Source organism: Triticum aestivum, chromosome 5D (genome assembly GCF_018294505.1).
Source record: "Triticum aestivum cultivar Chinese Spring chromosome 5D, IWGSC CS RefSeq v2.1, whole genome shotgun sequence".
Lineage (NCBI taxonomy): Eukaryota > Viridiplantae > Streptophyta > Magnoliopsida > Poales > Poaceae > Triticum > Triticum aestivum.
The window spans coordinates 153,377,726-153,449,814 of NC_057808.1; the positions used below are offsets into that span (position 1 = coordinate 153,377,726).

The 72,089-nt window shown below is 43.6% G+C and overlaps 1 protein-coding gene and 3 long non-coding RNA genes across 13 annotated transcripts; 2 read left to right on the forward strand and 2 right to left on the reverse strand.

The window, feature by feature from the left end:
• Nucleotides 1–639: 639 nt before the first annotated feature.
• LOC123119935 (phosphatidylinositol 3,4,5-trisphosphate 3-phosphatase and protein-tyrosine-phosphatase PTEN2A) lies at nucleotides 640–14,295 on the reverse strand. The gene is made up of 13 exons (XM_044539915.1): nucleotides 14,034–14,295; nucleotides 12,917–13,501; nucleotides 12,126–12,227; nucleotides 11,994–12,050; nucleotides 7,525–7,590; nucleotides 7,193–7,369; nucleotides 6,997–7,083; nucleotides 6,857–6,921; nucleotides 6,695–6,771; nucleotides 6,519–6,565; nucleotides 3,887–4,017; nucleotides 3,630–3,699; nucleotides 640–1,412 (listed from the first exon to the last, which is right to left on the reverse strand). The coding sequence occupies exons 2-13, from the start codon at nucleotides 13,448–13,450 to the stop codon at nucleotides 864–866; spliced, it is 1,962 nt and encodes a 653-aa protein (XP_044395850.1). The 5' UTR covers nucleotides 13,451–13,501; nucleotides 14,034–14,295; the 3' UTR covers nucleotides 640–863.
• A 1,164-nt stretch (nucleotides 14,296–15,459) lies between these two features.
• LOC123119936 (uncharacterized) lies at nucleotides 15,460–23,307 on the reverse strand. 10 transcript variants are annotated; one of them, XR_006459102.1, is made up of 8 exons: nucleotides 23,049–23,306; nucleotides 21,353–21,442; nucleotides 21,050–21,151; nucleotides 20,714–20,831; nucleotides 20,148–20,615; nucleotides 19,809–19,909; nucleotides 19,015–19,141; nucleotides 18,384–18,790 (listed from the first exon to the last, which is right to left on the reverse strand). It is a non-coding gene; the product is annotated as an uncharacterized lncRNA (long non-coding RNA). The 10 variants fall into 10 exon arrangements; XR_006459101.1 differs by having other exon boundaries at nucleotides 19,809–19,922; XR_006459103.1 differs by adding an exon at nucleotides 15,460–15,652 and having other exon boundaries at nucleotides 18,536–18,790; nucleotides 19,015–20,615; nucleotides 23,049–23,304.
• A 679-nt stretch (nucleotides 23,308–23,986) lies between these two features.
• LOC123119937 (uncharacterized) lies at nucleotides 23,987–29,175 on the forward strand. Its single transcript, XR_006459104.1, has 3 exons — nucleotides 23,987–24,104; nucleotides 27,483–28,044; nucleotides 28,326–29,175. It is a non-coding gene; the product is annotated as an uncharacterized lncRNA (long non-coding RNA).
• A 7,052-nt stretch (nucleotides 29,176–36,227) lies between these two features.
• Nucleotides 36,228–39,081, forward strand: LOC123124505 (uncharacterized). Its single transcript, XR_006461108.1, has 3 exons — nucleotides 36,228–36,432; nucleotides 36,508–36,748; nucleotides 37,268–39,081. It is a non-coding gene; the product is annotated as an uncharacterized lncRNA (long non-coding RNA).
• Nucleotides 39,082–72,089: the final 33,008 nt, after the last annotated feature.

Here is a 72,089-nt window from a genome sequence, read left to right on the forward strand (position 1 = left end):
CGCCGACGCCAGGAGCCACGCCGCCAAGAGGGAGGAGAAGTCTGAGGCGAGGTGGTCGGCGCTAATGACGAAGCAGGACGTCAAGCTCGACTTTCTCAGGACCAACGTCGTCGCGAAGAAGAGGAACACTGACCTGGCGTTCCTGATGGGAGCAGAGATGGCGACGATGGACCAGCAGGTGAAGGTGTGGTACCTGGCAGAGCGTAACCTCATCTTGAACCAGATGTCGAGACCGGCAACGACCACTGCCACTACGCCCACGCCTACGCCAACGCAAGCACTGCAACTGTGCCCACAACGCCGACGCCGACCTCTCCCACCCCTGTAGAGGAGCCTGCCATTTGAGTTCCATGTCTATTGTTCCTACCCTTTTGATTGCCGGACTTCGGCTATGTTCGATTGCCGACCTGTGGCATGATGATCACCGAACTTATGTCTTTTTTGGTAGCGAAAAAGAACTTTGATTTTGTGTGTGTTTGGGGGCCGAAACCTGGGGGCGCGGCTGGAAACTTGATTCCCCTCAGGCCGAAAAAACTACCGGCGCAAACGCGCAAAGGCCTTCCCCAGGTGCGCTGGGGGGCCAAACGGTTGGAAATGCTCTAACAACCCATTTTGTGCATGAAAAGAAACAACCTGGTCTAGCTTGGAGAATCAAATGGTTATAACATTCTCAGTGGCTACTGTCCAAGTTCAGATCTGGTCAAGGTACAACATTGCACCTTGATTAAAGGGCTATAATAAACGCAAAACACAAAAATAAATCAATTCTTTCCAGCTTTGCTTTATAGTGACATTCCATCATGGGTCTTAGAAGAGTGAAAATGTACACATGACAAACCAAACACCTGCAAAAGCAGAGGGCCCTATTCGCTTTCGTAGTCATCTTCATCTCCAAATGAGAAGACCGAAGCGTCTGCGGCGATGGCCTTGAACTCGCTCAAGCTGGATGATTCCACAGCAGGGGGGTGTGCTTTGGTGGAGCCGCTCTTGCTGCTAGCTTCAGTTTTGAGAGAGATAGCGTCAGCTGCCCTTGCAATTCCTTGATCGCCCGAAATGGTTATTTTCTCGATTCCGCTGGCAACAGCTGATGGCTCCTGTTGTGCAACACTTGTTTCAGAAGCTTTGGCTCCATTTGCTCCACCTTGACCACTGCTGGAGACCTCCTTCCTGCCCTTGGATGACCCATCTTCTGCTTCATTGTCAGAAAAAACATCATCCTTATCATCACTTCCAGTTTCTTTCTTGGACTCTACAGGTGCAGCATTGCTGTCTTTGGCACTGCTGCTCGTAGAGGAATCAGCATCAGACTTCTTATCAGCAGATCCATCAGCTGGTTTTTGTTTTGGTGGTTGTGAACCACTATAATCTACCAGAACGATCTCAACCTGGAATCCTGGTGACGGCAATTTTCTCTGGATACCATAATAGTTAGTTAAGAGTCTGAACAAAGGTCAACAAGGTGAACTCAAGATAAATGACTCATCACTGGGCAAAATGTTTTCTTCACTTACTACTAGTAATATAAATCATTTTCATCAATGACAAATATAAAATGTACCAAGTCTGCTACAGCTCAACTAGAGCCAAACCTTGCATTACACATGGCAACTCATGGAATAAGGGTGCATTGGGTCCATAGGAAATCTGCAGGAATTTCAAAGGAACATTTGTTCCTGTGGGAAAATTTTCCAACCTAAAGTTTGGGAGAAAGGAAAGGCGCGCATCTCGATGCCAGTGGGAGAAAGGAAAGGCAAATAAAGTATTCATGGAACCATGATTAATAACAGGTGCACCAGTACCATTCCTTCGTTCTCCTGCAACCACCCAAATCGCACACTCCTTATGTTTTCCTGTGGTTTTTCGGCTCCTTTATTTTGCAGGTGTGATCCTTCCCCATTCCTACACTTACTCATATTCCTATGTATTACACATAGTTCAAAAAAGCGCTAGGCGTTAATTTTGTGTTTTACCACCTCCTTGCGATTTCTGACCAAAGCGCATACTTATGCGCAATTATGTGCAGATTAAGCGCAGTTACGCGCTAGGCGTTTTGCTACCGCCTAGAGCTAGGCACGCCTTTTTTAACTATGGTTTTACACAACCGTGTCCCGAACAGGGCCTAAAACAGTCATGTGGACTCAACAATATAAAGTGGATATTTAGCGTGCATCTTATTGAATAGTTCAATATTTTTATTTTTGAAATAAACTTCCGTTAATGTATTAACAACTTTGAATATTGGACATTGGATGAAGATAATCCGACGATACAGAGGTGGTAAATCCGAGCACTATTGGCCGTTGGATATCATCTTCACTCCATCGGATTCTACCACGTGCACTGATGAGGACATCCCCTACTGCAGTTACACCCACACATCTCACAGGTACACCTGCTCAAGTAACAAAAAGACAAGGACCAATCACCAGAGTTCGCAAACGTCATTTCAGGACTTTGAGGGAGCCATAATGACACATGAAGGCATGGACAAAGCACACACGATAACACTTCATAATTTCATCCATAATCATCCTTAGGTATTGTGCCACGTCACTTTTGGGCCAGGCCCATGTAAAATCGAAATAAAGGGCAATAGGTTTCGAGTTCGTATTAGTGGAGAAACCGACTTAGGGTTGATCCCCCCCCCCCCCCAATCCCTCCAGGGCATCGTTTAGACTTGGGTTTTGTTTAGGTACAAATTCGCCATAGTTGCAAATTCATATATTTCATTTGTGTAACAACCAACCCAAGACCGCTTACGGAAACCCAACATTCAGCAGTTTATATTGCAAATCATAGGTCTTGCTTGTTCTTCAACTGCTTACAGGGACTGGAACTTTGTGATCAGGTTGACCGTGCCCTGGTGTGGTCAATAACAACTTCGGAATTGATTTAGCAATTACATAAGCGCAACCTCATCCCATGTTGTAGTTTAATTATCCAAACTTTCTTTCTTGTAGATGAATTGTCACTCTTTTTTACTTTATGATTTAGAGTGCACAATATACACAAATTCGAAAACACCAAACACTTTTTTGTTCTAGAATCTTCCATACTTTAACTATCCAAACTTTTTTTCGAATGAATTGCCATTCCTTTTTTTACTATATATGATTCACAATGCGCAATATGCACAAACCTCACTTCGCAGGCACTTCTCATTTGTTCTAGATCCTTCCATACTTTAATTCCCCCAAGTTTGTTTCTTCAAAAATAATTCCATTCACTCTTAGTTCACAAAAAAACTCAAAGTTATGACAACATGTTCATAATTCCATTTGTCTTTGAAGATGCAATACTAGCTACTCAAAACTGCAATACGAGATACCTAAGGACAAATGTGCTGGATATATTTGACATTTTCATGTACTATATTATACCTTGCAGTCTTCAAATATTCTGTAGTTATAATTTGATTTTCGATGGGATGAACCACGAAAACTAAATCTACATCTACGCCATGCATATATGACTCCAAACTAACATGTTTACCTGTTTATCATGTGGTATATCGATATTCGTTCATACTTTGGTTATATCTATAAGCTCCTACGTGCAATTTGCACGTGTACCTACCTAGTCAAAATAATCAGTTACCTTGTCAAAATCAGCAATGAAGCATCGATTACCTTGTCAAAATCATCAAAATCAGTTGGATTCAGTGTCACTCTGTTCTCCATCATTGTTGTATTTAGCCAGCTGAAAAAGACAAGTGTAAAATATAATTAAGAATATAATTTATTTCCAGTTTCCCATGTAAGATTTTGATGCCATCAGATATATATCATATATATATATATATATATATATATATATATAGATTTCTGCAACTAAAGCAAGATACTTATGTAAAGGAATGATACATTATTAGAAAAAAGGAGCTTACCAGTAGAAATCTCCTTGCCGATCATGAAACTGAATCTTGAAATCACCAGCTACCTCTGCTAATCCAGGCTCCCCGGGCAACGCGAAAACCATAATTCCCTTCTTTGGTGCACTAAACCAGAAATCTTCTGGCTGAAAATGGGTTGAAAATTAAGTTACCAAATGAGAGCAGAGAGAGACTTCATGCATTTAGAGAATAGATCAAATATATAATAAAAGAAACAGCTTCTCTAGGTCATAGTGAAATAAGAGAGTTTGGAATATCTTTTGAGGTTTTTGGTACTTTGTTTTACGGAATGTCATGTGGTGGGCCTTGGAGAAACACAAAGTCCCAACAAAGTAAATTAACCTCATCAAGGACATGTACGATAATGTTGTGACAAGTATTTGAACAAGCGATGGCGAGACTGATGACTTCCCGATCAAAATAGGACTGCACCAAGGGTCAGCTTTGAGCCCTTATCGTTTTGCTTTAGTGATGGATGAGGTCACAAGGAGATATCCCATGGTGTATGCTCTTTGCGGATGATATGGTGCTAGTCGATGATAGTCGGACGGGGGTTAACAGAAAGTTAGAGCTATGGAGACAAACCTTGGAATCGGAAGGTTTTAGGCTTAGTAGAACTAAAACTGAGTACATGAGGTGCAGTTTCAGTACTACTAGGCACGAGGAGGTTAGCCTTGATGGGTAGGTGGTACCTCAGAAGGACACCTTCCGATATTTGGGGTCAATGCTGCAGAAGGATGGTGATATCGATGAAGATGTGAGACATCGGATCAAAGCCGGATGGATGAAGTGGTGCCAAGCTTTTGGCGTTCTCTGTGACAAGAGTGCCACAAAAGCTAAAAGGCAGGTTCTATAGGACGGCAATTCGCCCCACAATGTTGTATGGCGTTGAGTGTTGGCCGACTAAAAGGCGACATGTTCAACAGTTAGGTGTAGCGGAGATGCACATGTTGAGATGGATGTGTGGCCACACAAGAAAGAATCGGGTCTGGAATGATGATATAGGGGATTGAGTTGGGCTAGCACTGACTGAAGAGAAGCTTGTTCAACATCTTCTGAGATGGTTTGGACATATTCAATGCAGGCCTCCAGAAGCTCCAATGCATAGCAGACGGCTAAAATGTGCTGACGATGTCAAGAGAGGTTGGGGTAGATCAAACTTGACACGGGAGGAGTCCGTAAAGAGAGATCTGAAGGACTGGAATATCACCAAAGAACTAGCCATGGACAGGGGTGCGTGGAAGCTAGCTATCCATGTGCCAGAACCATGAGTTGGTTTCGAGATATTATGGGTTTCAGCTCTAGCCTACCCCAACTTGTTTGGGACTAAAGGCTTTATTGTTGTTGGTGGTGGTACTTTGTTTTATGGAAACAACAAAACTGGAAACCTACTAGATTATGCTAAATAAAGCCTGAAACAAAGAAAAAGGAAAAGAAAAGAGATAACAAAGTAGGCTGCTCAAGTAGCAACCACACAAATTCCAAATGTACTTCCATTATAGCATTGTTTTTGTGTTTAGCTTCACTAATGCAAAATCCATAGAAACACGCAAGACACGTAAGGTAGAAGCCAACATATCTAGATTCCAAAAGTATTGTGCTCCTGTAACAAGTCAGTGGGCCGGCGGATCAAGGTGGAGGGTCGGTGAATCGGGGTGGAGCAGAGGTGGAGGGCCAGTGGATAGGCGCGGAGCAAAGGCCGGCTAGGCGAAGCAGAAGCCGGCAGGTCGATTGTTTGGCAGTGTGCAGTGGCATGTGGTAGAGGCATTGACTAAGGGGAGCAGCACGTGGCGTGCGCGGAAGCAGCAGCGACCAGAGGCAGGCACGCGTGTGGACATGAGAAGAAATCAGCAGCAAGCCAAGAGGATTATGGCGGCGCAAGATTGGATGGAGCGATTTTTTTTTATACCTAGGCTCTAATACCATGTTATGGATGCACCTTATCTCGATTGCATAGCCCAAGAGGCATATATATATATATATTACACAAGACTTGGGGTACAAGGAAAGAGACGTAGCCTAATAAGAACTCCTAGACCAATACTAATACTACTTAACAGGTCTGTCCTTTATATAGGAAAATCGGGAGCAATACAAGACCAGTTAGTTAAGCAAGAAATATTACAAAATATTATAAGCCATCAGTATATTAGAGGAGGCATGTATCTATTGTTGAGGAAGCAAAGAATCAACACAAAAAATTAGTGTTCAATATTTGTTAGTTTCATTTCTCTCTTGGACCTAATATCATTTACATTATGATATAACAACCATTACATTTCTTTACCAATGTAACACCCCATTGGTACTGAAAATGTTGGGCATACAACTGCTTCAAGCTATAGAAGACGGTACTAGGCTATGTTCATACAACTGCTTCAAGCTATAGAAGACAGTACTAGGCCACTGATTTTTTTTAAGAACCTTTTTAACACTATGCGGTTTCCGCTATGAGCTTACAAAAACAAAGTGGGCGCAATCAATAATATGAACAACCTGCACAGATATTCGTGATACTCAACCGATAATTTTCAGAGTAAGCAGAAAGCCACAAACTACTGAACATAAACAAGAATGTTTTATTAATGAACAAAAACCAGAGTGGTTTATTGATGGAAAGGCATACCATTAGTTCTTTCGTTCTTGGATGCTTCTTCGTAGAAAAAAGAACACCTGCATAATAGGTTATTACTCAATGCAGAGGAGAAAAACTGCTAATCATAGAAAAAGAACAACAAGCTACTCTTTTACTATATGATATGTGAGATGAACATTTCAAGTTCAATTCATGATGTAAGATACCATTGTGATTGGACACAGTAATTGATGGCCTGATCCAATAGGGGCACCTATGAAGGCGAAATCCCCTAAGCATGCACCTGGAAAGTGTGGCACATGCTTAATCATTTACAAATGAGATACATGCAGATCATACTGAAATCATGGAGGAAGTAGTGTGAACACCTGCGAGGCGGCTGATTTTCACCATTGAAGTAAGTTAAGATACGCTCAAAGTACTTCACATATCTCTGTAATTTTTTCCAGCAAATTAAGAATAATGCATTGTTATATAAATAAATTAAAATAATCCAAGGGTTACTCACAATCTGGCTTGGAAGAATAAGCCCTTTTCCATCTACACATCTTTTCTGGTTGTAGTATTCAATGGACTCCTCCGCAGTAGGAAAGAACTGTCCATACATATGATGCACAAGCTTCCAATCTTATTAACCCTCAAAATTGGTAGGAGAATTGGCATGGCTAATTTTAATTAGCATGTAACGCAAATACTGATTTTACCTTTAGGTATACTAGAAGGCTGGAGATCATCAACCCTGTTCTTGCTTTCCCAGCTTTGCAATGGACAACCACCACATTTTCTATGTCTTCCTTCAGCCATGAGTATGCACTTTGGCAAAATGATATGACAAGTTGTATCGGAGGACAATTATGATCGTCAAAAGGAAAGCATGCAACCTAAAATATACACATCAAATATGAATATTGAACAAAAATGATTATTTCATTATCAAACTGTGTGAAGGAAACTGAAGCAAGTGATTGGAAATTTTCAAATTATTTCTTGGTGGTGACAGGACAGGGACATAAACAGATATATAAGCTGCCCATACCTTTCCCTCAAAAAGAGATGCATCATACAGCCTTTCTGAGCAAAGGTTATACACCTTATATTTCCCCTGTAACATAATAATAAATATAGAGGTTAAAAGGCACAAATAGTTCAAGTAACATTTGTAACTGAACTTTGTAATTGATGTAAACGAAGATCAACTAGAAAACGTAATTGTCCTCCAATGACATTTAACTAAAATTTAACTACCCCAACGACATGTCACGAGATCTACCGAACTTCAAGAAACATGTGTTATAGGTTTGATCCACAGGAGTCCTTAACTGCAAAACTTCCAGTAGTATTGCACATTGGTAAAAATAGAGAAGATAGGTCTAACAATGCATAGAAGCAAAATATCATAGATGAATTACCACCCTCAAGCAAATGAAAAAGGCATTCATCACCTTAACAAAGATATGCATTGTACAACAGATGAAAAGGTTAACTTGCACATTCATCATAATAGAAATGCTAAAACCCATTGCTTTTATGCGACGCTTTGGCGTCAGGGTGCCCCCCAAGTCCAGGGCGTCGAACCGCCTTTGACATCTACGAAAGGCATCCGCCTTGTCCATGTAATAGATATGTGTACTTCCTCCTTTATATAGGGGTATATTTGCTGGCCCGTAGCAATACGGGGTCCAGTGGAGGATGCCGTCACGGCTGCTTCATTAGATGACTGACACCCAGGCAGCTGCCTCACCGGACTGCATCGCCTCTACTCTCTACTGTCGCCTCCACTGTCTCGCCTTGGTCTCCTATGGCCTGATAGTGGAGTATGCTGCTGTTGCTCCCAAGGTAGTAGCACCTCATGCACCGCAGCCTGCTCGGCTCTCCAACTCGGCATGGCCTCCAATAGTGAACAAGAGAGCATTTGTTACCAACATGTCAGCAAAAGGCAAGTCCGCTGCTGCTGCTGCCAATAGTTCCAAGCAAATTGTTGCCATGTTTCGAAGAACACCTGAGGATCTTGTAGATGAAAGGCGCTTTTGGTGTTCTCAAAGCACTATGGAGTCCAGCACAAAGACTAAGGAAGAGAGGCACTATGTGAATGTGCAGTGAGCATTTGTTCTTCTGTGAGTGTGGCATACCATTTAATGCTACAAGCAGTAGACAATTTGAGATTGCAATTGAAGCCCCTTGCCAATATGGTTCAGGGTACAAGCCTCCTAGTGCCTATGAACCAAGACCTGAGAGAGAGCCATTGCTTAATGATTGTGTCAAGGAAACAAGTAGGGGGCAACATGAGGCAGCATGGAAATAATAGAGAAGGAAACTCATGTCGGATGGCTGGTTGGATAGAAGGGAGCGCCATTTGATTAACTTCCTTGTTAATAAATAATCCGGAGGACACTTCTTGGAGTTGGCTGATGTGTCGCTTAATCCGGGCGTTGCATGTTGCATTGTAGCTCAAATAAATAGAGGAAAACGGGGTAGAGAAGTCGCAAGTACGCACATGGCGCAAAACATTGTCTGTGTGTGTGCGAGATAGAGTTGGGGTAACACCAATTGAAGAGAAGCTTGTCCAACATCGTATGAGATGGTTCGGGCATATTCAGCGCAGGCCTCCAGAAGCTCCAGTGTTTAGCGGACGGCTAAAGTGTGCGGAGATTGTCAAGAGAGGTCGGGGTAGACCGAATTTGACATGGGAGGAGTCCGTTAAGAGAGACATGAAGGATTGGAGTATCACCAAAGAACTAGCTATGGACAGGGGTGCGTGGAAGCTTGCTATTCATGTGCCAGAGCCATGAGTTGGTCGCGAGATCTTATGGGTTTCACCTCTAGCCTACCCCAACTTGTTTGGGACTAAAGGCTTTGTTGTTGTTGTTGTTGTTGTTGTTGTTGTTGTTGTTGTTGTTGTTGTTGTTGTTGTGTGTTGAGTTCATCATGCTCAGCTCCCGTAAGCTCTTCTGGCCGACAATTGGCATCAGAGCCTTGTTAACCGGTGACCGGTGGACATGTCGAGCAGCGGAGGGCAGACAAACTCTCCCTCCCATGCCTCCAAGTCGCAGCCACTGAGGCCACGGGACGTGAGCCGCGACCACAGCCGAGTGCGGCAAGGGGGGAGCTGGTCATGCAGCAGGTCGTCCGGGAGATCGGCGGCGGCAGCAGTGGACTCTCCTTTCCCATGCTGAACATGGCAAACTACACCGACTGGCCCTGGTCACAGGTGAATATGCAAGCGCCTCTGGAACGCCATCGAGGATGACGACATCCCGCGCCGTGAGGATCAGCAGGCGATGGTGGCGCTCCTAGCACTTTTAGGCTGCCACGGCGCCATTTCGGTTTTTTCTTTATTTCCCGTTTCTGTTAGAGCTTAGCTCGGGTTTCTAACAAACTTTGAGCGAGTCTTGTACTCAAGCACGATTCATTCGTGGGATAGAACGAACGCCACGGATCGTGGGCATTGCAGCTCAAATAGATAGAGGAGAAAGAAACAGAGAAATTGCAGGTTTGCACGCGGCGCAGAACATTCACTTCATCGTGCTCAGCTCCGGTGAGCCCTACCAGCCAACAGTAAAGAGAAAATGATGATGCCTTAGTTGTGAAGCTAAGGAGCTGCTTTAATGATGCACTTGCAAAAATGGTACTTGATGTCAATCTTCAAAACAAAGTTGATCAACATGGGGAAAGGAAACCCTCGTGAGTCATGTTGAATGCAGCATGTTAATTTTTGCAAGGTAATTCCAGCAATGTAATTTATAGACAGACTCTTCATATATGTTTATTTTTACATGTTAATTGTTTGGTGGTGTGCATATTGTGGTCAGACCATTGAGCTACAAAGGTTTGAAAAGCGTATTGTTAGTCTTTGTGTTTCATCATTTGGCTGTGACAGAAATCGGAGCACATTTGAATTTGCGAGTCAACTAGTAAACTCTCTGTATTTATTCAATAGTAATTTCAGCAAGCTAGTTATTCATTTTATTTGCTATTTGTAGATCCATATAAAGAAAGGAAACACGTTACAATGGAAAAGAATGAATGATGTGTCTTTGTTTCATACAACCAGAAGATGCATAGGTTTCAAAAGAGGTGTGTGAAGGCGGGCGACAAAAGCTGAGGTTTTTGATTGGGGCAATGAATGGGTTGACGCAACAATGTCACCACCAAAGGTGCTCGAGGGTGTCCTGATGACATTACATGGGAGGATGTTGGTGTGGCTATTGGTGCATCTTCGAACCTTTCGAGGTCGCAATCTTCCTAGGACAGCTATTACACTTCATAGGGGGGCGTCAAGTGTCTGTGTGGCATACATAAGGCAGCACAAGAGACCTACACCAACACGGCCAACAATTCTTGCAAAAGATGAGGAAGAGGAGTTAGAGCAATACTCAAGTACCCCCAACACAGAGGAGGATGATTGAGACTGTGATTGATGATGATAGTGTGAGCAATGATGACGATCCAACCAATGTTGACCAAGATGGTGGAGAAAACACCAATGTCACCATGGATGAGTTATATGATGGTTATTGAGACTTGGAGATGAAAGTTGAGAGTTGAGAGACATGAGAGAGTTGACAAGCCTTAAGCCTTTTGCTATGCTGGTATTATGTGGACGTTTTTTATGCCATTGTAGTAATGTTTTAAGAATCACCGAGGAACTAGCCATGGACAGGGGTGCGTGGAAGTTTGCTATCCTTGTGCCAGAACCATGAGTTAGTTGCGAGATCTTATGGGTTTCACCTCTAGCCTACCCCAACTTGCTTGGGACTAAAGGCTTTGTTGTTGTTGTTGCTGTTGTTGTAGTGATGTTTAAGAATCAGGATTCATGACTAATGTCATGTGGTTAACTGGTTGTGCAATATATCATGCACTGCAGTCATGCTACTTATCTTGTTTTTCACTTTTGCAGTTTTGCTCACGCTTAGTTCTCTGTTTTTTCATTATTTGTGGACAAGTTATTAAGTTATAACATATTTGTTCATGTTCATGCCACTTTCTGTTTTGGAGAAGAGCAAGTGCAAAGAGGATGGGAGGGATGGATGCTATGTGGGCTCTACAACCAGCAATTTCAAGGTGTGTATCTACCAAATTCTTCTCTACTCTGCTGCTCATAGTAGTTCAGAATTGTCTAATTGTGTCGCCTCACCTTACGCTTTAAGCGACTAAAAGGTGAGGCGGTACTAGGGCGCCTCGCCTCGCCTTACCGCCTTAAAAACATTGATCAAACCCCTTGATGTAGATACTTGAGGTGAACAAGTTATCAACTGTTCTGGCGCTAGTGTCTTCGAGAAGTTATTCCTGTGTCATATTCAGAGGGCATGCCTACACTGAAGCAAGCTGCTTCTTTTTGCGAGAAAGAGAAGCGAACTCATGTTATTAAGTTAGTGCAGCATGGTCAAGGTAGCAAGAAACATATGGAAGCATAAACAAGTAAATATCAGACATATCTGTAAGGCACTCTTAAACACCTGAAATTTATCATGTATGTTAAGAAACTTAATAGATAGCAAAAGCTACCTTGTGATGCATTTCAAAGAACCTGATGACTTCCTCCATGTGGTTGCGATAAAAGCCCTGCAATAGAGGTATTGACGTGTTTAATTCTAGAGACAATACAAAGGAGCTCCAACTTCAAAGTGTGACACTGACCTCAAAATATCCGAAAATCCCTGAGCTCAAATCACCGGCAGGAAAACCCATAGCAATTATGTTCTCTGTAATATATGTCATGTCTAAATCAAATCCTCCTTCCTATTATAAGAACGAGAAATTTGTCAACATCTATTGTCTTGCTGCTATGGCCACAAAAGCTAAATTATTAAGTGAAACCATCCTGCCTACTGTTTTTCGTATAGTTTCTAAGGTGTTCGAGAAAATAACTGACTAGCAAGGATCTTCTGAAGATAATCACACAGATCATTACTCTAATTCTCCAAAATAGTAAAGTTTGACCCTCCTCTCCATATAGCATTCTTGATTGTCCTTGCTATTATCAACATAGCAAAAGACTGATGAATTATCATAATCATGAGGCATGACACTGCTTACCGAACCCAGCTAAGAACATGCAAATATGAACCTTGAACCAAACGACATGTGACTTGTGAGAAGATGCATGCTAAATATGAACACATATTAATGTCTAAAACCTCCTAACATGGATGACTTGGTGCTGGAAGAAGGCATTTTCAACGACACACACCATCATTTTTCATAAGTCAGAAGCGAGCAATGGAGCAAACATAGCATTCAAGGAATTGTGTGCGGACTATTAGAGTTTCCATGATGAAAGAGGAACAAAATTGTTGCTCAATTAGAGGCATGTATGCTTGTCCTGATCATGTTAGTGCAATACTATGAGAACTGAAAAATAAAAGAAATGCGTTTGAAAGATATAAAGGTTCACCCAAGATTTCATATTCGAACACCTATAAATGTACCTGATATCGTCTCTTATTCTGTGAGACCATGTGGCGAGCCTTAACTTGCACTGCCTTAACAGCATTCTTAGAGGAATCCACAATGCCTCTTGTCAAGGAACCAAAAACACCAGCTTGTGCAGTAGTTGGGGTTGTGCTGCCTTCAGCACTCTCATCTTGCTGTGGATCTTTTGGAGACAGCCGCAATCCAAGGCCACTAGCGAGACGGGAAACGGTATTTTTACCTGTTGGTGATTCTTGACCTGAAGAAGGCTGAGGGATTTTCAGATTTTTCGCCCAGGAAGATAAGCCTGATGTAGAAAACATGGATGATGGTGCCTCGCGTCCTGCAGCATCTTGTGTGGTGGCAGAGGTTGGAGCAGAAGGAGATGAAGGGGCAACAGGATTTGGACTGGCAGCCTGTGTCGCGGAATCATTTGAAAGAGCACGTGGAACAGGATCAGCAGTAGTAACGGCAGGAAGTGGAGATGAATCCTGGTTATCCATAGGAGTATCAGACGGGGGGAGAGATGGCTTGACTTGTTGTTGTTCCATGATTGACTAACGGAGTTTATTAATCTCAGGTGAACGAATGACAAGCCTCATCTGCAAGACCATCATCATAAGAAAGCAGCTCAATCTGCAAGTGCAAATCATGTCCTCGACTAACTGCATATATTTATTTACACGGAATTTGAGTGCATAACTACAATTTCACTCTTAACAAGCGCAAAAGATCTCATTCTAAACAATATGTTATGTTGCATCAACACATCAGCCAAGCAATGTATCACTTTACACATTCACATATCTAACAAAAGACAACTTAGAATAATTATCATCTTATCGATATCACTGATTACTTGCAACTGGGCAGGTTATTCCACATGTACAAGAACTGAAAATACAAATGAGAGCTCGTCCACACTAAAACTAACACAGGAACAAGAACCGCAACCTGAGCTACCACGGCAGCCAGACACGTAGTTAACAAGAATCTTTAAGCCTAACAAGAAACTCACGACGAGCTCGGACAAAGCAACGTGTGAAAGAACCGCTCTGAAGGGGATCTCTCGGGTCGGCTACGGACTCAAGAACTTATAATAGATGAGAAGCGGAGGTTGTGGCCTGGCCTTACCCGCAAGGTCCGGATCTGTGTGTCGTTCCTTCCCTCGAGGCTTGGCGAGTTGGCGACGACGGCGAGCTGCCTGATGGAGGGGGGAGAAGGGCGGTTGCTTCTTCGGCGGAGGTCTGTGTGGGAAACAGAGAGATGGGGATCGCGGGCGGGTTTGGTGGGGTGCAGCGGGAGGAGACGACCCTGGAGTGGGTACAGGGGGTTAATTGGAATTTTTGTGCAAAAGAAAGGGTAAGGGCATCTCCCGTCAAACCGTTTTGAGGGACGGTCTGGACGTGTTTATACCCATCTAAAACAGACATGTGGAACCGGCTTGGATTGGCAGATTTTATCGACACAGCAGCAAATGTTGACAGATCTCGGTCGGTCATTATCTCTATTATTAAAAGAGGATTAAACGCCGTGATGGTTCAACCTTCTTCGATGGTTCGACCTCATTCCCCGCTCCCCTTCGCACGATCGCACGCAGTCGAAAAAGGCAGCCACAAAGAGAAAAAAAGGCACCCACGAAGGCACGATAAAAAGAAGGAGAAAAACTGTAGGAACGAAAAAGCCCACGTACGCAAGCCCCACTCTCCCACGCCCCATCTTTCCCTAACCACTCACCCCAATCCCGCGACTCCTCCCGAGAAAGATCGCCGCCGCCGGCCTCCTCCAATCTCGCGACTCCTGCCGAGAAAAAACGTCGCCCCCGGCCTACTCCTTCCTTGCTCAACTTGGCATCAACAGCCTTCTCACACGCAATCTCTCTTTTTCTCGTCATAGACCCCTACTCCGCCTCCGTCCTCCATCCTTTCGCTCCGGCTTCCACGGCTGAGAACGAACTCACCCGCGACGACGCCCTCACTGAGGCTTATGGCCCGGCTCCACCTACCCTCTCACCAGAGCAATCGGCGGGAACCAAGACCGCTGACCCGCGAGACGTGCATACAACAGCTCGGCTAGAGGACCAAAGGCAAGGTTGGATATCCCCATCTCGACCATTTCATCCCACGGACTATCGTCATCGTCCTCCCCGTGAATTTCCACGTGAACGACCACCTCGAGGGGCAGCACATCGCAGCCTGCGAAATTAGATTGGAGTGGCAGATCCGTGCCCTATCCGGTAAGTTCTACGATAACCATTATCTTCCTTCAAACGCTAATTTCAGACTGGTCACAATCTTCGGCCAGAGTATATTTCTAGACTATTAAATGCCATCAATTGTACAGTTGGTGAAAGGTCACCAATTTTTATGTTTCTGCTTCCAGTTCCAGCCATAAAAAATGTGATATGTTGCCCTTGCATGCATGGCAATTGTTTGCAGGGCAGTGTTTATATGACATTGCGTAGAACAAGAATTAAAACTCCTTTCTAATGGTTGTACGCAACAAAAAATTCCTTCAACAATGTCCGATTGTTTAATCCATTATCGGAGTACAAATCCATCGAAACTGTAATGGTAGCAGTGGAGGTGCCCGCGGGCGGAGCAGCTCGTACATGGTTCACGGCGTACATGGGCATAGCGATGGAGATGGAGACGAGCTTCAGATGGGTGGCGTGACCATAAATTCTCCGACGAGGCTTGAAGTCACTTGGATAGGAACGCCATTAGAGGCCATGCATCAATTGTAGGACCGATCTAAGGCAACAAAAATCATAGGGAAAGCATCAGCTGACCGACAATAGCTAGATCATAGCTAGATCGGCAAGCTTGATTGGATTAATTTTAATATGCTATATGGCTAAGTGCACACAAGACCAAATAATCAAAATTCTGCAGTTTTGCCTTTACTGCCGGCCCAAGCATCATCACCTTCTGGACTGAAACCAAAGGCATGCGTCTGCATGTCCCATTGTCCAAGTCCACAACAACGTAGGTGTTGCAAAACTGCAGGGGACTTCAGTGAAGAATATACTCTGGGCTCATCTTACATCAGTGCTTATTGTATCTCCTTTTGCTTGGTCTTTATTTGGTTCTAATGGAACAACTTCCAGTACAATAAAAGAAGAAAGAATCATTTCTTGACTTGCAGGTTCCCCATGCACAAGGTCCAACAAATGGTTTGATACAGAACAACAATTGTAAGTGCTACTGTTCGTATGCCCAATTTGGTTATCTCTTATTTTCTGCATGACTATATTATCGTTCTGTTAATATTTAGGTACAAAGTGGAATTAAACGAGGTCTAAGTGATCTTTGAATTGTTCTTTCTCATATGGTTTCTCCTCTTCTCTCTACTTGATTATTATGTAGACAACTTCTTTTGTTTCCTTAAGGAGCCATATATGAACCAGTACGTACACAATTCTTTTCGCGCGTTATGCATCTACAAATAATTTATTAGCTTTGTTTTTACACGTATTTGTTTCGTGAATAACTAATCCAATTATGTTTTCTACTTTCGACCACAGGCTACTGGACATGGCATTATGACCATGCTCCTGATCATTCAACCAACAATACCCGCCTAATCATTTTAGGAGATAATTGCACGGTTGTAACCATGTAGTCATGTTGGAATCTTCCAAGTGTGAAGAAATGTTAATGCACCTGCATACACAGTTAAAGCATAGTTGCTTACATTTCATCTCCTATAATTAGGTCACGACCGCAGAACACTGTGCATGTGAGGGTTACATTTTTCTTTCAAAGAAGAAGATCCATGGGGAAGTGTTTCAGCTTATGGCCAGCGGGAAAATCTTCGCCTCGTTGTCATTAGCCGATTACCAGATAGTATCCAACATGTTTTTCAACATGTAACATTTGTCCACATAGTTTCCAACATGTAACATTTTCTCATATAGTTTTCAATATGTAACAATTTCCTAGATAGCTTTCAACATGTTTTCAGTAGCACATGTTGGAAACTATCTGGGCACCACAATGTTACTCCTGGAGGCTTAACTTTTGTAAGGCAGGTATTTATTCTTTCTTGTTTTGTCTGTAGATGATAGTCCACTTATCTATCCTTTTGCCTTTTACCTATTATAGATCTGTCTGTGACACAAATATACAGACACAAATATATCAATCTGGTTTATGTTGTGGTTGCTTCCTAACTAAAAGGTCTTGAATTTGATTCTAAAAATGTTGGAAGTTGCAGGCATGGTCATATGAATTTTTGCTCAAACCATGCTTGATACTTTCACATTAGTAGCTAATATCTTTGGAATTACACTTCTAAAAATCTTCCATTATTTTAGGCTAGCCCAAATGTCCATTTACTTTGGTTCCTTACTTATAATTAAAAATCTTAATTGCATTGTCAGCTATTTGGACAAGAGAAACTGCCATTGGTGTTGTTATTGAGCTAGCCAGTGCTTGGCATTGAGAATTTCAACATGAGGACAAAAAGGGAGGCAGTGACAGGAGGTAAGGGGGACAACAACGGGAGTTACCGGACCGTAGCTAGAAGATATGGACGTGACGGTGCGGTCATCATGTCCTCCAACTTGTAGAAAAGGAGAAAAGTGGATCGGTGTGTGCTCCGAAAAGAGAAGTGCATTGTTATTATTATTTTTAAGTATGCTTGTATTTGCAATTTGTTTGCTGGAATCAACTTTGTAATAGTTTAATAAGTGATAATTAGTTATTTGCTCTGCTTTTGCTTCCATATGATGTCAAAGCACATTTCAAGTTGAAGAGGAATCCTAATGTTTTTGAACTACTATATGACATTTTTTGCACACATGCATTTTTATGTCAATTTGTATATGCATTATGTTTATGCAATCGCCAAGGAAAGAAACTTGACTGGCATGAGGTGATTGCCTGTACAATGGTACCAAGTTTAAGCTGATATTTGTCCCAACGCATTGGTAAGCACATGCTCGTGAATTACAATGAAATTTTTATCAATATCCATATACGTAAATTTTGTCCTGTAGCAACGCATGACATTTTTATCAACATCGTACAATGGTAGCAAGTTTAAGACGACATTTGTCCAGATGCATTCGTAAGCACATGCTCATGAATTACAATGACATTTTTATCAATGTTCCAATACATAATTTTTTTGTCCCGTAGCAACGCATGACATTTTTATCAACGTCCCTATACATAAGTTTCTTGTCCCATAGCAACGCACGGGCATTCAACTAGTGGAGTATATATCTTGTCTATTGATCAAACGCCACTACCTCTAATGCCGACATTGAAGATTAAACAGGTCATAGTGGTGGGATGTTGGTATCTCTGATGGACACGCCGCCTTATAACACACTAGTGGCAGGGGCGCGCCCGTGGCGTGCCTCCTCTGTGGTCTTGTGCGCACCAATCTAGCTAATGCATTTGTGAACGTGTGTATGCAGTCCAGAAAAAAAGCCAGTTGTTTAAAAAGAGTATACTTAGCAGAAGTGTAGAAGCAAAGTGTTCAGTCGTCAAAGCATATAGCATGCTAATATATCTATATTAACTGAGAGGTGACATCTTACAAGGTTGATGCCAGAGCACAGCATCGATTGAAATCAAAGTCTAATATGCTCCAAAAGGCGGGCGACCTCCAAAACAGACACATACCTTGTTGAGCATCGCACATCTTGGGCTCACATAGCTAGAAAAAATCCTCTTCTACTGAACATCGCCTAAATCTCTCTCAACTTCTCTCCTCTAATCTCCCTGATTCATCTCCATAGCATCAGTTAGTTCAACACTTCCTCGCCCACCTCTCTGTTCTTCACACAGCCACCCTGACCATAGTTGCTAGACCTGCCACCCACCTCCCTTCACCTGTAGTTCTGTACCCAGGGCTCCTCTGCATCTCGCCGCCCTAGCCTAAGAGCATTTAAAAACGTTGTTTGGGTTAAAAAATTGTAATGATATGGCGAAAATGATCCAATGATTGTAAGTAGTGCCTTATATCATCATTGTTATAAGATAAGCATTCCAGTACTATATACCATTCTTATTAAATATTGCAAGAGGATCATTATAACTCAAACTCAGGTTCCGGTTTGATGCAATAATCAGATTTCAGAAAAGTGAGTAGGAAGACGTACATCAATTGTAACTCGGCCAAGCCGATGTGGTACTTTGGGATATTGCTGCAATGACAGATGGTGAGTAGATAAGCATTGTGTAATGAACCAACATGAGCTCAGCATAAAAGAAGGACATGTTCTCCACCTGCATTGCATTAAACAGAACCAAATAAGATTTCATCGAGTGATGGTAGTCCAGATATCCGACAATAGGACATCTTAGTAGCTAGCCAGCTCATATTTATTACAAATATCTTAAAAAATTAATACTCCCTTATGTGAATTTAATTCAAACATATTTGTACAGCGTGTATTCAAATCGAGAAAGATAAATATGAATATGAGGCATGCCCACTTGATGAATATCTCGATCATCAGAAGTATTCCCACCTAAATGTCAATGCACTGGTCCACTATCTGAATGCCAATGCACTGGTCCACTCCTGACACGAGCATATGTAGGAACATGAATATAATTGTTTTCTCGTATGATATTGATGTGTATTAAATGACAAACATCATATTAGCTTAACTTTTCTAGTCAACATATAGTTCCGCAATTAGCAAATGGTAAAAATTATTAGGAGTCCAGACCAGCAAAATCCAATTGATCTCTTCAGCAACTACTCTATTCTGCCAAACCAATATTTTGACAGATCATGTGATTACTCCACAATCTAAAATAAAGAGACACCTGAAGGTGATAACTACAAAGTAGATGAACCAAGAGTCACCACTTGCTCATGAAGAAAATTATTCAAGGGTATAAACTTGAACTACTAATGCAGGCTGCAAAATAGACGGGAAATCACATTTTCCTTGGTAGCGGCAAGTCGGCATCAGTTCAGATACAAAAAGACCCGATCCATCCTTTGAAACATCTACTTCTTCATTACGTGGGGTACTTATAAATCTGTAGACCATAGCTGCTTCAACTTCAGAACATCAACTACCAAGAGGGTAAAAAATTCAGTAGAAAAAGTTCATCTATAGGATGTGAAAATTTCAGAGAAAACATCAAGAGGATGTAAATCATTAGGATGCAACTACTCTCAGAAATTGAGGTGACACTTCCAATTATAATCATTTCAAAATTTCAAATAAATCAACATGAAGACTCCGGACTATAACTTAACATAAGTTGTACTCACTTTTTGGTATATTTCATAATCAGCCAGACTACATATCTTAAAGTTGCCTTGGATCGACCAAAAGCCTTTTGGCATTCTGGATGTATGATGTTAGTCCACCAGTACTACTTGAATTAAGTAGGCAAACCTGCACAATGAAAACTTTCGCAGGAAAAGAACAATCTTATATTTACTTTCTTACTCACTTCTGCATATGAAATCCCGTAGACTTCGAACAGAATGCTACTAACAGACATGCTCGTGTGTGCCTTTGATATAAAAACTTGTGACAATAAAGAGCTATATATTTTTGGTAGTTCGTTAGTAAATATCCCTTGCAAATATGAGATTAATCCTCCATCCAACATAAGTAGTGAAATATTTCAAGGATACAGCCGAAGACGCACCTGGTCACCCGAGAGTGCTACTATGTCCTCATCGGTCAAAAGCCCATTTGGTAGAAGACATCCCTAATAAGGTGTGAAGTACCTGGTCACATGATAACAAATTATTATTTACTTGTCACAACTGAACTATCATTAGCTGGAAAGAGTAAAAAAAAGCATGTATACTGAAAAAGCATATACCTCAGTTCCAGTTTAAGCTAAACGTTCTTCTCTAGGCTCCTTTTCTCCATCAGGTGATAGGGTGTACTGCTGCAATCTATCTCATCCCCAGAATTTTCAAATCTGCTAGGAACAAGTTCTAAACAAAACATTCAGAGAAAAATATAGTTAGACAGGGACATGGCATCGTCCTTTCTAGTTTCTATAGACTCCAGTTGCAACAAACAAGCTGAGTAGCTTATAAAATTGCTATCTTTACATAGAATAATCACTGTCATACCAATAAAATAGGACAAACTATTAATTGAAAGCAATAAGCGTCAGTACATCCTATCAGGAGGTGTACAGCCTACTTACTCATCTGCTACTTCAGTACATACTCCTTCTGCAACAGTAGCTACATATTCTGACTCTTGTTTCTCAGATGGAGCAGCTTTGGTTGTTCTTGCCATGCATTGCCTACACGCCGTTAAAATCAATTAGCTCAATGCAAACGAGCAGTAATATATGGATAAATGTGGGAGAAACCCTGTGTTCTTCCACATGAAAATTAAAGGAGAAACTTAATCGATCTATTCAACCAGAGAGAAATGCATGGAAAACTACATCTATTCATGAAACAAAAAGGCACCGTTACAGTAATGTTGTTGCTGTACATACTACTACACAACAGTGAACAAAATCGACAGAGCAATTCATCCGATCCCAATCTCAGCCCTAACACCCCTCCATCTATTAGTTCCAGGAAACCTGGAAAGTAAAAGAAAAAAATATCAGAGACATTTGACTCAACATGGAAAAGAAGGACTTGTATGAAAAAACAACAAAATTGAGTAAATACAAGTGCTATTACGGTCCATCTATCTCACTCCAAAAATGAGAAATAAAAGAGAACTAGTTAATTAGTCCATCAAATTACAACTTTTTTCTTTTGAGTACTTTGGAGAACCGGATCTACCAGCAGCTAGTTAATTAGTATGTTGCTGATTGTTCCTTCCTAAGAAAGAACTGAAACTGTATGTACATTATGTTTTTCTAGCATGGGGTCTTCTACCTTTTAGTATGATCTTATGATCTGTTTAGGGAGAGTGGTGTTGATCGTCTTCTTGTCAAACATGCATGGTCATCGAATTTGCTGTTCTGTTGGATCAAGTTAACTGTGTGCTAATCTCTCAGCAAACCAAACCATGCATTTAATAAACTCACTGTGTTCTTATTCTGAAATTATATTCAAGCTCATTATTCAGACAGATTGATGCTGGATTGCTGATAACAACATGCATGTACACGCATGTCAGCTGCTAGCTTATAATAGTTATTCCAGAGGACATGCATGCATACATGCACAGATTTGTATGAGCGAGCATAAGTTCAAAACTTACAGTTTTGTAGTGATTCTATGAAAAATTATGTGACTATGAACACCTAATTTTTAGTAGAAGCTAGCGCCGCGTTGCTGATTAATTATGGGGAAAATAGAAGAACAAGAAACACACATCGTAGTGGTGGAAGTTCCTTGTCCGGAAGCTGGGTGATGAAAATGGTTGGCCTTCACCAGGCACCTAGTGCCGAAGCTGCCATTGCCCAGCAAGAGGGGAAATCGGATCGCCTTGCTCGACGCCGGATCGTAGCCAGGCCCGTGGGAGACTTGGCTTGCGCGGGCACTGGCTCAGCCGGCAGCGGCTCCGAAGGGCTTGTCTGCGTTGGCTGCGGCGGCGAGGGATGCATAAGCTCTTCCATCGCTTGGCGCAGCTCGGAAGCCATACGGCCCAACTTTGTACGTAGATCACTGTATTTTTTTTTTTGAAGCAAGATCACTGTATTTTAAATGGCACTAACAACTTCAGTTAAGTTCGTCTCGTTTTAAAGTGCACAGCACAGCAGAATTTATTTCAAATCCATCTTCATACTGCCACATATAACAATCTTGCTCAAAATCTCTAAGAAGAAAAAGAAGAACCAACCGAACAATCTTTCTTGGAACCTCATACAAGAAAAAGCACAATAAACTGAAGCGGCAAAAAAAACCCGCTGCAAATCATACCTATAAAGACAGAGACAACCCACTGAGCAGATGAAACAGCGAACCAAATCTAACGATGAACCGGTCATCGCGATTTCTAAAATAAGAAAAGAAAATTGAACGTACCACAGCGAGGAGACATAAGATCAAACACCTCATGAGCGTGAACAAACTGACACAGGCAGGAATTGAAAATCAACACAGAAACATCCATGGATATGCATGAGCGGACCACGAAGCGCACCTTGACAACGATGACAAGCGGAGAATAGAAAGCAGAGGAGGGGCCGGTCCCACGCATCAAGAAATACAGAGAGATGATTGGGAACTCACCTCGGCCTGATGTCCTCTCCACGTCTCCCTCTGCTGCGGTTTGCGACGGTTCACGCTCGCCGGGTTGAGTGCCAACAAGGAGGGAAGGACGGAGCGCAGGCCGCGGGTGGAGGAGATGGAGCTCGGGGCGGGAGATGGAGGGCACGAGCATGGGGGAGGGCGGCGGCGGTAACCCTAACTGGAGGAGGCGCTGGGTGCGAACCGAACGGAGAATGAGTGCTCGAGGAGATTGCGTTTTGTTTCTTTTCTTCCTTCGATATACAGTGCGCCCATCACGCCATTGGCTGCATCGCACAGTACGCCTCCGCCCACGTGGCACGCTCGAGCAGCCCCCCTTGATGCACACCTTATTGTTTTAGATAACTAGATCATCGATGGCGCGCGTTGCCGCGCCATCCATTATGATGATGGAATGCTAGAAATTTAGTAAATATATCAAAGCATGAAGATAAAAAATAGATGTTAGTATCAAAGTAACCATATAAATCTAAATTAGAAGTATCTACCAAATAGTATTTTAACCAATCATGATTTGTATATAGGGTCTTCATTTCCGGAATAATAATAACATATCATTCCCACTGAAGTGTTATTTACAAAGATGCAATGCATTATGCAGGGAGTGGAGTTTTGGCTTCCGGGTCCAGATGAACCTGATATCTGGGTCGTCCAGGATCGCACGGGGATGTGTGCCGTGTATTTTTCAGCTGGACTACGGGAACAGAAAAGATGGGAAAAGCAGATGTACGTATAGTGTCAGAGAGCGGCTAGAGAGCCGGTGGGCGGCGGCCGCGGCGGCGGGTGCCTCGGCTGTGTTCTCGCACGCTGCCGCACTAATCTCGTGGGCGGGCGTGTCTCTGATTAGCGGTGGCGCAGCCATGGCGATGGATTTCCCCGTCTCTCCGATGGACAGGTACGAAATCCCTACTTGTAGTACAAAATGTTTGTCGCTGCCATTCGCAAATCCACCATGGGAAAAAGCTTAGGCCTTCGATTGAATGTACGCAGGTTGCCCATCTTCTCGGATGAAGCCTGTAGCGTGGTGGCCCTTGTAAGGTACAGGATATATCTCCTCTAGATTATAGTTCACACACACTCACGATCTGATACAGGAATTGAGTTACAGATGAACTGGGGGAGCAGAGGTAGGAGAAGAGAGGAAGGTAGCCGCCGCTGGGTTGGTCCGTGATCCACTGGATGGTTTGCTCCTTGCCTTCGATCTGGTACTTGTAGTTGCAGCGATGGGGTAGCAGGCGGGCCAGGTCCATGAGCGGCCCAGTGGGCAAGCCCATGTGCGTACATGCTAGGAGGGCTCCTAACATCCCCCCTTCCTTAAAATTCGGCTTGCCCCCAAGCCGAAACCACCAAGAGCCGCCTGGATCCCACTGCACTCGATGTTCCTTGACTACCTTGAAGTAGTGGTGGTAGCCGAAATCAGGCTTGACTTGAACGATCGGGTTGTGGTGGCCGTGGCCGGTGGCGACCCAACCAAATGAGGTGCCAAAGTTGTCGTTGTCGAAGCCGGGGCAGTTGTGGTCGATGGAGCCTTGCAGGAAGCCGACAGTGAAAGCGATGACACCCCACCCTCCTTGAATAATAGTTTGTCAAGTCCATTTCAATAACAGCCACAATGCAATTCGTCCAGGATCCCAAGGTGTTACCAGCTGGTAGATGCCCCAGTGAGGCCCCAACAACTCGATAGCATAAAAGAGATGATAATCTGAATGGAGCTCATAGGACCGATGTCCAGCTTGATACACATCAAGTGCACTGGGCTCAACGCTTGTTCCCTTGCACCAATGAATATCCAGATTCAAATGTGCTAGGACAGAGCAAGCTTCCAAGTAATCAACCCAGGTAAGTAATAGGACGTTCTGAACAGAACAAATGTCGCTGCTCTGTCTGAAGGAAGAAGTGACAGTAACAACTGAATTGTTTGAACCATGTTTCTTCATCTTCCACAGCAGTGCAAACTTCTCCAAATAAATTTCCCAGTGGGCAAGACCATAGGTAAGGTATTCAACACTTACTAGTTGCTGCACCATATAGGATATATAAGACTGTACGCTTTTTTGTAGGTCACCTGCATCCCATGTATTGATTCTGAACACCCTCAAAGTAATGTTGATAAGATTCAGATAGGCCATACAACTTGCATGTGTATGCAATGTGCCAAGAGAAGATGTTTCCCGAGTCACTGTCCGGCTGCTACTATGACAAGCTTGAAAATGTAACTGGGACATATATCGACTTCTGGTGGCAAAGTCTGTGAAATATAGTACCTTTGTGCTGGTGATCCAAGGTTGAAAATGTTCAGAATTGCACTGGCCCCGGGGTGCCGTTAGAGAAATGAATGTAATTTGAAGATACCATTTAAGCAAGAAAAAACTACCCAGCTGTGAATGCATAGGACAACGTGAAGAATCAGACAGTGCACCGTAGTTTCCTTGCAACGGCAGATGTAGCATCTCAAACAGTGGCTTCAACGTGGTCAGCACACAGCTTGGAGATGATGTTGTAGTGATAGTCCGCATTCTTATGAAAAGAAGGATGCACTTGTCATAATCTTCAGGAGGTTTGGCAGGTGGTCTAGGGACACAGAGCCTTCTAGTTGCCTGCATTCCCACTCCCTTATAAGGTGCTTGCACGGTGGGAATCTTTCTCTCCATAATTCCCTCTTCCCTCAAGTAAATAATTGCAGTATGGTGGCAGTCAGACCAAATTGAACATAGCTCCTCAAGATAGTTCGCTTCAGATCGAAACTTAATTTCCCTTCGACTCAAAAATGACCAATTCACTGACATTCTCCTGGTATTCATGGCCCTGTGCAATTTCTCATGCCATGGAATAATAGATACAACGGCATGTTCGTCATAGTTAAATATCCATTGTTCAGATATGCTAGCTAGAGAAATCGGTGATAGTCTGCAAGAAGGCCATGGTTGCAGGTTGACTGAAGGGGCTAAAAAAATATGCAATATTCTGAACTTCAGAAGCACACCACAATTTTCAGTTTGATTTGGTCGACGCCACAGCTCATAATCAATGTCAGCAGGAGATAGTAAAACCAAGCAGCGCGTCATCATTGCTCGACAATCGCAGGCAAAATATTGTAGCTTCAGCTGAACATTTTTTTGACTGAACCCAAGTTTCAGTTGTATATCTTGAGCACACAGTTCATAAGAGGATTGCACACAGAAGATAACGCAGCAGACTGTGAGTTTCCTTATGCATTTTCGCAGTAGACTGAACCATGCATCAACACTTAAACTTGCAGAGATATCCACATTGAGAAATGCCAATTCATTTGATGCGTTAGCATCAGGTGGTGCCTGATTCGGTGGACGCCTGGATTGCAACTGTGCAACTGACAAACAACTGGAATGCTCTTCCACGGAAATCACCTCATAACAAGAAACCGGAGGGAAAACCACATCTCTGTATAGCTTCCTGCCGAGTCCAAAATTGAATTCATGCGGACAATGTATACCTGTACATGGCTCCTCCTGATAGCTTGTATCTGAATGAAACTTGAAAGACGGCCATGGCTTGGGCCTGAACAGGTTTCTGATGTATCTGGTCCTCACTCGCACAGGTGGTGGCCATGGTTGCTGCCCGATTCCTTGCTGTATCGGCGGCAGGCACGAGGTTTTGCTCATGTCCACAAGACGAACAGGCTTCAGCCATTCGCCATCCTGGAGTAGACCGTCTGTCGAACACATGGTCAGCACCGGCAGAGCAGGGTCGCTGCGGATGATGAGGGCGACGTCGTGGTCCGCCTTGCTCATCAGTTGGGTGGCGGTGTCGCCAGAGAGGGCATCAAGCTCCTGCATGCCGGCATTGGGGTCGACGTCGGTGGTGGTCGTCACGGGAGAAACGACCTCGGCACAAGAGGGAGTGTTGGTGCCGATGGAGGCCGTTGCCTGCACCGGAGCGAGCTGCTCAACTGCTTGGTGGACCGGGTCGACCGTGGGCTCGAGGTGGACGGTGGTAGCAGCGTCATGGACCTCGTCGACGCTGTCGATGGTGTCAACCTGGGTCGAGCACTCCGTCGAACAGGTGACGGGCACCATCGTGATGCACACCGGGGCTGCATCATGGGCGACCGTGGGAATCTCCTGGGCCTTGGTGGTGGAGCCGGAGACGTCCGGGACGGGCGCCGACGCGTTGGTTGTGCTCTCCGGCGAAGTGGTAGCTGATGGTGGGTTGTGGACGACGGCGGGTGAACTGGTGGCCCAACTGACGTCAAGGGCGTTCAGTTTATCGGCGAGGGACCTGGCGGCGTTGGTGTAGGCGTCGAGCCTGGCGCCGAGCCGCTCGAGATACTCCTGAAGGAACGGATCCATGGTTGATTCCGTCGGATGGTGGTGGTGAAAAAAAATGGGGAAAGAATTTGGGGAAGGGTGGTGCCTGGCTCTGTATACCAGATGTAAGGTACAGGATATATCTCCTCTAGATTATAGTTCACACACACTCACGATCTGATACAGGAATTGAGTTACAGATGAACTGGGGGAGCAGAGGTAGGAGAAGAGAGGAAGGTAGCCGCCGCTGGGTTGGTCCGTGATCCACTGGATGGTTTGCTCCTTGCCTTCGATCTGGTACTTGTAGTTGCAGCGATGGGGTAGCAGGCGGGCCAGGTCCATGAGCGGCCCAGTGGGCAAGCCCATGTGCGTACATGCTAGGAGGGCTCCTAACAGCCCTGATGGAGTTTGATTGGTGGGGCTGGTCTTGGGGAAGAAGACTCCGCCAATGGGTGTCGCGGGGCGGTCATCTGTGGATTAGGGTGGAGCTCTCTTGGCCAGTGTGCTGCTGTGTGCGCGCGAGGAAAGTGTTGCTGCCGGCGGCGCCACCATGTCTTTTACAGTGAGAGTGAGGGTGACAACGCTGATGCCATTGAACACGACTGTGTTGAAGCACATCTTGATATGGACCAGGAGGCTTTGATTCAAGATCGAACAGAGAGTGCTGATGGAGGCTCTGGGTGGACTAAGAGGTAAATTGCATTTTTTTAAGCATAGGTAGGATGAGTTTCTTATGCTGTGCACTGCACTGTCAGGTTTGGAAAACAAATCCCCTGATTCAGTGGATAATGATAAAATAAATAAAAAGGAATGCCATGCAGTAGATATAACTAGCTTGGTTTGTAAACAGATGTGAAATGTAAGGCTTGTGTTTGCCTGTGCTGGAGCTGAAGTATTTAGTTGTTCAGAAAAAATAGAAAGATGGGCATTCATCTGTTTGGTTCAATGAATAAAAATGCTTATCATGCTGCAGGAGTGCAGGGTGAGAATCGGTAATCAGCCTCCGGATAGGGCTCCATGTCATGAAAGAGTCGGCGCAGTGGAACAGACAATTAAGGAGTATGCTGATAAACTGGGGGACCATGTAGTTGAGCTTGCTATTGGTTTAACATTTGACTCGTTGGGCGAAGCATATGATTTCTATAGCCCGTACTCATGGGAGCATGGTTTCAGCATAAGGTACGGCAAAAGTAGGCTGAATGCCGTGAAGACGAAGTGTATGCAGGAAGTGGTTTATGGATGCTCTGTAAGTTCTTTGTTGTCAGGGCCCGTATATATATGGAAAAATCATAGTATCTTAGGGAACGTTTGGTTGCATTGCTGGGTGGGCTATGCTTAAGCTAGCCCAGCTAGCCTAGCTCAGCTTTGCCAGCCTTGCCGTAAGCTACGCATTTGGATGCATCAGTTTTGCTGGCAGTTACGTGCGTGTACGTGCGGGCCAACGTGGACCTTTTTTTGTGCATGCTTGCTTGCCGTTGAGAGCGAGCCGATTCGGCTCTCCACGATGGGCGAGGTTTTCCTGGCCTAGCGAGGCTAGCTGGCCCCTAAAAGCCAGGTTTTCTTAGCGGTACCAAACGCTAGTCCTTGCCTAGCGAGGCTATAACTGATTTTGCCGAGGAACCAAACGCACCCTTAATTGACGGAAATGGTTATCATCGTGCTAATCCGTTCTAAGTTTATGCGTTGCTGAATCGGCTCGCTGAGGCAATCAACAGTTTCTACGAGGCTGATGTGTAGGCCTTTCCTAGCCTTTGGAGGCGTTCTTTTTTCTGTGTTGGGCGACTGGGCGTTTCTCTGCTATCCCTCTCTGTATGGGGTGTGGGCTGATCGATGGCTGCACAGTTGCTCGGTGCAGGTTTGCGGTGCTCGTGGGATGAGCGATGCATTTGTGTCAGGGTGGTAGGTGCTTTTGTGCTGAGTGCTCCTGTGCGGCTCCTTGCTGCTGTTGTCGGGGGTCGGCCCGCCGGCGGTGGTCGTCGTTTCATGGGTAGTCTGCTGCTTTCTCCTGTTGCTCTGCTTTCTTCGGTGTCTGCTGCTTGCGTCTATTCGGCGCGTTCTTGGTGAGATTTTGCGTCCGATCCTTTCTTTTCTTTCTCTTCTGTTTGAGATTTCAGGACGCGGCGGGGGTGCTGGGGTTGGGGGTTTCTTTGATCGATATTTTCCCTGTCATAATGTGCTTGCTATGGGGTTGGGTGGCCCTTTCTTTCGATCTGTGATATGGTTTGTATTTCGGGAGGTGTTTGTTTATAAATTTACAAGGATTCACGCATGAAGGATTTGGTCTTTTGGGTTACATTCATTTTCAGGCTCATTGTTTTGTAGATTTATAGGGATTTGTACATGTGTAGATTAACATGAAAGTTGTAAGTTTTGAAGCAGGAATGGTACTTTCTATCTCTGTTACATCTTCGGCTTGTGCCAACTTGACAATCCCTGATGATTGGGTTTTCCTCTTTCCTGGTGTGTAATTTTTCAGTTTCAGAATTTTTTATCAATATCAAGACTCTAAATAGTAGATGGTTCAGACTTCTCCTATGATTCGATCAAACTTCGAACAACTTTCTAGAAATGTTTGTTGGCACTTTTTAAATCATCCACAGGAAGACGATTGGAAGTTTCCTAATCATGTTCAAATCTACAATGGTCACTTTTTTTCTATCATTGCTAGAAAGACCGACCCATTGATTGTTACTTATCGCATCCATAATGTCTTCTGGCTGCTGAATGATTATGTTTCTTTTGGTAGTGATGAAAATTTATCAGATGATCAACTAGAAAACAAGGGTTTCATAAATGTGAGTGTGCTTCAGTAGATTTTGCTTCTACCATTTGAAGATGCATGGATAGCTGGAATTTTTTGCAAGCATATGCTTACACTAACAAGTTCTTACCAATTAGGACGACACGAGTCATTTGAAGTCAAGAAAACAAGGATTATCCCCTATATGTTTCTGAACTATCTACTTGAGTCCCTGTGAGGTCGCCTGCACGTTAGGATTATGCCCACTGTACCATCTCAAGACTTCATCTTTTATTTCTTTTTCAACTTATTTTCCTTCATCCTAGTGTCGGCATGCTCCAGGTTGTACCATATAAGGATGGAACTGTGGATGGAGCTCTGTGCAGATGAGGATATTTTTGGAGGCGTATGGAGGAAGATGACTGTGGCCCCGGTTAGGTGAGGCTGGGTGAGGGTGGGAGTTGGGCTGACGGCGTCGTTCGTTTTCTGCCAGTGGCCCAGGTGCATCCAGGCGTGTGTACCACCGGCCAGGTCCGTCTGTACCACGTGGGCCGTAGCTAGCGTCGTCATGCAATAAATGCACTGTGTGGGCCAGCACGGAGATTCTGCCGAACGAATACCATATGAAAGAGGTAAAAGCACTCGGAGTCATAGAACTTTGATGTGATGGTTTAGTCCTAAAACTTGCAAAATATACCTACCCAGTCCTATAACTTGCACCCAATGTGCAACTTTGGTCCTAGACCAATCATAGAGCGACAACTGGACTGCTCGGGCCGAACTGGTCAGCGCACGCATATTTGCAAAATCTCCCTGCCTTTCCTTGTAATGAACCGCAGTACAGGAAACTGCATAGATAGATAGTAAACCTACCGAGCTAGTGTGAGTATGTGACCAGGAAACTTAACCACTGGTGCTTCAGGATAAGCTCCACGTTTGGTGCGGGAATACTTTTTTGTCATGAAATGAGAGATTTAGCTCACATCAATCCGTCTGCCCCCTGAATTTGCATTTGCTCATATCCCTATTGTCAAGAATGGTAATCATGTTGCTGCTCTTTTGCGCCCTCTGATTCTTCTTCCTAACAAGACTGAGATGAGACAATCCCTTCTAACCATATACTGCCATGCCAGCTTTGCAGTTACTTAGTGTTGGGGATAAGCTTTCCGTGATGCACACAATGTCCATACAGTATTTTGGATCGGCTTACTTAATCTGCACTGCACATTTTTGTGCACCTGCATGCCAGACTAGACAAATCCATTTCGGAGTGCATATACTATTTTTTTTTTAAACGAGGCAAAAGATTTGCCATCTTCATTGAATAAGGAGAAGAGTTTTGTTTAGTACATTACAGCCCCGCCAAAGTGGGAAAAAGGCAAAGGCCTACTCTCGCGTCATCAAATTACACAAATGTTTGGCGCTCGCTAGACCCTAGATAGACGCCTCCTCCTTAATAGATCACACTATCACCGCCATAGGCGCCGCCTCGATCCTGAACACGCGTGCATTTCGCTATTTCCAAATCTCCCAGCTTACAAGGTGGAGTACGGAGGCCAAGGCTTTCCTCGGTTGTGCAGTGTTGGTGAGGACTCCATCCCACTAGAACCTCACTGTATCATAGTTCAACCAATGGGCGGTATCTACATCAAGTTGTAACCATGCAAGGACCTCCTTCCAGACCCGAATGGAGAAGCGGCACTTGAACAGCAGATGCGCCGCGGACTCTTGCACATGATTGCAAAGTGGGCAACGATCACAGTTTGGCCACCCATGATGCTGCAGCCTGTCCACCGTCCAGATCCGATTTTGTGTGACCAACCATGCAAAAAACTTACATTTTCGTTCTTATATTACGGAACAGAGGGAATGGTAAACACATTTTCTTTCCTTGTGTTGATGCAATGGAGCAGCTGTGATCCTAGATTTGATTAATCTGGTCTGCTGTGGAGGAGCTGGTAGAGGAGTGCGCTGCGAGCAACGGAGCTAGGAAAGAAAAGGTAAGCGAGCGAGAGTACACATACACACTCTGTTGCTGCTACTCCAATAAGGATTGGTTTTTGCACAAGTGTACTAAATGAAATGAAAAAGGAAACATTCTACTACGGCTTTTGGACGGTGGTTGGGTTAAAGGCCAATCACTTTGCTGATGGCCACTGATGTGATCCTTGATGGACTCCATCGCATCTCATGGGCAATGACAAAAAAACTGCAGCTATGAGCCGGCACAGCAATCAGTGCCAGAATCATGATGGGTATGAATGCTACTTAACACTTAACAGCACACCCATCATCAGTTAAATCACCAACATTAAGACCATGCATCGTCTGAACTATCTTGAGCAAGAAGCAGCAAGCCATGCCATCTCAAGGATGGATGGATGGATCCACGGTCGGGCACTCGGATCGTTCTTGCCATGCATGTGAGCATTATCCAGACGGACAGACAGACATGTTGAGGCCTGAAACCACATCCAGGTCAACCTCCATCTCATTTTCCGTGGCTAATTAAACCAACGGCCGCATATGCATATGCAGTGGTGTGCAGGACGAGGGAATATTAGTCCCGCCAGCCACATTTTCCTGGTCACATACTCACACTAGGTCGGTTTCCTGTACTGCAGGTTCATTACAAGGAAAGGCAGGGGGATTTTGCAAATATGGGCGCGCTGACCGGACCGGGCCCGAGCAGTCCAGTTGTCGCTCTGTGATTGGCCCAGGACCAAAGTTACACATTGGGTGCAAGTTGTGGGACTGGGTAGGTTCATTTTGCAAGTTGTAGGACTAAACCATCACATCTCGGACAAGTTCTAGGACTCCCAGTGCTTTTACCTTCATATGAAATACGAGGTTGAGCGCACATCCCGATGCTCCTGGTCGGTTCAGATACCGGGATCATCTAGACTCGGGAGCCAAATTGCTTTTCCGCTTGTAGTAGTATATAATGTTTTCCACAAAGATGTGAACGTAGGGTTCTTTCATTACCTCCACATATTGTGTCAAAGGTGTTATTATTTGGACTTTCTAATGGTTTTCGGAAGCAGATAGCTTAACTACACACGTCTAAAAAACAAACCAAAAGATGACAAGTCTGGTTATGTGGGAAGCATCTTTAAGCAAGAACAAGTGGAAACAATATTGTCACAAAAGTAGTCTGACATCTTGACATGAAATTCATCTGAAAGTACAAAAACAAAATGTATGAAATATCAAAATGACAATGATTTATCATTCATACTCATTGAAGTAGTCTGACATCATTAGATGAAACTCATCCGAATGTACAAGTTAAGACAAGGTATATACATAAATTTAGTATACAAAAAATGAGATGTAGAAAATATCGAAATGACAATGATTTATCATTCATACTTATAGGACACCAGGCAGTGGCGATTCTAGAGTTTATTCATTTTCTCTACTACTCTATACGTAGCCAGCAGGAATTAAAAAAGGTGCTTATAGGAAGAGGCAAACTCGTATAGCTATGTAACAGTCAGATAAGCAACTTATTGAAGTGATGTGCTTAGTAGACAGCCTCAGTTAAACTTACGGAATCCACCTGTGCAGTAAGAGAGTTAAGGGAACAGGGCACGTGTAAGAGAGAAAATATTTATTTCTAACTTACGGCATCCTCTATGAGACGAAGCCAGAGAATATTTAGTGTGGGAGATTGAAGATTGGGCAAAGTAACGACACCACGGTTTCTTGCGCATTTTTTGCTTCATCGAGCCATTACCACCACGTCACGTCATCACAACAGGAGGGGAACGTCACTGTTGCCTCGCGCCTTCACGACATCCCCTATGAGATGAAGCCTTACAAAGAAAAGTGAACATCACTACTGCTAAAAAAGCCTTACAAAGAAAAGTGAACCCAGATGGAAAATAACAAATCAGCACCTCTTGTAACTCCAACCCCAAATAAAAAAGCATGCATCGCAGGATTGGACTATTGTAGACAACAAACTTGAGATGTCTCCTCCGTTCAACAGTGCTGCCAATTGTCGCGTCCATAGGCAGTGGAATTATTTCTGTAAATAATATGCATAGAAAATACAATGATATTGTAGGAATGATAGACACATATACACAGATTTACACAGATATGAACTTGGCCGCTAGGCAATGGAAATCAGCAGCATGAGGATACCTTCAGCCAAGTGAGTAACCAGTCGCCAACCCAACCATTAACACCACTTGAATCAAATTGGAAGAGAAATAGATCAGCGCTAAGAAGTACGAACCCATAACTAATTGTGCAAAAGAGGGAAGGTAGGAAGAAGGGGAATCTGCAGCAAGGGAGGGGGAAACTAAGCAGACCCATGTCGAATCCTCCGACCTAGAGCAGATGCATCAAGCTGGGAGAAGAAATAACAGCATCAGTAATAATGAATCATGAATTCCATTGAGAAAGAGGGGCTCAACAATGGCTGCCCGAGACGCCACTGCCGAAATAAAGAAGGGGTGGGGAAGGAACAGTGCGACTGTATATGTACACGCGTGGAGCACTGAGCGGCATGGTAACCGGCATGCAATTATTGGCATCCGTGAGTGGCGCATTTCGATCGCCATTAAAGGCTATTAGCAATGGTGATTTATTTCCGCAAACTCTGTACTCAACTGAAGGGACGGTTCGTTGCCCCCATCCCATGAATGCCAGGCCATCGTGTGGCACCCACCCCGCCCTGGACCCATCGAGGCACCAACGCACGATTTGCCGCCACGAGAGAGGACCGAAGTTGGGGAGGAGCGAGCGATTCCGGAGAGAGGTAGAACCCAGCAAGCCCAAGTTGGCACAACCCAATGCTAAGCAGGCCATATTAACAAGAAACGTCAGATTTTGTTATGGGAGCAGCAACCCAATCCAGTTCGCTCCACCCATGCGGGATTAGAAGTGCATCTCACGACCAAGAATGTCTAGAGGGCGAGATCCGATGGCTCAAAAGCCTGATGGCCTGAGAGGGATGGAAAAGTGCTCAGTTTTAATGTCTCTAAATGAGAGTTGCCCGCCACTGGTAAGATGGTCTTTCTCGGTCTTAGCGATTACAAGCAACTATCAGCGAGCCATGGCGAAGATAGTTGTGACAGAGGAGGCAAGATGGTTGAAGCCGGACCCAAAGTTTGTCAAACTTAATGTGGACGCGGCCTTTTTTGCGGACGAAGGAGTTGGAGCTACGGCAACAATTATTAGAGATGAACGAGGTATTTTCCTTGCAGCTCAATGTAAGTTTATCCCCTATGCAGCGGACGCAATGTCATCAGAGGCAATGGCGACGAGACGTCTAAACTTGGCAAATAGCCTAGGGTTCCAGCGGGTTGAAGCGGAATCCGACTCGCTAACGGTGATCAACTGTTGTTCCGGTCAGAGTACTTGGTGGGACGCAGCGGCGGCGATATTCGCGGAATGTGTGGACATCTCTACCTTGACTGGGAATGTCAAGTTTAAGCATTATTTTCGGTCAACAAATCAAGTGGCGCATGTGCTATCTAGGTTTTGTAACATCCCAAATTTTTAGGTTTGGAATGTTAATAGGATCATTCTTTGTCATCATGATTTCTATGCATATTTGAATTTTTTGTTTATTTAAAGTGTTTTTCAACTCAAGGCAAAAAAATTGGAGTGGAGATAATATGACTTCTCCCCCATTAAATATATTTGGAAAATGCTAAGAATATATTCTGGAGTCTACATAAATTATTTTTAACTTTGTTGAAACTCAGTTATTTTAGAGTTGTTATAATTCTCTTTATGTGCTTGTTTTGCATGAGATAATTTTTCAGAAATGCTTTTGTGTTGTAAAAATGTTCACTGTTTTATAATGTAGTAATAATGTTTTATTGTCTGTTCTTGTATCTTTCTAGTATTTAATTTCCTATTTTTTAGCTTATTTTACTTCCTGTAGCGAGGTTTAAAAAAAAGGAAACGGTCACACTGTGCAGTCGGGCTGCACAGCGGCCCAGCTATATCTCGCCGCCGCGCGCAGCGCACGCAGCAGCCGCTAGCAGGCCGGCCCATTTCCCCAGCCCATCCCGCAGCTCTCTCCCTTTCCGTTTTCTTTTCTTTCCCTGTCTCACTGACGAGCCTGGCCCGTCTGTCATCTCCCTCCTGGAGACGTGTTCGTCCTGAACACAGGAGCACCGAGCCGAATCGAATCGATGTTTGCGATCGATTCTTGACCCCTAGGCCATGGGAGCTACTCTATATAAGATCCCCAACTCCTCCTCGCACGATTTTTCACAAAATCTCCTACTCCCGTGCCCTGGAGCTCCCGATCGGATCTCGTCGGAGTTCCACCTCGAGGCGTTTCTGCTGCCGTCGATTCCAGCATCACCTGAGGGTATCTGCACCACCTCTCCACGTCTTACTCTTCGTATTGATCTCCTCTATCGCCTTGACCCTCTATCTCGCACAGGGGAGTACCGAACCGAGCGCTCCGAGCTCGTCCCGAAGCAGATCACCGCCGCCCGAGCTCCAGCCACAGTGTATCGCCACCGGAGGACGCGTTCGTCGCCACCAAGGACGCCATGGAGTTCTCTGTCCCTCTACGTGTCCAGGTGTATCTACCCGGAGCCCGGAACGAGTGCACTGTCGAAGTCCGAACCGCTGTGCACCGTTCTTCTCCGACTCCGGCGACCACCCAGCCTCTGTTTCCGGTGTGTATTCCCGTGCCGTCCGATCGAAGTTGGACCGCCTAGATTAAGTTTTTTTTCTATGACCCGGTATGCACTATTTAGTAGACGTTCGTCAGTTAGCCACAACAGCGAACAGTTTCCAGCCATCCACGTCGCGCCATGTGGCAAGCATTTTGTTTTAAATAGAAAAAGGCATATTTGTTCCTGTTTTTCAAATCCTCACAATTTTTGCATCGTTTATCCAAATTAGATGAAACCAATGCCAAATTCTTCCTCATGATCCCCTCTATTCAGAACACATATCCAATCTAATTTTTGAAACTTTTAAATTTGAATTTAACCTTCCGGAGGCCATATCTTTGAAGCCGTTGATCCAAATTAGTTGATTCTTTTTGCATTGTGATCCTACTAGCATGTAGATAAGATATACCTACTGATATATTTTGTTAATTAAGTTTTTATTTGAATTCCTTGCTGTTGACTTTATTGTGGGGTTATGTGAGTACGGTTTATTTATCGGTGCCTTCGTTAATCGTATAGATTGTCCGGAGTATCAAGCGGATCGGAATTAATAGTTAGACTACTTCAACAGCGTTCAAGGCAAGTTACACTTTTTGATTATGCTCATCTTATATTCTGCTATGCATGTGTCGTTTATGCTATGATATATATATTTGGCCTGATATGTGTATCCCGTGTTGTCATGTTTTGGTATTGATTGTTGTGATGGTGTGATCAACTTGCTATGGTAGACGTGGGCATTTGTCGAGTGATCCATGGAAATGGTGAGTGTTTATAGTCATAGGCTTAGGATTATTAACCAGGTGAATGCGTCACTCGCAGAGCACTCTATTGTCCCTAGAGAATGCGCCATTGACAGAGCGCACTTGAGGCGAGGTATAGTTTTCGGAACTTAAATCAGGTGAATGCGTCCTTGGCAGAGCGCTCTATTGTTCCTAGAGAATGCACCATTGATAGAGTGCACTTGAGAGATACTTCTGAAGTTCTTGTCATGTTTATTTAGAATCTTTGGGTTATCTTGGGCGAGTAAATTAGGGACGGTTGTGTGTTCAGGTAGTGGAGGTAGGTGAAGACATTCTTCTCCAAATTAACTTGAGTGTTTTGTTTGTCATACTTTACTTGTGGATGTAGGTTTGCTATATCATACTGTGTGATTTGCCAATACATTCAATGTATTGACCCTTTGTGGTTGCAATTTATCATGTTGCATGATTTTTATATGATCAGTGAGATACAATAGGGTCGCGAGTCTTCACTCAACATGTTCTGCAGTGGGCATTGATGGACTCATCATTTATTATGCTACCATTCCGCTGTTATTATTGAATAAGTTAGCCATGTGCTATTCAGTTTGTAATACTTTATAAATTCTGGATCATACGTTGTAGTAAATGATGCACTCTTGTTATTTGATATTCATATGTACTGTGTGTGCTAGCGAGTCGATCCAGGGACTAGCACAGCGAGCACAAAGACATCCGAATCTAGTTATTGTAATAAAGTTTCTTCTAGTTGGACTAACGAGCCTCCAGATTGTCTAGTGAGCAAACTTGTAGATGATGTATCTCTACTGATTAATCAATAAAGCTAGCCATGATAGCCTAACCTAAAAAAATCACAGACATGTATACCGATGCGGACACTCTTTTTCGGTGAAAAAAATCAAACAATTTTGGAGGCTTTATGGGAGTTTGGACAATAGCCACGTAGAACTCCAAAACCCCAGCCCGCCCAAAAACCCTTCCGGACTCGCGCATCCATCCATCTTTCTGTGCATCCATTTTCTCTCTTGCATCCGCCGCCCAAAAAATAATAGATACATTGGAGACGTATCTATAATTTTTTTGTTATTTCATGCTATTATGTTATCAATATTGGATACTTTGTATGACTTCTTGTGCTATTTTATATCATTTTTGAAGACTAATCTATAAACCCAGTGCCTAGTGTCGGTTGATGTTCTCTACTTATTCTTGGTTTTTCAGAAAATCAGTACCAAACGGAGTCCAAACGCTACGAAACTCGTTGACGTTTTTTCTGAACAAAAGAGACCCTAGAAGTTTCGAGGGGAGACCAGACGGCAATCGAGGAGACGGCTAGGGCTGGGCGTTCGGTTTATATGGCTAATATGGTTTGGTTTATTCGGTTTTCTATAATTTCGGTTTTGAAGAAATGGAAACCGAAATAATCACACAAAATTTAGAAACCGAACCATATTACCCATAATATATTGGTTTGGTTTATTCGGTTAATCGAAAAACCAAAATACATGCACTCACTAGTATAAGTGTAATGACTCATGAGCACTGATTGCATTGTATAGAATGCATAAAAATAACCACAAGAGCTAACAACCTTAGCATCAATCAATGGTTTATTCCGTCAAGCAAACTAGTGGACATAATTAAGTGGAAAAATCACATGGAACGTGAAATGTATTATGTATTGATAAATACATGTGATGCCTCTAAACTAAGCAGCTCTAGTCATGTTAGCATGGTCTTACGTAGGAGTACTAGTTAGACTCAGAGACTAGAAACGTAGAGCAGTTGTCAAAGTACCTGTGATCTAAGCGGCTAGCCGGACGTCCGCCATAATCAACAAGGACAGGCCGATGATTGCTAGCTCGCTGGAGCCAGGCCGGATGTTGAGTTGTTCGCCAATGGCTGGAGAGGCTGCCACTTAATTTACTTTTTGGCAAGAACTCCGCATAATGGAGTGACAGTTGACTACTAGGTTTACCAACGTGGGAAGTGGGAGGGTGGGGGCTGTGGGGCGATTACTTGTTACTGCTAGGTTGGGCCGGTAGGCAAATGGGCCCTGGTGCACTTTCGGAAATAAGGTATTACACGGGGTACTCTACATATTGTTTTTTTGTCTATTCGGTTTCTGGGACTGAAAACCGAACACAAACCAAACACCGAACAATCTTAAAATATCCCACCGAACCAAAAATCTAATAGGTGAATTAGCCAACAAATCGGTTAATACGGTTCAATTCGGTTTGGTTTTTTGGTTTTCGGTTTAACAGTGCCCACCCCCTGAGACGGCAAGGCAAGAGGGCGTGCCCTGGGGGGGGGGGGGCGCCATGTTATCTGATACGTCTCCAACATATCTATAATTTTTTATTGTTCCATGCTATTTTAATATCAATCTTGGATATTTTATATGACTTTTTGTGCTATTCTATATCATTTTTGGGACTAATCTATTAACCCAGTGCCTAGTGTCAGTTGTTGTTTTCTGCTTGTTTTTTGTTTTCCAGAAAATCAGTACCAAACAGAGTCCAAACGCTACGAAACTTTTTAACTTTCTTTTGGACAAAAGAGACCATAGAAGCTTCGAGAGGAGACCCGACAGCAAGCAAGGAGACGACAAGGCAACAAGACGCGCCCTGTTGCCTTTGTGGGCCCTTCTTAGCTCTGTTTGACCTAATTCCACCTTTATAAATTCTCTAATATTGGGAAACCAACAGAGAGCCACCTGAAACACTTTTTCCGCTATCGCAAATTTCTATTCTTCCGTGATCCCATCTAGAGGCCTTTTCTGGTACTCTGCTGGAGGAGGGAATCGATCACGAAGAGCTTCTACATCATCCTTGCTGCCTTCTGATGATGCGTGAGTAGTTCACCACATAGATACGAGTCCATAGCTAGTAGCTAGATCTCTCTCTCTCTCTCTCTCTCTCTCTCTCTCTCTCTCTTTGATCTTCAATACAATGTTCTCCTCGATGTTCTTGGACTTCTATCCGATGTAATCTTCTTTTATTGTGTGTCTGTTGGGATCCGATGAATTGTGGGTTTATGATCTTAATATTTTTTTGACTGGAGATCTTAATATTTATGATAAGTAATGGAGTCTTTTCTGAACTTTATTATGCATGATTGGCATAGCTTTTTATTTCTCTCCGATCTATCTGTTTAGTTTGGCCAACTAGATTGATTTAACTTCAGTGGGAGAGGTGCTTTGTAATGGGTTCAATCTTGCGGTACTCTATATCCCAGTGACAAAAGGGGATAAGACACATATTTGTATTGTTGTCATTAAGGGTAAAACAACGAGTTTTATTCATATTGATTGGGTTTACTTTGTCTACATCATGCCGTCTGCTTAAGGCGTTACTCTGTTTTTTCATGAACTTAATACCATAGATGCATAGTGGTTGATTGGTGTAGTAATAGTAGTAGATGCGGGTAGGAGTCGGTCTACTTGTCTCGGGCGTGATGCCTATATCATGATCATTGCCTTAAATATCGTCATAACTATGTGCTTTTTTTATCAATTACCCATCTCTCGAGTCCATGTGTCACGCCCAATATGCGACCCTATCCGAGAGGAACTCGAAGGTCCCACCAAGGATATACCCGCATATTGAAACGCTTTTGCAAGGTGGATATCATTACATCATACCATTACATAATAGTTGGGGATACATACAGGAGGCATACAATGCCACATGAATACAACAACATCGTACATAAGAGCAACATCCGACTACGGATGAAACACAAACAGAAGCTCAAACGATATCCACCCTGCTAGCCCAGGCTGCCGACCTGGAACCTATCCCCTGATCGAAGAAGAAGCAGAAGAAGAAGTCCAAAACAAGCAAACATCGCTCTCGCGTCATGATCATCGCAAAACCTGTACCTGCAACTGTTGTTGTAGAAATCTGTGAGCCACGAGGACTCAGCAATCCCATTACCATGGGTATCAAGACTAGAAAAGCTTAATGGGTAAGGAAAGGATAGGTGGTGAGGTTGCAGCAGCGACTAAGCATGTATGGTGGTTAACATACGCAAATAAGAGCGAGAAGAGAAGCAACGGAACGGTCGTGAAACTAGCAATGATCAAGAAGTGATCCTGAACTCCTACTTACGTCAAACATAACCCAAAAACCGTGTTCACTTCCCGGACTGCGCCGAAAAAAGACCATCACGGTTACACACGCGGTTGATGCATTTTATTTAAGTCAAGTGTCAAGTTCTCTACAACCGGACATTAACAAATTCCCATCTGCCACATAACCGCGGGCACGGCTCTCGGAATTTTATACCCTGCAGGGGTGTCCCAACTTAGCCCATTATAAGCTCTCACGGTCAACGAAGGATATTCCTTCTCCCGGGAAGACCCGATGAGTCTCGGAATCCCGGTTTACAAGACATTTCGACAATGGTAAAACAAGACCAGCAAGACCGCCCGGATGTGCCGACAAATCCCGATAGGAGCTGCACATATCTCGTTCTCAGGGCACACCGGATGAGCCAGACATCGGGTTGGCATAGACCCTGGTTGCCCAGGGGGTGCCGGACATCGCTCGGTTTGGACCAACACTTGGAGAAGCACTTGCCCGGGGGGGGGGGGTTAAAATAAAGATGACCCTCGGGAGCGCGACTCCCAAGGGAAAAGAAGTAGGTGATAGGCAAATGGTAAAACCAAGGTTGGGCCTTGCTGGAGGAGTTTTATTCAAAGCGAACTGTCAAGGGGTCCCCATAACACCCAACCGCGTTAGGAACGCAAAATCAAGGAACATAACACCGGTATGACGGAAACTAGGGCGGCAAGAGTGGAACAAAACACCAGGCATAAGGCCGAGCCTTCCACCCTTTACCAACTATATAGATGCATTAATTAAATATTAGATATTGTGATATCCCAACAAAGTTCATGATATCCATGTTCCAACATGGAACAAACTTCTTCATCTTCACCTGCAACTAACAACGCTATAAGAGGGGCTGAGAAAAAGCGGTAACATAGCCAAACAACGGTTTGCTAGGAAGGGTAAAAAGGTTAGAGGTTTTCATGGCAATTTGGGAGGCTTGAAGAACAAGTGGTAGGTAGCGCAGCATAGCGATAGAACGAAGCAACTAGCATAGCAATGATAGTAGTGAGATCCAGGGTAACGGTCATCTTGCCTGAAATCCTGCTAGGAAGAAGAACGAGTCCATGAAGAAGATGAAGCCACGAAGATGAACCAAGCGTAGACGAACGAATCCTCACGATCGCAACGAAGCAGGAACTAACGAGAAGGAGCACAACCGGAAAGAAGCAAACAACAAGGTAAACACACAACACATAAACAAGACATGATGCACAACCAAGCCGGATGCATGACAAAGCTACATGAAGCTACTCATGGCAAGAGATGATGCATACAAGAGCAACACATCAAAGCAAGTTTAAATAAGGCCGGAAACAACATATGACAATTCCGGTAAGTCCTCATATGCAAATTTTGAAATTGGTCCAGATCTGAATAAGCCTTATGTTCAAGTTGTTAAACAGCAAGTTAAGATGCATCAAGATGATCTACACGAAATTCTAGTCAAGTTACATATAAAGTTCATTTAGTTCGGAGCTACGGCCTAGAAGATATGAGCAAACCAAGTTAAACATGGCATTGATGCAAAATGCATTCAAACATCAAGCAAACACTCTCAAAACAAAGATGCAACAAGGTAATATGAAACTACATGCAATTCTAAGCAAGTTTCATATAGAGCATGCTCAAAACGGTGCAACACTTACACTCCAAACAAGATATAACAACAATCTGTCCAAAACAGCAACTAGGCATCTTCCAAGCATCATGAACATATGCTACAGCACCCCAACATAAAAACAGAAGGCATGGACATGAAGTACAGGTAAAGCATTACAAAACATGAACACTGAGCTATCTCCAGAAACCACTAGAACATGCTCAAAAGGACATGTCAAAATTGCAAATAATAACAGTTCACAGACTTGGCAGAATATCTCTAGGCATGGCAGAAATAACATCAGGTTGCAATGTTTAGAGCTATCAAACAACAAGTTACAACAATCTATCATGGCAAACTTAAGCATGGCATGCTAGTACTAAAGACAAAGAACAAAAATCCTTTACTGAACTAATTCCAAATATCAACAGAAAACATGGTAGCATCCATGCAAACATGGCAAGTAATATGACATATTTATTTCCTAGTGAAAATAACAGTACATGGCAGAAACAACAATAAGTAGGCATGTTGGTGAGCTTGTACAACTCACCCCAAGGCAATACATGGCATGACAAGGTGACCAACAGTAAGAAGACACATTTATGGAGCTAAACATGGCAAGAGCAAATTCATAGGGTGCATGGATCACTAGGAAAACACATGGCAATACTGGACTTCATGTTAATAGGCTGACAGCTACATTATTTAGCAAGTTTGGAGCAAGATTACAACAAGCTACATCAGGCTATAAATGCAAACAAGGGCATGGATGGATAAATCATAACGGGTGTAACAAAACATCCTTAGTGAACATCTCCAGATTATGCATAGAATGACTAGTAGCAGCAGGTTTACATGGCATCACCACATAACAGACTCGGTCTTGGCAGAAATGACTAAGTCACAGAAATCAGCAACATCATAGAGTCTACTTTGCATGCTTGTTTCAATCAACACATGGCATATCATGAAGAGTGGATTGCACCACAGAAAATATGGCATCTTGTAGCACATAAGACATGTAGACATGACGCTCAAAATAAAATCACACAAAAAGATATAAAAATGGCAAATGAGCAAGATCTGTTAAACTACAGCAGACAACATCACATAGCAATCTTGCAACAATGATTTGGGCATCAAGATGTAGTCAAATGAACATGACACAATGGAACAAAATGAAGATCATCTCATGGTGAACATTTTGACATATCATGCACGCCAAACGAAGTTATAGACATGGAGATATGGCATGGCAAAGTGGGCACCAGAATATGCAAATTGAGGGACTTGGAAGAATTTCGGGGCAACCTCGAGGGAAAAGTCAACGTGGGCGAGGGAGGCGGCGGATCTCGCTGGAGCCGGGGAAGAAGATGGCCGGAGAGGTTGCCGGCGACCGGATCCGGGGCTCCTGTGGCCGAATCTGGCCGGAGGAGGGGCGACGCCGGCGGAGGAGCTAGGCGGCGACGGTCGGCGGCACGGGGCCGGCGGCGGGGCAGGCGCGGTCGGCGAGGGGAGGCGCCGGCGGCGGAGATCGGGCGGCGGCCGGCGGGACCCGGCGGGGCGGCGAGCCGCGGGCTCGGGTGCGGGGCACGGGGTAGCGCCCGCGGGGAGCGGCGGCGGCGAGATGGGCCCCACGGGCCGGCTGCGGGCTGCAGCGGGCCGCGCCGTGGGAGGCATAGGGAGGGCGACGTGGCGGCGGCGCGGACACGTCCGGCGGCGGGGTTTTCGTCCAGCGGCGCGGGGCTAGGGTTTGGACTGCGAATTTCGGGGGAGGGGACTTATTTATAGATAGAGGGAGCTAGGAGAGTCCAAATGAGGTGCGGTTTTCGCCCACACGATCGTGATCGAACGGCGAAGAGCATGGAGGGGGTTTTGCTGGGTTAGTGGCCTGATTTGGAGGGGTGTTGGGCTACAAGACAAAAGGGGCTTTCGGGGTACGCGGTTAACCGTTGGGGCATCAAACGACCTCCAAATGGAATGAAATTTGACGGGCGGTCTACCGGTGATATACCAAGGCCACTCGGCAAATCTCGGCCCATTCCGAGAACGTTTTCCTGTGGCTCACAAAACAAGGTCTGAGAGGGGCGCCGGGGGCGCGTGTGGGAGTGTCGAAACGCGAAACGGACAACGGGCAAAGGACCGAATGAAAGTTTTGAAAAATATGCAGATGAAAAGCAGATGATGACATGGCAAGATGCAACACGCAAGCAAATGACATGGCAACGTCGACAAATAACTGGAAGACACCTGGCGCATCGGATTCGGGGCGTTACACCATGTTTGTGTCCTGTAAGGTCTGTACTTGATTGGTAAGCATTTTAATGAAAAATATGAACCTTGTTGGGAACTCGTGCATGTATATGTCCATGCAAAGGTGTAATGCCTCTATATTTGTAAATAAACGAGTTTCCTTCGGTAGGCTATCTTGCCGGTATCCTCTATTTGGTTGTCGGGGACTAAGCCTACCAGGCACAAACTGTAAAGAGGGACTAGCCCCCCGCCGACTTTTTTCTCATCAAAGGATACTGCGACCATCCTGACCGAAGCAGCATTCGAGTCAAGGAATGGGAGCACCTAAGTTTCAAAAAGTGGCGAGGTTTTCCTATGCACAAGTATTTGCTTACAGAACATCTATGGACAGGAGATAGAACTTATCTGTTTGGCTTGCCGGAGATCGCAGTGCTGGTTCATCTTTCCATCTCCCTTTAAAGGCCAAGTTCACGGCAGGAGCGCATGCATGCAACTTGTCTGGGCCCCCAACGCTTCATTCATTTTCTCTGTTGCTCAGGGTCTGTGCCTGGCTTTGTAAAAGGGGTTACATGCAACTGAGGCAAGGCCTGTACACAAGGGTGGCTGCCGGGCAGGGCCCGACAGCCGCCCCTTACAGGTAGAACTTGCGGAGATGCTCAATATTCCATGAGTTTTGCAATTGAATGCCATCTTTGGTCTCCAGATGGACTGCACCAGATCTGGTGACTCGAACTACCCGGTAAGGGCCTTCCCACTTCGGCGTCAACTTGTTTGTACCCTTGGCGGACTGAACGCACCTAAGGACAAGGTCACCTTCCTCAAAACACCGGGCATGAACCCTGCGGCTGTGATAACGACGCAGGGCTAGCTAATAGCATGCAGGACGCGTAGCAGCCTGATACGTCTCCAACGTATCTATAATTTTTGATTGTTCCATGCTATTATATTATCTGTTTTGGATGTTTATGGGCTTTATTAAACACTTTCATACTATTTTTGGGACTAACCTATTAACCCAGAGCCCAGTGCGAGTTTCTGTTTTTTCCCTTGTTTCAGTGTTTCGTAGAAAAGGAATACCAAACGGAGTCCAAACGGAATGAAACCTTCGGGAGAGTTATTTTTGGAACGGAAGCAATCCAGGAGACTTGGAGTGTACGTCAGGGAAGAAACGAGGTGGCCATGAGGCAGGGAGGCGCGCCTGCCCCCCGAGCGCGCCCCCACCCTCGTGGCTCCCCTGAGAACTTCTTTCGCCTATATATATCCATATACCCTAAAAACTTCGGGGAACAGAATAGATCGGGAGTTCCGCCGCCGCAAGCCTCTGTAGCCACCAAAAACCAATCGGGACCCTGTTCCGGCACCCTGCCGGAGGGGGGGAACCCTCACCGGTGGCCATCTTCATCATCCCGGCGCTCTCCATGACGAGGAGGGAGTAGTTCACCCTCGGGGCTGAGGGTATGTACTAGTAGCTATGTGTTTGATCTCTCTCTCTCTCTCGTGTTCTTGACTCGGCACGATCTTGATGTATCGCGAGCTTTGCTATTATAGTTGGATCTTATGATGTTTCTCCCCCTCTACTCTCTTGTAATGGATTGAGTTTTCCCTTTGAAGTTATCTTATCGGATTGAGTCTTTAAGGATTTGAGAACACTTGATGTATGTCTTGCATGTGCTTATCTGTGGTGACAATGGGATATCAGGTGATTCACTTGATGTATGTTTTGGTGATCAACTTGCGAGTTCCGTGACCTCGTGAACTTATGCATAGGGGTTGGCACACGTTTTCGTCTTGACTCTCCAGTAGAAACTTTGGGGCACTCTTTGAAGTTCTTTGTGTTGGTTGAATAGATGAATATGAGATTGTGTGATGCATATCGTATAATCATACCCACGGATACTTGAGATGACATTGGAGTATCTAGGTGACATTAGGGTTTTGGTTGATTTATGTCTTAAGGTGTTATTCTAGTACGAACTCTAGGATAGATTGAACGGAAAGAATAACTTCGTGTTATTTTACTACGGACTCTTGAATAGATCGATCCGAAAGAATAACTTTGAGGTGGTTTCGTACCCTACCATAATCTCTTCGTTTGTTCTCCTCTATTAGTGACTTTGGAGTGACTCTTTGTTGCATGTTGAGGGATAGTTATATGATCCAATTATGTTATTATTGTTGAGAGAACTTGCACTAGTGAAAGTATGAACTCTAGGCCTTGTTCCTAGCATTGCAATACCGTTTACGCTCACTTTTATCGCTAGTTACCTTGCTGTTTTTATATTTTCAGATTAGAAAAAGCTATATCTACCATCCATATTGCACTTGTATCACCATCTCTTCGCCGAACTAGTGCACCTATACAATTTACCATTGTATTGGGTGTGTTGGGGACACAAGAGACTCTTTGTTATTTGGTTGCAGGGTTGTTTGAGAGAGACCATCTTCATCCTACGCCTCCCACGGATTGATAAACCTCAGGTCATCCACTTGAGGGAAATTTGCTACTGTCCTACAAAACTCTGCACCTGGAGGCCCAACAACGTCTACAAGAAGAAGGTTGCGTAGTAGACATCAAGCTCTTTTCTAGCGCCGTTGCCGGGGAGGTGAGTGCTTGAAGGTATATCTTTAGATCTTGCAATCGAATCTTTTTATTTCTTGTTTTATCACTAGTTTATTCTATAAAAGAAAACTACAAAAAAATGGAATTGAGTTTGCCACATACACTTCATCTTTTTAATATCTTTCGTGAGAATGATGGAAAGGAAAATTGTGCTCAAGTGCTAGAAGAAGAAGTCTATAAAATGTTTGGCACTAAATCTTTGAATGATGAGCATGATTGCAATGTTGTTAGTATGAACTCTTTGAATATCCATAGTACTAATTATGATTGCACTAGTCATGATGAAAATATCTCTTATAAGCATGTCGATTTTTGTGGAGTGCATAGAGTTTGCAAATACATACCAAAAATGGAAGATAGATTTTGTAAGAGGCACAAGTACTTAGAAACTAAATGGTTGCAAAAGAGGCTAAATGTTGAGAGTGATTATGCTTATGATATGAAAAGGCCCAAGCTTGGGGATGCTATGTTTGATGAGAATGACATGTTTGAGAATATATTTGCTGCAATTAATGTTTGTCCCAAGCTTGGGGATGCTATGTTTAATGAAGATGATATTTTTAGCCTCCCAAGTTTTGATGAGCAAATTTATTATGATGATAGCATGCCTCCTATTTATGATGATTATTGTGATGACACTTATGCTATAAAGAGTAGTGATGATTATATTTGTAAAACTTGTCATGATTATGATTATCCCTTTTCTGAACATTACTCTTTTAATGTGGAAACAATTTATAGTATTCGGGTTTCTTATGATTCTCCCACTATTCCGAATGAGAAGAATTTTGCTTATGTGGAGAGTAGTAAATTTTCTATGCTTGTAGATCATGAAAAGAATGCTTTAGGTGCTGGTTATATTGTTGAATTCATTCATGATGCTACTGAAAATTATTATGAGGGAGGAATATATGCTTGTAGGAATTGCAATAATATCAAGTTTCCTCTCTATGTGCTTAAAGTTTTGAAGTTATGCTTGTTTTGCCTTCCTATGCAAATTGATTCTTGTTCCCATAAGTTGTTTGCTCACAAAATCCCTATGCATAGGAAGTGGGTTAGACTTAAATTTGCTAGTCATATTCTTCATGATGCTCTCTTTATGTTTCAATTCTTATCTTTTATGCGAGCATCATTGAAATCATCATGCCTAGCTAGGGGCATTAAACGATAGCGCTTGTTGGGAGGCAACCCAATTTTTATTTTAGATTCTTGCTTTTTGGTTCAGTTTAGGAATAAATAATCTATATAGCCTCTCGTTAGATGTGGTTTTATGTTTTAATTAGTGTTTGTGCCAAGTTAAACCTATAGGATCTTCTTGGATGATAGTTATTTGATCTTGCTGAAAATTCCAGAAACTTTCTGTTCACGAAAACTATTGTTAAAAATCACCAGAACGTGATAAAATACTGATTCCAATTGCAGTAGATCAATAAACAAATTATCTAGGTCTTCCTATTTTGGTAGATTTTTCTGAGGTCCAGAAGTTTGCGTTAGTTACAGATTACTACAGACTGTTCTGTTTTTGACAGATTCTGTTTTTCGTGTGTTGTTTGCTTATTTTGATGACTCTATGGCTAGTAAAATAGTTTATAAATCATAGAGAAGTTGGAATACAGTAGGTTTAACACCAATATAAATAAAGAATGAGTTCATTACAGTACCTTGAAGTGGTGTTTTTTTTTCTTTCGCTAACGGAGCTTACGAGTTTTCTGTTAAGTTTTGTGTTGTGAAGTTTTCAAGTTCTGGGTAAAGATTCAATGGACTATGGAATAAGGAGTGGCAAGAGCCTAAGATTGGGGATGCCCAAGGCACCCCAAGGTAATATTCAAAGACAACCAAGAGCCTAAGCTTGGGGATGCCCCGGATGGCATCCCCTCTTTCGTCTTCGTTCACCGGTAACTTTACTTGGAGCTATATTTTTATTCACCACATGATATGTGTTTTGCTTGGAGCGTCATTTTATTTTCTTAGACTTGCTTGCTGTTTGAATAAAATACCAATATATGAAATTCTTAAATGAGAGAGAGTCTTCACATAGTTGCTTAATTATTCGACTACTCATTGATCTTCACTTATATCTTTCGGAGTAGTTTGTCATTTGCTCTAGTGCTTCACTTATATCCTTTTAGAGCACGACGGTGGTTTTATTTTGTAGAAATAGATGAACTCTCATGCTTCACTTATATCATTTTGAGAGTCTTTAGAATAGCATGGTAATTTGCTTTGGTTATGAATTTAGTCCTAATATGATGGGCATCCAAGATGGGTATAATAAAACCTTTCATATAAAGTGCATTGAATACTATGAGAAGTTTGATTCCTTATGATTGTTTTGAGATATGAAGATGGTGATATTAGAGTCATGCTAGTTGAGTAGTTGTGAATTTCAGAGATACTTGTGTTAAAGTTTGTGATTCCCGTAGCATGCACGTATGGTGAACCGTTATGTGATGAAGTCGGAGCATGATTTATTTATTGATTGTCTTCCTTATTAGTGGCGGTCCGGGACGAGCGATGGTCTTTTCCTACCAATCTATCCCCCTAGGAGCATGCGCGTAGTACTTCGTTTCGATAACTAATAGATTTTTGCAATAAGTATGTGAGTTCTTTATGACTAATGTTGAGTCCATGGATTATAGAAACTCTCACCCTTCCACCATTGCTAGCCTCTCTAATACCGCGCACCTTTCGCCGGTATCATACACCCACCATATATCTTCCTCAAAACAGCCACCATACCTACCTATTATGGCATTTCCATAGCCATTCCGAGATATATTGCCATGCAACTTACCACCGTCCCGTTTGCTATGACACGCTTCATCATTGTCATATTGCTTTGCATGATCATGTAGTTGACATAGTATTTGTGGCAAAGCCACCGTTCATAATTTTTTATACATGTCACTCTTGATTCATTGCATATCCCGGCACTCCGCCGGAGGCACTCATATAGAGTCATATCTTGTTCTAAGTATTGAGTTGTAATTCTTGAGTTGTAAGTAAATAAAAGTGTGATGATCATCATTATTAGAGCATTGTCCCAGTGAGGAAAGGATGATGGAGACTATGATTCCCCCACAAGTCGGGATGAGACTCCGGACGAAAAATAAAAAAAAGAGAAAAAAGAGGCCAAAAAAAAGAGAAGGCCCAAAAAAGAAAAAATGAGAGAAAAAGAGAGAAGGGACAATGCTACTATCCTTTTACCACACTTATGCTTCAAAGTAGCACCATGATCTTCATGATAGAGAGTCTCCTATGTTGTCACTTTCATATACTAGTGGGAATTTTACATTATAGAACTTGGCTTGTATATTCCAATGATGGGCTTCCTCAAAATGCCCTAGGTCTTCGTGAGCAAGCGAGTTGGATGCACACACACTTAGTTTCTTTTGTTGAGCTTTCATACACTTATAGCTCTAGTGCATCTGTTGCATGGCAATCCCTACTCACTCACATTGATATCTATTGATGGGCATCTCCATAGCCCGTTGATACGCCTAGTTGATGTGAGATAATCTTCTCCTTTTTGTCTTCTCCACAACCACCATTCTATTCCACCTATAGTGCTATGTCCATGGCTCACGCTCATGTATTGCGTGAAGATTGAAAAAGTTTGAGAACATCAAAAGTATGAAACAATTGCTTGGCTTGTCATCGGTGTTGTGCATGATTTAAATATTTTGTGTGATGAAGATAGAGCATAGCCAGACTATATGATTTTGTAGGGATAGCTTGCTTTGGCCATGTTATTTTGAGAAGACATAATTGCTTAGTTAGTATGCTTGAAGTATTATTGTTTTCATGTCAATATTAAACTTTTGTTTTGAATCTTATGGATCTGAATATTCTTGCCACAATAAAGAAGATATCATTGATAAATATGTTAGGTAGCATTCCACATCAAAAATTCTGTTTTTATCATTTACCTACTCGAGGATGAGCAGGAATTAAGCTTGGGGATGCTGATACGTCTCCAACGTATCTATATTTTTTGATTGTTCCATGCTATTATATTATCTGTTTTGGATGCTTATGGGCTTTATTAAACACTTCTATATTATTTTTGGGACTAACCTATTAACCCAGAGCCCAGTGCCAGTTTCTGTTTTTTCCCTTGTTTCAGTGTTCCGCAGAAAAGGAATATCAAACGGAGTCCAAACAAAATGAAACCTTCGGGAGAGTTATTTTTGGAACGGAAGCAATCCAGGAGACTTGGAGTGTACGTCAGGGAAGCAACGAGGTGGCCACGAGGCAGGGAGGCGCGCCTGCCCCTTGGGCGCGCCCCCACCCTCGTGGGCCCCTCGTGGCTCCCCTGACCGACTTCTTTCGCCTATATATATCCATATACCCTAAAAACTTCGGGGAACAGAATAGATCGGGAGTTCCGCCGCCGCAAGCCTCTGTAGCCACCAAAAACCAATCGGGACCCTGTTCCGGCACCCTGTCGGAGGGGGGAACCCTCACCGGTGGCCATCTTCATCATCCCGGCGCTCTCCATGACGAGGAGGGAGTAGTTCACCCTCGGGGCTGAGGGTATGTACCAGTAGCTATGTGTTTGATCTCTCTCTCTCTCTCGTGTTCTTGACTTGGCACGATCTTGATGTATCGCGAGCTTTGCTATTATAGTTGGATCTTATGATGTTTCTCCCCTCTACTCTCTTGTAATGGATTGAGTTTTCCCTTTGAAGTTATCTTATCGGATTGAGTCTTTAAGGATTTGAGAACACTTGATGTATGTCTTGCATGTGCTTATCTGTGGTGACAATGGGATATCACGTGATTCACTTGATGTATGTTTTGGTGATCAACTTGCGGGTTTCGTGACCTCGTGAACTTATGCATAGGGGTTGGCACACGTTTTCGTCTTGACTCTCCGGTAGAAACTTTGGGGCACTCTTTGAAGTTCTTTGTGTTGGTTGAATAGATGAATCTGAGATTGTGTGATGCATATTGTATAATCATACCCACGGATACTTGAGGTGACATTGGAGTATCTAGGTGACATTAGGGTTTTGGTTGATTTGTGTCTTAAGGTGTTATTCTAGTACGAACTCTAGGATAGATTGAACGGAAAGAATAACTTCGTGTTATTTTACTACGGACTCTTGAATAGATCGATCCAAAAGAATAACTTTGAGGTGGTTTCGTACCCTACCATAATCTCTTCATTTGTTCTCCTCTATTAGTGACTTTGGAGTGACTCTTTGTTGCATGTTGAGGGATAGTTATATGATCCAATTATGTTATTATTGTTGAGAGAACTTGCACTAGTGAAAGTATGAACCCTAGGCCTTGTGTCCTAGCATTGCAATACTGTTTACGCTCACTTTTATCGCTAGTTACCTTGCTGTTTTTATATTTTCAGATTACAAAAACCTATGTCTACCATCCATATTGCACTTGTGTCACCATCTCTTCGCCGAACTAGTGCACCTATACAATTTACCATTGTATTGGGTGTGTTGGGGACACAAGAGACACTTTTTTATTTGGTCGCAGGGTTGTTTGAGAGAGACCATCTTCATCCTACGCCTCCCACGGATTGATAAACCTTAGGTCATCCACTTGAGGGAAATTTGCTACTGTCCTACAAAACTCTGCACCTGGAGGCCCAACAACGTCTACAAGAAGAAGGTTGCATAGTAGACATCACAGCTCGGAGACGGTTCTCCTCGAGAAGCACAGTGATGTCACGCCGTGCTGTTCTTGCGCTACTTCATCATAGGCAAGCACTCGAGGTGACCCATAAATGAGTTCCGTGGGGATAACTGCTTCTGCCCCATAGACTAGGGAGAAGGGAGTCTGCCCGGTAGCTCAATTTGGTGTCGTTCTGGGGGACCAAAGAACTACCGGCAGCTCATCAATCCACCGCCCGCCGTGCTTCTGCAGCGTAACAATTGTTCTTGTTTTGAGTCCTCGCAACACTTCAGCGTTCGCCCTCTCAGCTTGTCCATTGCTTCTGGGATGTGCAACAGAGGAAAATGAGATCTTGCTTCCGAGGGCATGAACATATTGCACGAAGGCGCTACTCGTGAACTGAGTGCCATTGTCGGTAATGATCCTTGCCGGGACTCCATAACGGCACACCAATTCTTTCAAGAACTTGATAGCTGACTGAGCAGTCACCTTTCTCACGGCAGCTACTTCCAGCCACTTTGTAAACTTGTCGATAGCAACGGGGAAGAATTCAAAGCCCTGGAAGCTCGGGGGAAAGGGCCGAGGATATCGAGCCCCCAAACCGGAAACGGCCATGACAAAGGGATTGTCTGAAGAGCTTGTGCAGGCAGGTGGATGTTTTTGGAATGGAACTGGTAGGCCTCACACTTGGTGACTAGCTCGACCGCATCTTGGAGGGCTGTGGGCCAATAGAATCCTTGCCGGAATGCTTTCCCAACTAATGCCCTTGATCCTATGTGGGAGCCACACATGCCTTTGTGTATTTCAACCAGCAGTTCCTTTCCTTCTTCCAGGGCAGATGCACTTCAATTTCACACCGTTGGCCTCCTTTTGTATAGAGTGACAATGTGCCATCGACAAACTGATACATATTGGCCCTCCGGGCTACTCTTTCAGCCTCATCTTGGTCATCAGGAAGTTCTCTGGTTTGGAGGAAATGGACTATGTGCCTTGCCCAAGTTGGAGCCTGGGGCTCGGCAACAAGGACTAGCGGCACCTCCTCATCTGCGGGGGCACATTCCTCGTTCGCGGGGACCATTGGCCCGGCTGGAGGGTGCGGTCCAGCAAGTGATGGGGAGTTGTTTCCGGCAGGGTCCCTGCCAGGAGCCCCCGGAGGCTCTACCGGGAGAGGCTTACCGGAGTCCATCTTCCCCCTTTTCCGGGCCATTGTTGTTGGGGATACGGAGGGCTGAGTAAGATGGAGAACAAAAGTTCCTGGTTCCACAGGAAGCTTTTGCGCAGCACACTTTGACAGATGATCAGCTATGCTATTTTCTGCACGGGTATGTGCTCTGTTTGCAATATGTCAAAGTGCTCCTCCAATCTTCTCACTTCCTTAATGTATGCCTCCATCAATGGACTTTGGTAATCCTTGTTGACTTGTCTCACCACAAGCTGTGAATCTCATCGAATGATCAGTTTCTTGACTCCCAACTCTGTTGCAATCCTGAGCCTGGCAAGGAGCCCTTCATACTCTGCTGTATTGTTGGTTGCCTCCTCCCGAGGAAAGTGCATCTGGATGACGTACTTCAACTGCTCCCTAGTGGGGGCAACAAGAAGCACGCCAGCCCCTACACCTTGTAGGGAGAATGCTCCATCAAAATACATAATCCATTCTTAGGGCACTTCCTTGCCGGGGATAACTGTTTCTGGCACTTCTTCATCAGGGGTTGGCATCCTTTGTGCAATACTCTGCCAATGCCCTGCTCTGAATTGTTGACGTGCTCTCAAACCTCAAGCCAAAGCTGGACAACTCCAAAGCCCAGTCCACAATTCTGCCGGTAGCCTCAGGGTTTTGGAATATCCTTTGCAACGGGAAGTGGGTGACAACCGTGATCTCATGGGCTTGGAAGTAGTGGCGCAGTTCCTTGAGGCCATGATGAGGCCAAAAATCAACTTTTGCATGCTAGAGTACCTCGATCAAGCCCCCTGTAATAGGGAACTAACGAAATACACTAGGCACTGCACCACTTTCTTCCTTGCCGCGTCCTTGGGGTCGTTCCTGCTGCCGTGCTCCTCTCTGTCCTGATCCTTATTAGGTCCTGTCAGACCTTGTTCACTCTCTGATTCCTCTACTTCCCGCTATGTCACTAGGGCTGCACTAACCACTTGATTAGTTGTCGCTAGATACAGCAACAACGACTCTTGTGGTTTCGGGGCAACCAAAGTGGGCATAGAGGACAAGTAGGCCTTCAACTCTTGTAAAGCCGTGTCTGCTTCCGGGGTCCACTTCATGGGCCCCGCCTTCTTCAAAATCTTGAAGAATGGCAGGGCGCGCTTGGCAGACTTGGAGATGAATTTGCTAAGTGCGGCAACACACCCTGTCAGACGCCTCACATTCTTGACTGTCCTGGGTGCCCAGATCTGCTCGATAGGCTTGATCTTGTCGGGGTTGGCTTTGATCCCATGATGGGACATAAAGAACCCAAGTAGCTTACTGGAGGGAACGCCAAACACACACTTCTCCGGATTTAGCTTCAAGTTGATCTTGCACAAATTAGCAAATGCCTCCTCCAAATCCTGAAAGAGGGTCGATCTGTCCTTGGTCTTGACCACAATATCATCCATATAAGCCTCAATGTTTCTGTGCAACTGTGGTTCAAAACCAATCTGGGCTGCTCTTGCAAAGGTGGATCCAGCACTCTTTAACCTGAAAGGCATGCGCACAAAGCAGTACGTACCACATGGGGTGATGAACGAGGTCTTCTCTTCATCTTCTTTGGACATGAAGATGTGATGATACCCAGAGTACGCATCCAAAAAAGGAGAGCAAATCACAACCTGAAGTGGAGTCCACAATCTGGTCGATGCGTGTCAAGGGAAATGGGTCCTTCGGGCAAGCCTTGTTGAGATCTGTAAAATCAATGCAAAGTCTCCATTTCCCGTTAGCGTTGCGCACGACCACTGGGTTTTCTAACCATGTTGGATGCAACACTCCTCTGACCAGACCAGCTGCCTCAAGCTTCCTAATCTCCTCTGCAATAAACTGCCGCCTCTCCAAGGCTTGCTTTCGAACTTTCTGCTTGACAGGTCGGGCATGTGGGCAGACAGCAAGGTGGTGCTCGATTACCTCCCTGGGAACACCGATGAAAGGACATGCGGTGCCCCCATGTGTGGTTGGTAATTGATGACATTCTCTATGGACTAATGGTTGCATTGAGTTATATTTGAAGGATTTGTCCATAGGCATTCCTTGAAGTCCATGTGTTGGTTTCAAGGAGTTTATGAGTTGACCAAGGTGCTATTAAGGAATTATCCAAAGTTTGGTCATGTGAGTATTGAGCTTATTGCAAGCATGTCTTGAAGAAGATTGTGTGATCATTCATGTGTACTTTCAAGACATCATCCAAATGAAGAGAGTTGGAAAGAGTCAAGGTTGATCAAGACTAAGTATAGAGAGTGATTCAAGTTGATCATCACACAAAGCATAGAAGATACACCGAGTGGCCTCAAGTGATCTCACGGTTTGGTAAGCATTGTCCATTGCGCTTTGTGTACTAACCCATGGTCTTTGTGAGAGTTCTATGTGGGGTTAGGTTTGCTTCCATGGGCTTGCGTCAAGAGGAAGATCACATACAACCCATGGAGGATGACATCAAATCAAGGTTGTGTTGTGCAAGTTCAAGTGGAGCATCACGAAGAAATCATGCTTGTAGCTTGCCGTCCATTATGGTGACAATGGACTTGCGAAGGTGTGCCGAAGAGTGACTCACCCATAGTGGAGTACGGGGGAGCAATCAACTAGCCTTGATCGAGCTAATGCAATCACAAAAGGTGGTCCAACTTGAGGGAGTCAAGATCATCATCATCTAGCTCAAGTGGACTTCGTGCAAGGCAAAGGTTTGCCCTTGATAGGTTCTCTGTTTTACCGGTCTCATGGTGGTAGTTTGGAGACCGGGTTATAGGATCGATTGCCGTACTATCAAGGGGGGAGCTCAAATGAGTAGCTTGATCATATCGTTCGTAGAGACCTCAAACCATTGCATGCTTGCATCATATTTCTTGGTTCTTGTTTGGTTTTCTCCTTGTGAGATTTAGAGCTTATGGTCATCTTCTTGACAAGCCCGAGTTAATCAAAAACGGAGTTCACGTGCTTCTTTTGTTGCGTTTTCGGTGCTGGAGGTTCTACCAGTTTTATTCGAGGAAGGGTTCTCACCATTTTCTTATGGGCCTTTTCTAATTTCCTTCTTATTGTTATTTCTATCAAGATTGTATTAGCCCTTGTTTCTAGCTTTCCAACAAACTTGGTTTCGTTGAATTCGTAGTCCGTTTGCAAAAGTTGTGTCTGTTTTGGTGTCCTTAAAGAGGCTACAACGGTACTACTGCTCATGGGAGCAGTACTACCGCTTGGAGGGGATGTAATTTTTTACTACCGCTCTTGGGAGCGGTACTACCGCTTGAGCGGTACTACCGCGGCTACTTCCGTGGCTACTTCCGCTCCGGACCAAAAACTCGTCTTAAGTCCAGCGGTGGTAGGCACGGATGTATTTTTTATTACCGCTTGCAAGCAGTAGTACCGCTACCCTTTGAGGTAGTACCGCTACCCCTAGTGGTAGTACCATGAGGACAAGCGGTAGTACCGCTCTGTGCGGGCTGTCAGCATAACGGTTGGATTTTTCCCCACCTATAAAAGGGGTCATCTTCTCCATTGAACTTAATCTTTTAAGCTCATGTTCTTCCCCCATTGTTGACCTTCTTCGAGCTTGCTATCTCTCAATCCCTCCATGGATTCTTGCTAGTTTTGGGGGGAAAATAGAGAGGAGATCTAGATCTACATTTCCACCAATTACTTTCTCCTCTAATTAGGGGAACCCCTTGGATCTAGATCGTGGAGTTCTTTGTGTTCTCTTCGTTCTTCCTCTCATTTTCCTCCCGAGCATTAGTTGCTTTGGTGGGATTTGGGAGAGAAGGACTTGGGCACTCCATGTGCCCTTGCCATTGCATTTGGTGCATCGGTTTGAGTTCTCCATGGTGATACGTGGAAGTTACAAGTTGAGAAGCTTATTACTCTTGGGTGCTTGGTACCCTTGAGCTTGTTCATCTTGGGTGCCTTGGTGCCCTAGACGGTTGGTGGTGTTCGGAGCTCAATCATTGTGGTGTAAAGCTCTGGGCAAGCGTTGGGGTGTCCAATTAGGTTGTGGAGATCGCCCGAGCAATTTGATGGGTTTCGGTGACCGCCCCCAAGGGTTGCCAAAGTGTACGGGTTCGGTGACCGCCCCCAAGGGTTGCCATTTGTATGGGTTCGGTGACCTCCCTCAAGGGTACCTTAGTGGAATCACGACATCTTGCATTGTGCAAGGCGTGAGGAGATTACGGTGGCCCTAGTGGCTTCTTGGGGAGCATTGTGCCTCCACACTGCTCCAAATGGAGATTAGCATCCGCAAGGGTGTGAACTTTGGGATACATAGTCATCTTAGCGTGCCTCAGTTATCTCTTACCCGAGCCCTTTACTTATACACTTTACTTTGTGATCGCCATATTGTTTCTTGTCATATATCTTGCTATCACCTAGTTGTCTATCTTTCTTAGCATAAGTTGTTGCTGCACATAGGTGAGCCTAGCTGTTGTAGGTTTTGTGCTTGACAAATTAACCACTAGGTTTATTCCGCATTTGTTCAAGCCTAAACCATAATTATTTTAAAGCACCTATTCACCCCCCTCTAAGCGACATCCATGTTCTTTCAATTGGTATCAGAGCCTCGTCTCTCTTTATTAGGCTTTACCGCCTGGAGACTAAAGATGTCGACTAGGGGATTAGGATTCTCTGATACTCTTAGTTTCTATGGCACAAATTTTGATGTTTGGGTAATTCACATGCTTAATACCTTTAGGGTCATGGACCCAAATTTAGAGCGAATTGTAGATATGGGTTTTTCTCCTCCAAAGGATCCCCAAAGATTTATCTTTAGAGGATGAGAAAAACTTGTGATGCCCCAAGACCGACGCTACAGACGCCTTTCATGTTTTTCCTTATCGTCGTGTGTATTCATTTGTTTGCTGCATTCATCATGTCATCATCCGCATTGCATCGGCACTCGTTGCCATCATTGTTTTTTTAAACTTGCATCCGCTCGTAGTTGCCGCGTCCCACCTTGCTTTTGTTGACCGTTCCGAGACCAACCTTGTTCTTCGTTTTCCCTCTTGCCTAAACCGGAGTCTCTTTGCACAACGCATCGACCCCTCGCCCATGTCCGAAACTCCCCCTGACCCGACCCGGACTATCATTACCGTTGGGTCCGGATCATCCCCAAACATCTATAAAACATCTCTGTTTTCTTTATTGGACTCCCTAGCCTATTTATTCTCGTCCGTCCGTTTTCGATCGGAAGGTCCAAACTCTCCCCCTTCCCTATATATAGTCCACCCACATGCCTATTTGGACAAACCCTAGACCAACTCCCTAAAATTCCTCCTAGCCGCCGCGACCCCTGTCCATTCTCTCCTCCTTCCCCGGGATCTCACCCGCCTACCCATCCACCAGCCGCCACTCTCTCCATCGAGATCCCTCCCGATCCACCACCTCCCCTCGTTTTCAGCCCCGAGCCAACCAGTAGCTCCTTCTCGTCCCCGTGGAGCAGCGAGCAGTGCCTGACCTCGCCTCGTCTCCGCGCCGCCGACGAGCTTCGTTCAAGATGAGCCACGTGCCCCCTTCTTTTCCTTTCTCTCCCTTCCCTTGGTCGTTAGTATGTTTTGTTTCCTGATGATCAGTAGTGGAGCCCAGTTGGGACGATCGGGGATCTAGCAGTTGGGTTATCTTCTTTTTCATTTGGTTCCGTAGTCGGACCTATGTGCGTACTCTGAATGATGTATGTTTAATTAATGTATTGTGTGAAGTGGCGATTGTAAGCCAACTCTTTATCCCATTCTTGTTCATTACATGGGATTGTGTGAAGATGACCCTTCTTGCGACAAAACCACAATGCAGTTATGCCTCTAAGTCGTGCCCCAACACGTGAGAGATATAGCCGCATCATGGGTGTTACAAAACTCTTATCTCAATGCTCAAGCTTCTAATGTGCTTTTCGATGCTTTGATCAATGTAGTTATATTTCAGCTCATGCCGTTCCGGGATGCTCGTGAGTTGTGGACAAAGTTTCAAGAGAAATATGGTGTGTCCAAGATTTGTGGGGATGATTGTTCTCCCTCCACCTCCGGCCGTGTTGCCTTCTCAACTTCTTCTACTTCACCTACATGTGGTTTGCCACAAGGTAATGATATGGTGAGTAGTGGTGTTCATTGCAATGATGATAGTGGGCTTATTGTTGTTGATCCTTCATCACTTCCTTGTTGCAATGCTCCATCTTTGGACTTTAACACTTCATGCACCTTACATGTTTCACATGCTTGTGTTTATAGTCCGTGCATATCATGTAGAAATTGCTTGACTAAATATCATGATGATATGCTTGCTATATCTTGTTGCCATGATAAAAATGCATGTATTTCCTCGAGTTGTTGTGCTAACAATGTAGAGGAAACCCAACACTCCATGGAACAAGATGTGGTCTTGAACGGTGCTTCAAGGGATCCTACATCATCATCGATTGCTTTTTGCCTTATGGCTAAGGCTTCAAAGGTATCTCCTAATTTGAACCCCAATATGTCTCTTGATGATGATGTTGATAATGATAATGATGAAGAGAATGATAACGTTGCCTCCTTAAAAATTAAGGAGGAAATGATTTTCAAAGCTCTTCATAAAAATAAAATTGCTCGTTCCAACTTCATGGAAATCATGTCCATTGCCATTGAGGGCAAGAAATATATTGAGGAGTTTGAATCTCATATCGAGGAGCATGAGGTCACCATTGATAAAATGGAGGGTCATGAGCGTGATTACGCTAATGAGATTGCGAACCTATCTCAAGCTCTTGAATATCTAGAGTAATGGAATCTCATGATAGAGCTCTTGAGGTGGCCAATGTTTTTGAAACTAAAAATGAGAAGCTTGAAGTTGCGCATGCGAAACTCCTTGAGGACTTTGGGCACCTCGAAAATAGCTCAAGGGTCATTAAGAGTGAGCTCATCAAACTCACCGAGTCTCATGCACAACTTAAAGCTTCATATTCAAAAGAGTTTGTAAAGTTGCCTTCTCCTCTTGTTATTATTGATGATGCTTGTGCTACTAAGTCTATTACTTGTGAAGCATCCATTTTGAAGGAGAATGTTGAGCTTTGGGCTCAACTTGAGTTGCTATCTAGCAATTATGGGAAATTGGAAGAAAGCCATGAAAAGCTCTCAAGCTCTCATGATGATCTTCTAGTATCCCATAATGTGCTAAAGATAGCTCATGAGGTCATGATTGCTAAGGTAACATCTAGTGAGCCTCATGTGGATACTAGCACTAATACTTTTAGTCAAAATGCTATATTGCCTTGTGCTAGTCCTTGTGATTCATCCATGCATAACATTGGTACATCTTGTGATGAATTGCTTTCCTTGCCTTGTTGCTCTAATGATGAAGCTTATACTTCCTCTAGTGCTTGTGTTGAGACTAACCATGTAGAGGAAATCAAAGAGCTCAAGGCCCAAGTCACTTCTTTGAAGAAAGACTTGGAAAAGTGTCATGAAGGGAAGGCCACAACCAACAATATCTTGAGTGTAAAAAAATCCCCCCATGACAAAGGTAGACTTGGATTCAACTCCAATAATAAGACGAAGAAGCAAGATCAACAAGAAGAAGGGCCAAAAACAAGTCAAGAATTCGGCCAAGATCATTTGCTTCAAGTGCAAAATTGAAGGGCATCATGTTAGATCTTGCCCTTTGAAGAAGAAGACCATTAGTGACAGGCAACAAGGGAAGCGGCCACAAGTTCATTCTCATGCTCAACTTCAAGTTGAAGAAAGGCCTCTTCCCAAGAGAACTCAAGCTAATGCTTCTCAACTTGAGAAATCAAGTGAGAAGAAAGTGAAGAGTAGACGTTGCTACCTATGTCGTGAGAAAGGTCACCTTTCTTCCTCATGCACTAGTGGTAACTTATCCAACCCAATTATTATTGATGATATCTATTCTCTTGGGAAGGATAAGGTTGGCAATGTGTTTGCCAAGTTTCTTGGTACTCAAAGTAGTTTCAAGCAAAGAATCATTTGGGTTGCCAAGCCTATTATGACTAACCTCTTAGGACCCAACTTGGTTGGGGACCAACAAGCTCAAACTTGATCAATAGGTGTTGTTGGAGGGCATTGGAGACTTGGCTACATTATGAAGAATTAAAGGGACTTCATCATTCTTATTGTCTCAAGCCAAGTCAATTGGGTTATCAAGTTTCTATACTATATCCAATGTGCCTCCTTCCGGTAACTTGTACTTAAATTGTTTACATTGAAAGTTACTTGCCCCTTTGCATGTTTTTGTTTTGTTCCTTGCATGTGTTTGTATATGTTGTGTCTCAAAATTGCTTATCTTGAGTAATCAAGTATGTGTGTGTTGGTTTGCACATCATGTACATGTGTGTCATATGTTGAGCCTTATGCATCTTGTTTGTATCTTAGTTGGCTCTTGTGAGAGATTAATGGAATATCCCATTGTGGGGGAGTGATGTGCTTTGTACACCTCACAATCCTATTTTGTGCTCTAATAAGAATTTTTGTAGTCGCTATGTGGTATGTCTTCTCATGAGGAATTCAAATTCTAAATAGTCCATCAATTATATCTTGTTGGATACTCTTATTGCCTCTTGTTAAGTTTTTATTGGTACCACATTATGGGGGAGTAATATGCTATGTGCATATTACAAGCCTAGAAAATGTGTACATTTGAGATATTGTCACCTAGAATTATTGTAAACTATCTTGTTCCTAGGTGGCATGTTAGCTCTACAAGTTGCAATTTGCTTGTGTTTGGTGTGAAGATGATGTTGGATATCCTTGCTATCTAACAACGGGAATTATTTCCAATTACTTCTTGTCTTTTGACAATTGGTACTCACTTATGTTTGGTAGAAATTATTGATCATCTTTACATTGGCCTTTGCTTTTATTTGCCTTATCTCTTGCCTAGGACCGTGTCAACTCCCATTGTATCCCATACCACTTGTGGATCTTGTTATTTCCTTGAGCTTGTCTAGTGTTTGTATAGATATAGTGAAAGCGGAGATCCCATCTTGTGCTTTTTGTATTCAAATGCAAATGCTCTATAATGCACAATGCTTGGGGGAGCTATCCTATTTTTTCTTAGAACGCTCATCTTGTGATCCTTATCAAGTGTGTGTTGGTGGAATGCAAACCATTTCTTTTTGGTACTTTGTGCCATCATGAAACTTTGCAGAGCACTTGGTTTGTTTGGAACCATTCTCTCTTTTGGGAGTTTGAAATCTTTCTTTTTGCATGTATCAATGGATATATCATTCCTTGATGTATCTTTCAGTTGATATCCTCCAAGTGTTGATTTATTCATTTGGTATCTTTTCTTCACGTGGTATTTCTTTGTCAATTGGTATCAGTTCTTGAAAGTCTTGATCATGCATATTAACTTCATGTAGTTTCTTTGGCATGCTTTCTTTCTCTCACCCAATATATAGGGGAAACTCCACCAAGTCTCAAATTGGATGAGATGTGTGATACGTCCATTTTGCATCATGTTTTCTTACTGTTATTTATGATGTTTTTATCCATAATAATGCTTTTTTGAGTAATTCTAATGCCTTTTCTCTCATAATATGCAAGGTATACACAAAGAGGGAGAATTCCGGGAGCTGGAAATCTGGACCTGGAAAAGCTACGTTAGGCTACCTATTCTGCACAACTCCAAACAAGCTGGAACTTCATGAGGATTATTTATGGAATATTTGAGGAATATTGGAGCAAATAACTACCAGAGGGGCCCCACCAGGTGGGCACAACCGACCTGGGCGCGCCAGGGAGCCCAGGCACGCCCTGGTGGGTTGTGCTCACCCAGGCCCACCACCGGTGCCCATCTTCTGGTATATAGGTCATTTTGACCTAGAAAATAAGGAGAATACTTTTGGGATGGAGCGCCGCCGTCTCGAGGCGGAACTTGGGCAGGAGCACTTTTGCCCTCCGGCGGAGCGATTCCACTAGGGGAACTCCCCTCCCGGAGGGGGAAATTATCATCATCATCATCACCAACAACTCTCCCATCTTGGGGAGGGCAATCTCCATCAACATCTTCAACAGCACCGTATCATCTCAAACAATAGTTCATCTCTTGTGTTCAATCTTGTTACCGGAACTATAGATTAGTGCCTGTGGGTGACTAGTAGTGTTGATTACATCTTGTAGTTGATTACTATATGGTTTATTTGGTGGAAGATTATATGTTCAGATCCAATATGCTATTTAATACCCCTTTGATCTTGAGCATGATTATCATTTGTGAGTAGTTACTTTTGTTCTTGAGGTCAGGGGAGAAATCATGTTGCAAGTAATCATGTGAACTTGATATGTGTTCAATATTTTGATAGTATGTATGTTGTGATTCCCTTAGTGGTGTCATGTGAACGTCGACTACATAACACTTCACCATATTTGGGCCTAAGGGAATGCATTGTGGAGTAGCAATTAGATGATGGGTTGCGAGAGTGACAGAAGCTTAAACCCCAGTTTATGCGCTATTCCGTAAGAGACCGATTGGATCCAAAAGTTAAATGCTATGGTTAGAATTTATTCTTAATACTTTTCTCGTAGTTGCCGATGCTTGCGGGAGGGTTAATCATAAGTAGGAGGTTTGTTCAAGTAAGAACAGCACCTAAGCACCGGTCCACCCACATATCAAATTATCAAAGTATCGAACACGAATCAAACCAACATGGTGAAAGTGACTAGATGAAATTCTCGTGTACCCTCAAGAACGCTTTGCTTATCATAAGAGATCATTTTGGCCTGTCCTGTGCCTCAAAAGGATTGGGCTACCTTGCTGCACTTTTGTTACTACTTTCGTTACTTGCTCGTTACAAATTATCTTGCTATCAAACTACTCTGCTACTTACAATTTCAGCACTTGCAGACATTACCTTGCTGAAAACCACTTGTCATTTCCTTCTGCTCCTCGTTTGGTTTGACACTCTTACTTATCGAAAAGAGCTACAATTGATCCCATATACTTGTGGGTCATAAAGGCTATTTTCTAGCGCCGTTGCCGGGGAGTAAAGCGCCTTTGGTAAGGAAACATTTATATAGTGTGCTGAAATTTATTGTCACTTTACTATGGAAAACAATCCTTTGAGGGGTTTGTTCGGGGTATCTTCACCTCGGCCGGAATCACAATTAGCTACCCCTAAACCTACTGCACCTACTGAAAATATTGAATATGAAATTCCTTCGGGTATGGTAGAACAACAGCTAGCTAATCCTTATTAGGAGATGGAACTGAACATCCTGATATGTGATTGTTATATGTAGAACAAATTTGTGGATTGTTCAAGCTTGCAGGTTTACCCGGAGATTAAGTTATGAAAAAGGTTTTCCCTTTATCTTTGAAGGGAAAAGCATTGGCATGGTATAGGCTATGCGATGATATTGGATCTTGGAATTGGAATCTTTTAAAATTGGAGTTCCACCAAATTTTTTATCCTATGCATCTAGTTCATCGTGATCGGAATTATATATATATAATTTTTGGCCTTGTGAAGGAGAAAGTATCGCTCGAGCTTGGGGGTGGCTTAAGTCAATGTTATATTCATGCCCCAACCATGAGCTCTCAAGAGAAATTATTATCTAGAATTTTTATGCTCGGCTTTCTCGTAATGATCAAACCATGCTTGATACTTCTTGTGCTGGTTCTTTTATGAAGAAGGCTATTGAATTCCGGTGGGATCTTTTGGAAAGAATTAAATGCAACTCTGAAAATTGGGAACTCGACGAAGGTAAAGAGTTAGGTATTAAGCTTAAGTATGATTGCGTTAAATCTTTTATGGATACCAATGCTTTTCAAAAGTTTAGCACTAAATATGGACTTGACTCTGAGATAGTAGCTTCCTTTTGTGAATCATTTGCTACTCATGTTGATCTCCCTAAAGAGAAGTGGTTTAAATATCACGCACCTATTAAAGAAGAAATCAAAGAACCGGTACCAGTTAAAGAAGAAACTATACTTTACAATGTTGATCCAGTTATTCCTTCTGCTTATATTGAGAAACCACCTTTACCTGTTAGGATAAAGGACCATGCTAAAGTTTCAACTATGGTTAAAAAAAGCTATATTAGAACACCTAAACCTGATGAACAAATCAAAGTAGAACCTAGCATTGCTATGGTTAAAGATCTCTTGGAACAAGATATGGATGGGCATGTTATTTACTTTTGTGAAGAAGCTGCTAGAATTGCCAAACCTGATAAAAAGGATAAACATAGACCTGTTGTTGGCATGCCCATCATCTCAGTTAAAGTAGGAGATCACTGTTATCATGGTTTATGTGACATTGGTGCTAGTGTGAGTGCTATTCCTTACACCTTATATCAAGAAATTATGAATGAGATAGCACCCGTAGAGATAGAAGACATAGATGTTACTATTAAACTTGCTAATAGAGACACTATGTCACCAATTGGGATTGTTAGAGATGTTGAAGTCTTGTTTGGGAAAATAAAATACCCCACTGATTTTCTTGTTCTTGGTTACCCACAAGATGACTTTTGTCCCATTATCTTTGGTAGACCCTTCTTGAACACCGTTAATGCTAAAATAGATTGTGAGAAACAAGCTGTCGGTGTTACTTTTGGTGATGAGTCTCACGTGTTTAATTTTTCCAAGTTTAGTAGAAAGCTTCATGAAAAAGAATTTCCTACTAAAGATGAATTAATTTGTCTTGCTTCTATTGCTGTACCACCTACTGATCCTTTAGAACAATATTTGCTAGACCATGAAAATGATTTCCATATGCATGAAAGAAATGAAATAGATACGATTTTCTTTGAACAACGTCCTCTACTTAAACACGATTTTCCTATTGAAACTCTAGGAGGTCCTCCTCCACCTAAAGGTGAACCTGTGTTTGAATTAAAACAATTGCCAGACAGTTTGAAATATGCTTATCTTGATGAAAAGAAGATATATCCTGTTATTATCAGTGCTAACCTTTCAGAACATGAAGAAGAAAGATTATTGGAAGTTCTAAGGAAGCACCGAGCTGCTATTGGATATACTCTTGATGATTTAAAGGGCTTTAGTCCCACTCTATGTCAGCACAAAATTAATATGGAACCTGATGCTAAACCCGTTGTTGATCACCAGCGTCGGTTAAATCCAAAGATCAAAGAAGTGGTAAGAACGGAAATATTAAATCTTCTGGAAGCAGGTATAATCTATCCTATAGCTGATAGTAGATGGGTGAGTCATGTTCATTGTGTCTCTAAGAAAGGAGGTATAACTGTTGTTCCTAATGATAAGAATGAACTTATTCCACAAAGAATTGTTACAGGCTATAGAATGGTAATTGATTTTAGAAAATTAAACAAAGCAACTAGAAAAGATCATTACCCTCTGCCTTTTATTGATCAGATGCTTGAAAGATTATCTAAGCACACACATTTTTGCTTCCTTGTTCGATATTCTGGTTTTTCACAAATACCTATTTCTCAACCTGATCAAGAAAAGACCACTTTTACTTGTCCCTTTGGAACTTATGCTTATAGACGTATGCCTTTCGGTTTATGTAATGCACCTGCTACCTTTCAAAGATGTATGACTGCTATATTTTCTGACTTTTGTGAAAAGATTGTTGAGGTTTTCATGGATGACTTCTCTGTTTATGGGATGTCTTTTGATGATTGTTTAAGAAATCTTGATTGAGTTTTGCAGAGATGTGAACAAACAAATCTTGTCTTGAATTGGGAGAAGTGCCACTTCACGGTTAATGAAGGCATTGTCTTGGGTCATAAAATTTCTGAAAGAGGTATTGCAGTAGACAAAGCTAAGGTTGATGCAATTGAGAAAATGCCATGTCCCAAAGATATAAAAGGTATTCGTAGTTTCTTAGGTCATGCTGGTTTCTATAGGAGATTTATCAAAGACTTCTCTAAAATTTCTAGGCCTCTTACAAGTCTTTTGCAAAAGGATATTCCTTTTGTTTTTGATGATGATTGTTTATAAGCCTTTGAAACACTCAAGAAAGCCTTAATTTCTGCACCTATTGTTCAACCACCTGATTGGAACTTGCCTTTTGAAATTATGTGTGATGCTAGTGATTATGCTGTTGGTGCTGTTCTAGGACAAAGAGTGGATAAGAAACTGAATGTTATTCATTATGCTAGTAAAACTCTAGACAGTGCTCAACGAAATTATGCTACTACTGGAAAAGAATTCTTAGCAGTGGTGTATGCTTGGATAAATTTAGACCTCATATTGTTGATTCCAAAGTAATTGTTCACACCGATCATGCTGCTACTAAATATCTTATGGAAAAGAAAGATGCTAAACCTAGACTTATTCGATGGGTTCTCTTGTTATAAGAATTTGATTTACATATCATTGATAGAAAAGGAGTTGAGAACCCCGTAGCTGATAACTTGTCTAGGCTTGAAAATGTGCTTGGTGACCCACTACCTATTGATAATAGTTTTCCTGAGGAGCAGTTAGCTGCAATAAATGTTGCTCATAGTACTCCTTGGTATGCTGATTATGCTAATTACATTGTTGCTAAATGTTTACCACCTAGCTTTACATACCAACAAAAGAAAAAATTCTTCTATGATTTAAGACATTACTTTTGGGATGACCCACATCTTTATAAAGGAGTAGTAGATGGTATTATTAGACATTGTGTACCTGAGCATGAACAGGGACAAATCCTACGGAAATGTCACTTCAAAGCTTATGGAGGGCATCATGCTGGAGATAGAACTGCTCACAAGGTATTGCAATCTGGATTTTATTGGCCTACTCTCTTCAAAGATGCCCGTAAGTTCGTCTTATCTTGTGATGAATGTCAAAGAATAGGTAATATCGGTAAGCGTCAAGAAATGCCTATGAATTATTCACTTGCTGTCGAACCATTTGATGTTTGGGGATTTGATTACATGGGACCTTTTCCTTCCTCTAATGGGTATACACATATTTTGGTTGCTGTTGATTATGTTACTAAATGGTAGAAGCTATTCCAACCAGTAGTGCTGATCACAACTCCTCTATTAAAATGCTTAAGGAAGTTGTTTTCCCAAGGTTTGGAGTCCCTAGATATTTAATGACTGATGGTGGTTCACAGTTTATTCATGGTGCTTTCCGTAAAATGCTTGCCAAGTATGATGTTAACCATAGAATTGCATCACCCTATCATCCTCAATCTAGTGGTCAAGTTGAACTTAGCAATAGTAAAATAAAATTAATTTTGCAAAAGACTGTCAATAGGTCCAGGAAGAATTGGTCTATGAAATTAGATGATGCACTTTGGGCTTATAGAACAACATATAAATATCCTATGGGTATGTCTCCTTATAAAATGGTTTATGGAAAAGCTTGTCATCTACCTCTTGAGATAGAATATAAAGCATATTGGGGCGTCAAAGAGCTCAACGATGATTAGAACTTGCTGGTGAAAAGAGGTTATTTGATATTAGCTCACTAGATGAATGGAGAACCCAAGCTTATGAAAATGCAAAATTATTCAAAGAAAAATTTAAAAGATGGCATGACAAAAGAATCCAAAAGCGTGAGTTTAAAGTCGGAGAATATGTTCTTTTGTACAACTCTCGTTTAAGATTCTTTGCAGGAAAACCCCTCTCAAAATGGGAAGGCCCCTATGTTATCGATGAGGTTTATCGGTCTAGAGCCATCAAAATAAATAATGCCGAAGGTACTGTCGGATATGGGGTTCCGGCAAAACCCTTAAGGTTCGAACTCTGGGGTGTGCGCGAACTTCTCTCCCTACCAATCTGCGCCCTAGCTCGCTAAGATCTCGCGGACGAACTCGCAACACAAGAAGACACGAGATTTATACTGGTTCGGGCCACCGTTGTGGTGTAATACCCTACTCTAGTGTGGTGGTGGTGGATTACCTCTTGGGCGGATGATGAACAGTACAAGGGGAAGAACAGCCTCCTGAGGTTGAGGTGTTCTTGTGCTCTACCAACTAGTAGGTGCAAGGATGGAGTGTATCCAATCCAAGATGATCTGCCCTACTGTGGTGGCTGGTTCTACTTATATAGGCCCTGGTCCTCTCCCCAAATATTGAGCGGGAAGGGAGCCAACAACGGCGGGCAATTTGAAAGGGGGCAACTAGTACAAGCTATCCTGACAAAAGTGGTCTTTGCCTGCAAAAGGCTCTGGTGGTGACGCCGTCTTGGGCTCCATGGTGACCTCCGTCTTGCCGTCCTGCTGGTCTTCGGTCTCGTTGCACCGATATGGAAACCTTTGCTTGATGCCTCGGTACTCCGCGCCTGCGCCTGCCTCCTTAGCACCAAAGAGGAAACAAGGACACTGCACGCGTTGGCGCCCGCCTGGTGCCCGCCTGGTGTCGATCGTCATGGCTTACGTCACGAGAGCCTCGCGAGGTTTCCCCCGCCTTGATATCTCCGCTCTTCATGAGCCTGCCTGGTGAGGCCGCTCCGGAGGAGGTCCTGCATCGTCCGCCCCACGAGGCTTGGCCCCTCGCGAGGGTCTTGAATGCCTTGTCGATGAAGATGGGCCGTATGGCCTGCTAGCATAGCCACGCCATGGGCCGCAGGCAGGCAAGTCTGGGGAACCCCATTCCCAGAACGCCGACAGTAGCCCCTAGGCCCAAGGCGCGCTCGGGCTTGGCTTCGAGGCGAAGCCAAAGGGCAAGTACGGAGCGCCGCGGGCCCCAAAAGCCTGCGGCCTCGGTTGACGCATGGCGGTCGATTGGACATGGGCGTCTCCGCTTCCCCACGCTGCCTTAGAATCCTCCTGGCTACGCGCCCCCGCAACCTACACAGTTATTCCTCCGTCGCCCATGCCTTGCTTCCCCAATCTCTCTGCTTCATCGAGACTCTGCTTCTCCTCTCCAATCTGACCTGCCTCCTGCCCGCTTCATCGCCATGGCGCCGAAGCAAGCAGACAAGGGGAAGAAGCCCCTATCCTCGCCGAGTGCACCTCCGGCCGTCGAGCCTGCGGTCGGTTGATCCTTGGTGCTTAATGACGAGGCCATGGAAAGGTGCGTCCAATGCTCGCTTCCAGCTTCAATGAGTGGGGGAAGACGGTGGCTTGGCCTGCGTCCCGCGCTCGCGCTGCCCGGGCAGCCACCGAGGTCCCAATCTTTATCGATGCCCTTTGGGCTGGCCTGATTCCTCCCTTCTCCACCTTCTTCAACGCGGTGCTTGAGCATTATCGGATCCACATGTTGCATCTCGACCCTCAATCCGTGACTCTCCTTGCCGTCTTTGCCTATGT

Coding starts and splice junctions, on each gene's coding strand:
- LOC123119935 (XM_044539915.1), bottom strand. CDS start 13,450: ATGGAACAACAACAAGTCAAGCCATCTCTCCCCCCGTCTGATACTCCT. Junction 7,084..7,192: donor GCCTTCTAGTATACCTAAAG/GTAAAATCAGTA, acceptor ATGTATGGACAG/TTCTTTCCTACTGCGGAGGA. Junction 1,413..3,629: donor ATTTTGATGATTTTGACAAG/GTAATCGATGCT, acceptor TATGGTATCCAG/AGAAAATTGCCGTCACCAGG.